The sequence below is a fragment of the Triticum urartu genome, chromosome 6A (genome assembly GCF_056163025.1).
Source record: "Triticum urartu cultivar PI428250 chromosome 6A, HENAU_Tu73, whole genome shotgun sequence".
NCBI lineage: Eukaryota > Viridiplantae > Streptophyta > Magnoliopsida > Poales > Poaceae > Triticum > Triticum urartu.
Genome location: NC_141878.1, coordinates 101,494,121 through 101,564,958, shown reverse-complemented (window position 1 = coordinate 101,564,958; position 70,838 = coordinate 101,494,121). Strand labels below are relative to the sequence as shown.

General features: G+C 48.1%; 2 protein-coding genes and 3 pseudogenes across 5 annotated transcripts; 2 read left to right on the top strand and 3 right to left on the bottom strand.

Annotated features, from left to right (window-relative positions):
• Positions 1–14,155: 14,155 nt before the first annotated feature.
• Positions 14,156–16,019, top strand: LOC147964239 (uncharacterized; annotated as a pseudogene).
• Positions 16,020–28,586: 12,567 nt separating this feature from the next.
• Positions 28,587–34,513, bottom strand: LOC147964238 (uncharacterized). Of its 2 annotated transcripts, XM_087526795.1 has the most exons (6): positions 31,414–34,513; positions 30,963–31,321; positions 30,334–30,879; positions 29,675–29,789; positions 29,306–29,593; positions 28,587–29,227 (listed from the first exon to the last, which is right to left on the bottom strand). In XM_087526795.1, exons 3-6 carry the CDS (start codon positions 30,412–30,414, stop codon positions 28,743–28,745), a joined length of 969 nt encoding a protein of 322 aa, XP_087382921.1. In that variant the 5' UTR covers positions 30,415–30,879; positions 30,963–31,321; positions 31,414–34,513; the 3' UTR covers positions 28,587–28,742. The 2 variants fall into 2 exon arrangements, with proteins under 2 accessions (XP_087382921.1, XP_087382920.1); XM_087526794.1 differs by lacking the exons at positions 28,587–29,227; positions 29,306–29,593; positions 29,675–29,789 and having other exon boundaries at positions 30,424–30,879.
• A 2,269-nt stretch (positions 34,514–36,782) lies between these two features.
• On the bottom strand, positions 36,783–41,791 carry LOC125527919 (brefeldin A-inhibited guanine nucleotide-exchange protein 1-like; annotated as a pseudogene). The gene is made up of 3 exons (XR_015607459.1): positions 41,473–41,791; positions 39,233–41,374; positions 36,783–39,130 (listed from the first exon to the last, which is right to left on the bottom strand). The product of XR_015607459.1 is annotated as a brefeldin A-inhibited guanine nucleotide-exchange protein 1-like (transcript).
• Positions 41,792–43,933: 2,142 nt separating this feature from the next.
• LOC125527921 (putative LRR receptor-like serine/threonine-protein kinase At4g20450) lies at positions 43,934–51,703 on the top strand. Its single transcript, XM_087526797.1, has 14 exons — positions 43,934–44,318; positions 45,121–45,303; positions 45,527–46,082; positions 46,376–46,860; positions 47,089–47,227; positions 47,359–47,430; positions 48,188–48,259; positions 48,360–48,440; positions 49,319–49,482; positions 49,633–49,853; positions 50,065–50,191; positions 50,452–50,514; positions 50,598–50,784; positions 50,974–51,703. Exons 2-14 carry the CDS (start codon positions 45,234–45,236, stop codon positions 51,416–51,418), a joined length of 2,682 nt encoding a protein of 893 aa, XP_087382923.1. The 5' UTR covers positions 43,934–44,318; positions 45,121–45,233; the 3' UTR covers positions 51,419–51,703.
• A 460-nt stretch (positions 51,704–52,163) lies between these two features.
• On the bottom strand, positions 52,164–54,727 carry LOC125527922 (cysteine-rich receptor-like protein kinase 25; annotated as a pseudogene). The gene is made up of 4 exons (XR_015607460.1): positions 53,559–54,727; positions 53,325–53,455; positions 53,018–53,228; positions 52,164–52,925 (listed from the first exon to the last, which is right to left on the bottom strand). The product of XR_015607460.1 is annotated as a cysteine-rich receptor-like protein kinase 25 (transcript).
• Between the last annotated feature and the right edge of the window lie 16,111 nt (positions 54,728–70,838).

Here is a 70,838-nt window from a genome sequence, read left to right as displayed (position 1 = left end):
TAGACGACACTGCGGCAGGCCCTACATCAACCAACGACCCCAACAACGCTGGCGCTCCTTCATCAACTTGATTATCTTCAGGGGCGTTAGTCCTCAGTTTCGATCCTTTTGGTCATTTGATGACAAAGGGGGAGAAATTTGAGTTAGTCTTTAAGCGGGTCTATTTTATCGCCCATATACAACGTTTTTTTTTTGCTAAGTTACAACTCTCGTTCTTCTGAAACTTTATTGGATCGAGTTGTAATCTTAAACCCGATGGTGCTCTGATACTTTTGATGCACTATGCTCTGATAATCTTTTCTACATGCTTATTCCTCGTTAATATTATTGCACGCATGCTGAATTTCATCATGCATTTCAAATTCTTCATATTATATGTTAAATGTGTGTATGAATTACAAGATATAGGGGGAGATCTCCATGATTCAACTCTTCAAGTGTGCATTGCTTCAAAAGCAAATTCCTCACTATGCACATCTTCAGGGGGAGTTCTTCTATATCTTGCAATCAAATTCCTCAATATCAGTATTTACACTTCATATGTTTATCCCCGTTGAAAACTTAACCTATATTGTCATCAATCACCAAAAAGGGGGAGATTGTAAATGCATCTAGTGCCCCTTAGTGATTTTGGTGTATTGAAGACTTATAGGTTAACGGACTAATGCGTGTGTGAGTGTACACAGGTCTATAAGTCTATGAGGAGTTTGATATTTACAGGAAAAATCGACCTCTAAAAATGAATATCTTCGACTGAAGATTTTGGTATTTCTGAAGACTTTCATGAAGACTTTGAAAGTGAAGAAATTGGTGTGCCCGTGAAGACTTGATATTCATGCGAGGAATATGAAGCTTGAAGACTTTCGTTTTCATAGTTTTGTTTTTCTCTTTCTTGAGTCATAGGAAACACCGTACTGTTAAAGGGGGTCGAGGAAATACTAAGGAAAAATTTTCATGTGATGCTCAACTCAAAATCCTAAACCTACCAATCCCTTCGAGTGAAGCCATTGGAAATCTCATACAGTTCAGTCAATTTCTTCAGTGACAGAGACGAAGTTCTTCTGGTCTCTGAGGAATTTGTCCTGACTGAGGAGTTAGGAATTCGTCAGTGCGGATTGCCTACACGGTGAGGAACATGATAGCCCTGAGGATTTTGGTACTCAAAATTCCGACCGTTGTTGTGCTATGCGCTAGCTGTTCCAAAATATCTATCCACCTAACGGTCATATCATTGAAGGGCATTTATGTCTTATCATGCCGGGCTGCTCCCTAGGCTATAAATAGCCGCCCCCTACAACCACTAGCCGGTTGGCTGCTCCGAAAGAAACTGACACTTGTCAATTTAGAGCAACCCATCCTCCGAGGACTTTGAGCGAAAATCATCAAGTGAGGAAAAACCAAAAACCCAAAACCCAAACACCTACAAACCCCAAGTGATTGAGCATCACTGAAGAGATTGATCCTGAGTGGATCCAACGCTTTTTACCTTTGAAGACTGTGCTTCTTCCAGACGGTTAGGCGTCATGGTCTAGAGCATCCAAGAGGAATTGTGGATCGCCAGTGACCAAGTTTGTGAAGGTTTGGAAGTCGCCTAAAGACTTACCACGAGTGATTGAACGAGGTCTGTGTGACCTTAGTTCAAGGAGAATACGGTGATGACTGGGTGTCTTGGACTAAGTGTCCTTGACTGGGTGTCCGGGACTGTGTGTCCTCGAGTTTAAATACTCAGCCGCTCCAACCAGACGTACAACTGAGACAGCAGTTGGAACTGGTCTACCAAATCATTGTCTTCATCGAGCTTACTGGTTCTATTTCCTCAACTCTTTCATTTCCTCATAACTGTGCTGTATGTTTGTTCATATCTGTGTTTGAAGACTTTGACTGAAGACTTTCTCAATTTCCTCAGATTCAATTTCTTCAGTCTGTTTGTCTTCATCCTATGTTATCCTGTGATTACGCTTCCTGTACTCTGTGCCTGTCTTCATTTCATCATGATGACTATGCTTGTATTCTGTTATGTTTACCTTTGAGTACTTATTCCGCTGCTAGTAGTTCTTCGCTAAGGAATTTCCTCACCGGCAAATTCCTCAGTGAAGAATTTCATAAAAATTGCCTATTCACCCCCCCTCTAGTCGATATAACGCACTTTCACATAGATTGCAATCCTCCATGTCCTATTATTCTTGGTAGACTCCTTAGAACGATTGGTGCAATTATTGATATGAAGGAAGGGAATATTAGATTCCAATTTCCATTAAGGAAAGGCATGGAACTTTAAATTACCATATGAATATATTATGAGAGCCACTTATGGATTGCCTACCAAAAATGGCAATACCTAGATCTATCTTCACTTTTATGCCTAGCTAGGGGTGTTAAACGATAGCGCTTGTTGGGAGGCAACCCAATTTTATTTTTATTCCTTGATTTTTTTCTCCTATTTAGTAATAAATAATTTATCTAGCCTCTTTTTTTGTTGTGTTTTTTGTGTTTAATTAGTGTTTGTTCCAAGTAGAACCGTTGGGAAGACTTGGGGAAAGTCTTTTTGATCTTGCTGCAAAAAACAGAAACTTTAGCGCTCACGAGAATTGCTGCCATTTTTATTTGGAAAGTGCTATTTAGTTAATTATTTTTGAAGATGATTAATAGATAAATTCCTCACGTCCAGAAATTTATTTTAGAATTTTTGGGGTTCCAGAAGTTTGCGTTAGCTACATATTACTACAGACTGTTCTGTTTTTGACAGATTCTGTTTTCCGTGTGTTGTTTGCTTATTTTGATGAATCTATGGCTAGTAAAAGAGTTTATAATCCATAGAGAAGTTGGAATACAGTAGGTTTAACACCAATATAAATCAAGAATGAGTTCATTACAGTACCTTGAAGTGGTTTTTTGTTTTCTTTCGCTAACGAAGCTCACGAGATTTTCTATTTGAGTTTTGTGTTGTGAAGTTTTCAAGTTTTGGGTAAAGATTTGATGGATTATGGAACAAGGAGTGGCAAGAGCCTAAGCTTGGGGATGCCCATGGCACCCCAAGTTAAAATTAAAGGACACCAAAAAGCCTAAGCTTGGGGATGCCCCGGAAGGCATCCCCTCTTTCGTCTTCGTCTATCGGTAACTTTACTTGGAGCTATATTTTTATTCACCACATGATATGTGTTTTGCTTGGAGCGTCTTGTATGATTTGAGTCTTTGCTTTTTAGTTTACCACAATTATCCTTTCTGTACACACCTTTTGAGAGAGACTCACATGATTTGAAATTTATTAGAATACTCTATGTGCTTCACTTATATCTTTTGAGCTATATAGTTTTTGCTATAGTTCTTCACTTATATATTTTAGAGCACGGCGGTGATTTTATTTTATATAAATAATTGATCTCTCATGCTTCACTTATATTATTTTGAGAGTCCTTTAGAACAACATGGCAATAATAAAAACTTTCATACAAATGCATTGAATACTATGAGAAGTTTGATACTTGATAATTGTTTTGAGACATGGAGATGGTGATATTAGAGTCATGCTAGTTGAGTAGTTGTGAATTTGAGAAATACTTGTGTTAAAGTTTGTGATTCCCGTAGCATGCACGTATGGTGAACCGTTATGTGATGAAGTCAGAGCATGATTTATTTATTGATTGTCTTCCTTATGAGTGGCGGTCGGGGACGAGAGATGGTCTTTTCCTACCAATCTATACCCCTAGGAACATGCGCATAATACTTTGTTTCGATAACTAATAGATTTTTGCAATAAGTATGTGAGTTCTTTATGACTAATGTTGAGTCCATGGATTGTATGCACTCTCACCCTTCCACCATTGCTAGTCTCTCTAGTATCGCACAAATTTTGTCGGTACCATAAACCCACCATATACCTTCCTCAAAACAGCCACCATACCTACCTATTATGGCATTTCCATAGCCATTCCGAGATATGTTGCCATGCAACTTTCCACCCTTCCGTTATTATGACATGCTTCATCATTGTCATATTGCTTGCATGATCATGTAGTTGACATCGTATTTGTGGCAAAGCCGTCGTTCATAATTCTTCATACATGTCACTCATGCATCATTGCACATGTCGGTACACCGCTGGAGGCATTCACCACTTGGGAAACAGCTAATTTGCCGTCAGTAGGCAGCTTTTCGTCGGGCAAGACGGCAAAGAAAAGGTTTGCCGTCATCAATAGACGGCAAATAAAAACTGACGGTAAAATATACTTTGCCGTCTGTGGAAAAAAACACAGACGGCGAAGAGCTCACTTTGCCGTCTGCAATAAAAACACAGACAGCAAACATCTTTGCCGTCTACATTTTTTTATTACAGACGGCAAAATATACACTTTGGCGTCTGTAATAAAAAATTACACACGGCAAAGATCTTTGCCGTCTGTGTTTTCTATTGCAGACGGCAAAGTATGCTCTTTGCCGTCTGTAATAAAAAATCATAGACGGCAAAGAAGAAGCACATCACGCGGATCAATCCCACGGATCGATGACGTGTCAGCCCATCCAAAACCCACCAGCCCCACCTACCCATCCTAACACACGCACTACCTAGCCAGGCCCACCCACCCACTAACCCACAGCCCACCCCACCCACCCACGCACACTACACACCACACACCCACTAACCCACGCCCCACCCCACCCACACACGCACACTACACACCACACAACACATCTAGCACACATCCATGGCCGGCGCAGGCGAGCAGGGAGGCAGCGGCCCCGCCTCTACTCGCCACCGGCGTGGCCGGCCCCGCCTCCAGTCGCTTTCGGTCAGCCGGCCCCCTCCATCGCCCGTCGGCTCCGCTGTGCCGGCCCGGTGCCCGTCCAGCGCGGTCGGCCCCGCCTCCAGTCGCCTCCGGCGCGCCGGCCTGTCGCCCATCGCCTCCACTGTGCTGGCCGGGTGCCCCGTCGCCCAGGCGCGGTCGCCCGTCTCCCCTTGCCTCCGCCGCGCCGGCCTCCCGTCGCCACCTCCACCAGAAGCGTCCGTCTGCGTCCGCCACCCGTCGACCACGAACTCCCACCGGCCGGCCACCATACACCGCGGCCCGAGCTCTTCTCCCTTTCCTCATTTATTTCCCTCTCACACGAAGTTCTCTCTTCCGCAGGAGCTGGCCATGGAGGTCCTTCACGCTGCCGCCGCCCGAGCTCCTGACGTCGCGCACGACCCTGCAGATCCGGTCGAGGTCGAGCAGCCATCGCCGGATCTGATGCCCATGACCCCGCCGGACCTCCCTGCCTCGCCATGTCAGCACCGCCGCACCCCAGCCACACCGCCGGCCCTGCCTTGCCCAGGAGAAGACGAAGACTCGATTGCTTTTTTACAATTTTTTGTAAGGTTCTTCTTGCAAGAAATAAGGACTCATTTATTGTTTTTCTATGTGGAGATCCTTCATGTAAAGTGTAACCATCGCATATGTATAAGCACTTAAGCAGTTCCTTGTTCGTATGTTTCCTTCACCGCGTACGTTTCTTCAGTCCACATGTGCATTGTGTATGGATATTGTGTACAGATTAGATATTTTTTTATTAAAAAAATCTTTGCTTTGCCGTCTGGGCATACAAGGAAGACAGCAAAGACATAGCGTAACTGACAGCAAAGTACTTGACGCCGTCTATCAACGCGACTGCTCCGTCTGTTGGCATATTTTGCCGTCTAGCTAGTCTGCTGACGGCAAACCATATTGACAGACGGCAAACTCTTTGCCGTCATCCCGACAAACAGTAGACGGCAAAGTATTCTTTGCCGATTTATCTTTGCTGTCTGACTTTGCCGTCTGCTTCCTGACGGCAAAGTCTTTGCCGTCTAGAATTAGGTCTTTGCCGTCTATGATCCACAGACGGCGAATTACCTGTTTCCTGTAGTGCACATAGAGTCATATTTTGTTCTAAGTATCGATTTGTAATTTTTGAGTTGTAAGTAAATAAAGTGTGATGATCATCATTATTAGAGCATTGTCCCAGTGAGGAAAGGACGATGGAGACTATGATTCCCCCACAAGTCGGGATGAGACTCCGGACGAAAAAAGAAAAAAGAAAAAAAGAGGCCCAAAAAAAAGAAGGCCCAAAGAAAAAAAGAAGAAAAAAGAAAATGAGAGAAAAAGAGAGAAGGGACGATACTACTATCCTTTTTCCACACTTGTGCTTCAAAGTAGCACCATGGTCTTCATGATAGAGAGTCTCCTATGATATCACTTTCATATACTAGTGGGAATTTTCCATTATAGAACTTGGCTTGTATATTCCAATGATGGGCTTCCTCAAAATGCCCTAGGTCTTCATGAGCAAGCAAGTTGGATGCACACCCACTTAGTTTCTTTTGTTGAGCTTTCATACACTTATAGCTCTATTGCATCCGTTGAATGCCAATCCCTACTCACTCACATTGATATCTATTAATGGGCATCTCCATAGCCCGTTGATACGCCTAGTTGATGTGAGGCTATCTTCTCCTTTTCTGTCTTCTCCACAAACACCATTCTATTCCACATATAGTGATATATCCATGGCTCACGCTCATGTATTGCGTGAAGATTGAAAAAAATTGAGAACATCAAAAGTATGAAACAATTGCTTGGCTTGTCATCGGGGTTGTGCATGATTTAAATATTTTGTGTGGTGAAGATAGAGCATAGCCAGACTATGATTTTGTAGGGATAACTTTTTTTGGCCATGTTATTTTGAGAAGACATAATTGCTTAGTTAGTATGCTTGAAGTATTATTATTTTTATGTCAATATTAAACTTTTATCTTGAATCTTACGGATCTGAACATTCATGCCACAATAAAGAACAATTACATTAAGAAATATGTTAGAAAGCATTCCACATCAAAAATTCCTTTTTTATCATTTACCTACTTGAGGACGAGCAGGAATTAAGCTTGGGGATGCTTGATACGTCTCCAACGTATCTATAATTTTTGATTGCTCCATGCTATTATATTATCTATTTGTTAATGGGCTTTATTTTACACTTTTATATCATTTTTGGGACTAACCTACTAACCGGAGGCCCAGCCCAAATTGTTGTTTTTTGCCTATTTTAGAGTTTCGCTGAAAAGGAATATCAAACGGAGTCCAAACGGAATGAAACCTTCGGGAACGTGATTTTCTCAACAAACGTGATCCAGGAGACTTGGAGTGTGCGTCAAGAAACAACCGAGGAATCCACGAGGCAGGGGGCGCGCCCTCCACCCTCGTGGGACCCTTGTTGCTCCACCGACGTACTTCTTCCTCCTATATATATCCACGTACCCCCCAGACATCCAGGAGCTCCACAAAAACCTAATTCCACCACCGCAACCTTCTGTACCCGAGAGATCCCATCTTGGGGCCTTTTCCGGAGCTTCGCTGGAGGGGGCATTGATCACGGAGGGCCTCTACATCAACTCCATGGCCTCTCCGGTGATGTGTGAGTAGTTTACTTCAGACCTTCGGGTCCATAGTTATTAGCTAGATGGCTTCTTCTCTCTCTTTGGATCTCAATACAAAGTTCTCCTCGATTCTCTTGGAGATCTATCCGATGTAATCTTCTTTTGTGGTGTGTTTGTCGAGATTCGATGAATTGTGGGTTTATGATCCAGATTATCTATGAACAATATTTGATTCTTCTCTGAATTCTTTTATGTATGATTGGTTTATCTTTGCAAGTCTCTTCGAATTATCAGTTTGGTTTGGCCTACTAGATTGATCTTTCTTGCAATGGGAGAAGTGCTTAGCTTTGGGTTCAATCTTGCGGTGCTCGATCCTAGTGACAGAAAGGGAACTGACACGTATTGTATTGTTGCCATCGAGGATAAAAAGATGGGGTTTATATCATATTGCATGAGTTTATCCTTCTACATCATGTCATCTTACTTAAAGCATTACTCTGTTCTTATGAACTTAATACTCTAGATGCATGCTGGATAGTGGTCGATGTATGGAGCAATAGTAGTAGATGCAGAATCGTTTCGGTCTACTTGTCACAGACGTGATGCCTATATACATGATCATACCTAGATATTCTCATAACTATGCTCAATTCTATCAATTGCTCGATAGTAATTCGTTTACCCACCGTAATACTTATGCTCTTGAGAGAAGCCACTAGTGAAACCTATGGCCCCTGGTTCTATCCTCCATCATATTAATCTTCCAACACTTAGCTATTTCTATTGCCGTTTATTTTACTTTGCATCTTTATTTCTCTTTATCATAAAAATACCAAAAAATTTATCTTATCATATCTATCAGATCTCACTCTCGTAAGTGACTGTGAATGGATTGACAACCCCTTTATCGCGTTGGTTGCGAGGTTCTTATTTGTTTGTGTAGGTGTGTGGGACTCGAGCGTGATCTCCTACTGGATTGATGCCTTGGTTCTCAAAAACTAAGGGAAATACTTACGCTACTTTACTGTATCACCCTTTCCTCTTCAAGGAAAAACCAACGCAGTGCTCAAGAGGTAGCAGGGATCGGCGCATTCGGTACCTTATTCGGAAGAGGTGTGGTGGATATGTTGGATTCTTCGCGAAGTAGTCTTGCATCAACATCTCATTCCCAAGATGGCGATTCTGAGGAATGGAAAGACGTCCGACGGTCGATCCTCGCCGCCTCTTCCGGTTCTCGTCTTCGTGCTCCTTCACGGTAAGTGCCATCACTAATGTTTGTTGCCGAAAGGTCACAAGCATGGTCTCAACATCCGAGTCATCCGAATCGGAGAGCAAGAACTTCTCGTACGGGCTCAATTCCATCTACATGGATAAGAATCGCACGTCGTGTCAATCTACTATGCATACCGCTCACAAATAACACAAAACAAAACACTAATCGGCGGCTCGTGTGGCGGGTGATCCCGGGCGGCGATGAGGGGCGGGCTCGATGGCGGTCGATCCCCGGCGGCGACAGTGACGAGGAGCAGCTCTTCTCGCTGGATCCGGTGGGTCGGTGCAGCGTATTGGCACTGGAGGGTGGGGGTGTTGGGGAACGTAGTAATTTCAAAAAAAATTCCTACACACACACAAGATCATGGTGATGCATAGCAACGAGAGGGAAGAGTATCGTCCATGTACCCTCGTAGACCGTAAGCGGAAGCATTATGACAACGCGGTTGATGTAGTCGTACGTCTTCACGATCGACTGATCCTAGTACCGAACGTATGGCACCTCCGCGATCTGCACACGTTTAGCTCGGTGACGTCCCACGAACTCACGATCCAGTAGAGCTTCGAGGGAGAGTTCCATCAGCTCAACGGCGTGATGACGGTGTTGATGAAGCTACCGACGCAGGGCTTCGCCTAAGCACTGCTACGATATGACCGAGGTGGATTATGGTGGAGGGGTGCACCGCACACGGCTAAAAGATCAACGATCAACTTGTGTGTCCTAGGGTGCCCCCTGCCCCCGTATATAAAGGAGCAAGGGGGAGGCCGGCCGGCCCTTGCAAGGCGCGCCAGGAGGAGGAGTCCTCCTAGTAGGAGTAGGACTCCCCTTTCCTACTCCTACTAGGAGGGGGAAAGGAAGGAGGAGAGGGAGAAGGAAAGGTGGGCGCCCCCCCCCTTCCCTAGTCCAATTCGGACCAGAGGGGGAGGGGGCGTGCGGCCTGCCCTGGCAGGCCCTCTCTCTCCACTAAGTCCCATGTGGCCCATTACTTCTCCCGGGGGGTTTTGGTAACCCTCCAGCACTCCGGTTTTCTCTGAAATCACCTGGAACACTTCCGGTATCCGAATATAGTCGTCCAATATATCAATCTTTATGTCTCGGCCATTTCGAGACTCCTCGTCATGTCCGTGATCACATCCGGGACTCCGAACTACCTTCGGTACATCAAATCACATAAACTCATAATACCGATCGTCACCGAACGTTAAGCGTGCGGACCCTACGGGTCCGAGAACTATGTAGACATGACCGAGACACGTCTCCGGTAAATAACCAATAGCGGAACATGGATGCTCATATTGGCTCCTACATATTCTACGAAGATCTTTATCGGCCAAACTGCATAACAACATACGTTGTTCCTTTTGTCATCAGTATGTTACTTGCCCGAGATTCGATCGTCGGTATCTTAATACCTAGTTCAATCTCGTTACCGGCAAGTCTCTTTACTCGTTCTGTAATGCATCATCCCGCAACTAACTCATTAGTCACAATGGTTGCAAGGCTTATAGTGATGTGCATTACCGAGAGGGCCCAGAGATACCTCTCCGAAACATGGAGTGACAAATCCTAATCTTGATCTATGGCAACTCAACAAACACCATCAAAGACACATGTAGAGCATCTTTATAATCACCCAGTTACGTTGTGACGTTTGATAGCACACAAGGTGTTCCTTCGGTATTCGGGAGTTGCATAATCTCATAGTCTGAGGAACATGTATAAGTCATGAAGAAAGCAGTAGCAATGAAACTGTAACGATCATCGTGCTAAGCTAACAGATGGGTCAAGTCAATCACATCATTCTCTAATGATGTGATCCCACTTATCAAATGATAACTCTTTGTCCATGGCTAGGAAACTTAACCATCTTTGATTAACGAGCTAGTCAAGTAGAGGCATACTAGTGACACTCTGTTTGTCTATGTACTCACACATGTACTAAGTTTCCGGTTAATACAATCCTAGCATGAATAATAAACATTTATCATGATATAAGGAAATATAAATAACAACTTTATTATTGCCTCTAGGGCATATTTCCTTCAGGGGGACGGCCCCGCGGTGTGATACCGCCTACAGATTTGGCCGGAATCACTGGCGGTGGACGGGCAGGCAACAGCGGAAGGAGATGGGGAAAGGCGCGCGAGCTGAAATTTCCCTCCCGCCAACCGCTTCACTGGGATGCGGGGCACTGCAGGGGCGAGGGGGAAACCCGCGTATTCGCGAGTTGGGGCCGAGATTTTACCGCGCCCCTCAAAAAATTTTGCGGGCCGGCCGCGTTTGCGGTGTCTGTTCTGGCGGGATTTTCCGCGCCGACCCGCATTTTGGCGGTTATTTTGTGGGTCGGGGCTTTTTGCGGGGTCTGCTAGAGTTGCTCTAAGTCGTGAAAACAGACGTAACTTCCACCAATTTTATTTTTGAAGTTCAACTTCCACCAGGTTTAATACCTCCTCTTGCTTCCTTCCCTAACCCTAGATGACTAGAGCAAACTCTTTCCTCTAGGTTTCGTCGATGAGCATATGAGTTCACCTCCGTTCTGCCTATCGCTCCGGCGATTGGTGTCGGGAAGGAAAATCCCGATGTCTCCGTTTGATTCATAGCTTAGGTTAGGGTCTTTTTAATCTCGCGGATGTGACACTCCGGTGGATGGCGGTGCTTCTTCTTCGAGTTTGATTTTCGGGCTCCGATCCTCCTCAAGTTCATCCGTATGGACGTAGTTGTCGGAGCTCTAGCATATATTTCTGCCGCCTTCTTGGGGCGGTGAGATTAGAGTTTCTCATCATCTGACGAGATTTGATGCCGGGTACTTTAGATTATGCGAGGGTTCAATGGTGATAATTGCGGCTCCAAAGTACTGGTCTTTAGGGACACGTGCACGAAGGCTTTTCGGCTATCATTGACAAGGTCAAGCCGGCTCCGGTAAGGGAGTGACGACAGCGATGCATTGGCGGCTCGTTCTGCTGGCACGAGTGGTCATTCGATGGTCTCAGAATCTCGATGTAGTTTTTTTACTTTTATTATGTTTAAAATGCTTTATATTTTGATGAACTTTTATAATAGATACGATCATTTTGAAAGGAAAAGGAAAACACGTGGGCGGCTGAGTATATTTGAGAGTTGTGACGGCTGGGGAGTAAACTAACACCAATAGAGGACGTTTCAGAGGAGTAAAAGTTTTTCACGGGATTGATTAGGCTAGTCATATTGGAAATAACATAAGTAGCAACATACATGTCACATAAGCAAAAAAGATGATGTGTCATGTAATTAAAAAGAAGAGAAACAAATAAAGTAACATAATATATTAGCATCACATAGCGTTTTCTAATGCAAAATGAGTCTACAAAGCAATAAATGTAGATATGTATGTTATCTATATCTATATCTATACCTACTATTAAAAGAAATAGGTATTCTTGGTTTGGTTTGGTCCATAGTAATTCTTTCTATATAGCTCAAATTTCCATCCGTCTTTTTATATAGGCTTTTTTGGTATGTCAAAGCATACGGAAGCCGAACTATGTGTGACCACAGCGTGTACGTGGTCTTCAGATTGTAATTTTAGTGGGCTTAGAAGATTCTGCCTGGTTGATGGTTTGGGGAGCCTGCATATCCAAATATGCATGCATCCCTTCAAAAAATGCACATATGCATGCATCAAGTCAGAAAACCATACGTTGCACAACTCAGTCCCAACTACAAGTCCTTATGTACAGCTGGTTTGAGCCGAGCCGCCTACACATGCATATATACATGCATCGATGCCCTTTAACTCAAACAACCCATACATGCATCCAGCCTGAAACCCTAGATTGACGTAAGTCTCGCCACCACCCTACCTTTCGGACACGGCAACGCCGTTCTTGGACGATGAACTCCCTTGCAGCAACCGGTTCATCTCCAATGCGTCCCCGACGCCAACCTCCCCCAGCAGCTCTTCAGCTTGCAGCGTCACAGAAAAAGAGCACAATGCAAAAAAGATAAACGGAGGACAAGACTCAAGGAGTGGTGGTGGCTAGAGATGAAATAGAGCCGTCGGAGCTGCTGCAACCCTAACCAGCTGCTGGGCCGGAGGCCATGCTGTCAGCTCATGCGCGTCCATGTCGATCGGCAAGATCACGCTCAGAAAAAATAAATTGTTTGACGCATCATGATACAACAAAGCTAGCAGTCCGCGCTCAATCATCTAGCATCGACTTTCGCGGCGGCGCGACTGCCACACAACATCCGCCTGCACACTATTGTGTTTAGAACATGCCCTGCACTAAGAAATTTTGGACCAAACACATGAACGGGCATTTTAAATAGGGCACTATAGCGAGAGGGGCGTTTTGGCGGACGAGCTGCATGGAGGCCGTAATCCTCGTCGAGCGTTTTGGCATCAGGATGTGTGTCGTTTGCCTTTTGAGCTATATACGTCGGATATTTGAGATAAATACACCAGTGCCAACTTCTCGTATTCACGATATGTACATGGGCGGTGGGCCTGCGTTTCAGCCGAGGCATGAACATGATGTTCTCCCTGGGCGACTTCGTATTTGGCCCACTTCGCGAGCTGGCGGGGTGGGTGGATCGAGAGTAAATGTATCTTGTAGGCCCGCTCGGTGACCATTATGAGGTTGGGGCGGTATGCAGTGCAGGAGACGCGTGTTTGGCCCGTCGACACCTAGACCAGAGCAGAGCTGCTTTCGCCATAGATGGCATGAAGTTCTTCTTGGTACCTAACCACCAAGGAGGTTCCTCTCTCCCCGCGCCGCGTGCCACTCCGGCCGCGGTGGCCACCCACCAGCCTTCATGGCTAGGACCCGTAGACCAAGCTGTAGTAGGAGCGCTAGCCCGGCCTCCCCCCTGCGTCCGGCTCCTGCATCCCCTCGCCCGGTGGTCCGTTGTGTGCCTCGGACGATTGAGGGCTCTCTCCGGCTGGCCGGCTGCCAGATCCGGGTCGTTCGCCGCGTCTTCTGCTCCGGGGTGAGTCCTCCAACGCCGCCCCTCTCTCCGGACCGGTAGATCTACTGCCTCCGCCCCCCTCCGGGTATCAGCGCCTTAAATCCATCGTCGTTGCGCCATCAAACCTTGTCATTTCCTCCCCTCTGGAGGAGACGGGTGGTTGGGTTCATGTTCGGTCGCGCAAAAACCGGCGACCCAGCAAAAAGCCGGCGGGCAACAGTACGCACTCTGGGGCTCCTCGCTCGGACCGCGGGCGCGCCTCCATGCCTTCGCCTGGCCGCGAGGCCTTCTTAAGGCGCTTCCATGGGAAGTGCTTCCGATGCCTGAGCAAACACCACCGACGCAAAGATTGCCGCGACCCGCTTCGATGCATCTCCTATGAGCGCCAAGGCCACTTCGCAAAAGAGTGCCCCAGCCGCTCCTGCGGCCTAGGAGGGGTCGCCCTGGCCGAACCCAAGCCGGCGCCAGCTCGGGTGCCGGTGCGGGATCGCCTCTGCTTCGACCACCCCCCGTCGCCGTCGGCCCCTCCTCCCCAAGCTCCGTCCATGGCTGGCTTCTCCCACGTCGATCCGGCTTGACGGCCCCGCGAGAGCCACAAGATGGTGGTTGCCACGCCGGCCCTCGAGCACGCGGAGTACATCCTCCAGCAGCACGCGGTCACCCTCACGGCTGCGGACCGTGCCCATGCCACAAGCCCCATGGCGGTGGGGAAGGCCATCAAAGAGCAGCTCCGCACCTCGGCGCATCAGCTCCGCATCACCGCCCACCACCCTGAGGCCTTCCTGGTGCACTTCGACTTGCCGGCGCACCATGACAACGCTGTCTGCCGCGGCATCATCAAGGTGGATGGCTGCAAGTACTTCGTCCGCGCCTAGAGTCCAGACGACCACGCGGCCATCCTGAAGTTGTCCCTCCACGTTCGCATCATCGTCGAGAACCTACATATGCAGTTCTGGAGCTTGTAGGGGGCGGACGACGCGTTCGGCGACTTCGGCCGCATCGACCGGCTCGACAGCCGCATGTATGAGCGTGGTCACACTAAGACGTTCGCGTGCTGGCTGTGGTGCTGGGATGTGGCGCACATCCCGACCAAGCGGGCTCTGTGGGTGCTCAAGCATGGCGCCGGCCGCGTCGATGAGATCATCGGCTTCTCCCCGCCGGATCGCAACGTCCCTCCCTCGTCGGGCGTCCACCGCTACGACCTGCTGATCCATGTGGACCGCGTGGAGGACTGGAACCCTCTCTCGCCCCGCTCCTCGCACTCCGGGCAGAGCGGGCTCCCCTCATCGGAAGACGAAGACACCCGCCCCCTTCCCCGCCCGGAGTCGGGCTCTTGGGCGGCCGGGGTGGAGGACGGGCAGAGCAGGGTCCGTCGCACTGTGCCTCGCGTGTCCTCCTCTGGCTGCAGCAGCTTCCCCTCCCTCGGCGAGCGCCGTGACCACGACGGAGACGACCAAAGCAACCGCGGCCGGTCCTGGAAGGACGCTTTCCTCGGCCGTGGTCGGCAGTACAGCGCCAAGGCCCCGGCTACGAAGGAGCCGCGTCGGAGGAGTAGGACCCCTGCCTCGCATCGCCACCAGGGGTGCCGGGGCCGCTCCATGGAGCGTGCTGCCCTGTCTCCTTCCCCGAAGACGATGCTGCGTGCTACTCCCCCCTGCCGCTGCAGCCACGCCCCCCCCCCCCCCGCCGCCACCGGAGACAGACCCGATCGCCGCCTTCTTCTCCTTCTCCGACTCGGGACGCGCCATCTCCCCACCACCCCGGCCAGACTGCATGCAACTGGAGTTCGAGAATGCAATGCTCGAGGCGCTCGCCACCCCACTCTCCTTCAGCGACAACGAAGAACCGATCGAGCAGAAGTCGAAGGAAGATCACCTGCCGCTTGCCCTGCTGCCTGATGTCCTGCCTTGCATCAATCAGCCCACTCCTGCAGCTGTTTAGTTCCAAGTCGAGGCCGTCACGCAGAAGGTCAGCCACCTGCAGCTCCAGACAAGCCCAGATGCTGATTCAACGCAGCCCCTGCCAGCCTCTGTGGACGACGTGCAGCAACTCTTCAAGACGGTCAAAGCTCCTGTCCTCCCCACCCCGAAGCCTGCCCGCACCTCCGCCCCGCCCAAATCACGAGCTTCTTCTGCTCCTTCAAGGCGTAGCGCTCGGCAGGCTTCAGCTGCCTCCTCCGTGCCGGTCTCGCAGAGGGCGACGTTGAGGCTGGTGAAAGAGCTCGGAAAGATGGGGCCAAAGGATAAGATGACACCAGATGCCACTGCTGCCCTGATCAAGAAGTTCAACGAGCCACTGACCGAGGAAGACATAGCCACCATTGCTCGCCTGACTAGTCTGAATGCTGATGCTCTGAAGATCGTGGCCGGCATGCTCGGCCCTGATGGTGCGGTCAATGCGGCCCAGTAGATCTACATGTGTTATGTAGCTTGTAGGCTTCGTCGACGGCTGGCCCTACGCCAGTTCGAGCTAGGTTTCCCTTTCATGTGTACTTCTAGGGTCATGCTGCGAGTTAGACGACGACGGGGTTTTGGGCCTGTTAGAGGCCGCCGTCGCCCCCCGGGCCGAATGGTGGTGTGTTGTATCCTTTGTTTTAGCAATGTTAGTCGATGGAGCAAATCTTTGTGTCCAAATGAGTAGAAATCATGGCTTCATTATGTCTTGGAACGTTAGAGGTCTAAATGCGCCTGCCAAGCGGGAAGCTATTCATGAAACCACCACTGCTCACAGAACTGCCATCTTGATGCTGCAAGAAACAAAAATTGACGTTTGGTCTTCAGAAATTGCGCGTGAAGTAGGGGGACAGCTCCTGCAGGGCTGTGTGGTTCTTCCGGCCCTGGGGACGAGGGGTGGCGCTGCAATTTTCTGGAACAAAGATGTAGTTAGCATCGAGTCTCACTCCATTGGTAGATTCACCATCACGGCAAAAGTCACTGAACTTAGCAACAATGTTCAGTACTGGCTGACAACGGCATACGGACCAACTGAAGACGCCACGAGGGAGGAGTTTTTCCTGGAGATGGACAGCATTACACCTCCAGCGGGAGAGCCGTGGCTGATCACGGGAGACTTCAACATGATATATGAAGCTAGAGACAAGAGCAATTCAAACCTGAACAGGAGGCTTATGGGAGGGTTTAGAAAAGCCTTAGATTTCGCGGGCTTAAAGGAAATCAAATGCCACAACAGAAGATTCACTTGGAGCAACGAAAGAGAAAACCCAACCTTCTGCAGCATCGATAAATTTTTCTGCAATGTAGATTGGGAGGCTTTGCACATTGGATATATGCTGAATGCAGCATCCACATCCTTCTCAGATCACTGCCCGCTGCTCCTCTCACCGTGTGCCAGCCCACCAAGACCTGAAAGATTCAAGTTTGAAAACCACTGGCCAAAGTTTCCACACTTCCAAGAAATGGTGATGCATGCATGGAATAGACCAGTCTCCCATGGCTGTCCTTACATCAGACTGAAGGTGAAACTGCAGAGAACTGCAAAGGATTTAAGGATCTGGAGTAAATCCCTTTTCAGCAAGGCCAAGATGCAATTTCATATGGCAAATGAAGTCATCCTAAGACTGGACATAGCTCAAGAAAACAGGCAGCTCACACAGGAAGAATTTGCATTAAGGGAAATGCTCAAAACCAGAGTGCTCGAGCTTGCGGCAATTGAGAGGGCTAGAATACGGCAAGCCTCTCGGGTGCTATGGATTAGGGCTGGAGATGCCAGCACAAAGTTCTTCCATGCAAAGTGCAGTAACAGAAGGAGAAAAAACTATATACATTCTCTGCAAACTAAGGGAGGGGAGGTCTTATCCCAGCATCAGGAGAAAGCTCAAGAGATTTTCAGGCACTTTTCAAATCAGTTGGGCACAAGGAAGAATAGGCCCCTCACACTCAACTGGGAACAGCTTCAGTTACCTCAAGTGACAGATGTGGGTTTAGATAACCCGTTCTCAGAGGGAGAGGTGTGGGCGGCTGTTGTGAGCTCTCCGGCAGAAAAAGCCCCAGGCCCTGATGGATTCACTGGCCAGTTCTTTCGTTCGTGTTGGAGCATCATTAAGGACGACATCATGGCTGTTTTCTCCAAGTTCTACAGGGCGATTAACACAAATTTTTCTGATCTGAACAAGGCCTTCATCGCGCTGATTCCTAAAAAAGAAGGTGCACGAGAAGTGAAGCAGTTCAGACCCATCAGTTTGATGGGCTCAGTGGCAAAGCTAGTTGCCAAAGTTCTATCTATGCGACTGTCTGCAGTCATCCCGCAGATCATATCCCCTGCACAATCAGCTTTCCAAAAAGGAAAATGCATTCATGACAGTTATCTCTACGTCCAAGGATGCGTAAAAACTCTCCACAGAAGAAACAAGTCTGCTCTGCTCTTCAAATTAGACATAGAGAAAGCGTTCGACTCCATCTCTTGGGATTATCTTCTTGAGCTGCTGTAGCGTTTAGGCTTCCCTGCAAGATGGAGAGACTGGATCTCCATTCTTCTCTCCACGGTGACATCCTCCTGCCTGTTAAACGGCGATGCAGGGCAGGCCATAGTGCACTTGCAGGGCTTGAGCCAAGGTGATCCACTCTCCCCTCTGCTGTTCATCGTCGCCATCGACCCCCTCTACCGTCTCCTCAACGCTGCTGTAAACCTTGGCATCTTCTCTCCTCTGCCAGGAAGAGGTGCCAGCATGAGGATTAGCCTCTATGCTGATGACGTTGTGATCTTCGCCAACCCAATCAAAGAGGAGGTCGACTCGCTCCTGCATCTACTCGATCTATTCGGGGACGCCTCTGGTCTTCGTTTAAATCAAAGCAAGTCCTCGGTGGCCCTGATTAGATGCAACAATATAGACACCACTGACGTGCTGAATAGTTTCGGTGGCTCTGTAGTAGGATTCCCTATGACTTATCTAGGCCTCCCGATTTCCACTAGTAGAATTCGCTTAGCGCATCTCCAATTTCTCCTTGACCGGATTAGGGCTCGCCTAGCTGGATGGAAGGGCAGGCTTATGAATCTTGCTGGCCGTAAAATTCTCGTCCGTAGCGTACTGTCAGCACTGCCAACTTTTGCGATGACTGTTATGCGGCTCCCAAAAAAGCTTCTGAAGGAGATCGACAAGGCCAGGCGGCGCTTTCTTTGGGCGCATGATGAAGATTTATCAGGCGAAAAGTGCAAAGTTAGTTGGAAAACAGTATGCTCACCCATCCAAAAGGGCGGGCTTGGCATTCAGGATCTACACCTTTTCGGCAGAGCACTTCGACTCCAGTGGCTTTGGTTGGATTGGATGTAGCCGGACAGGCCTTGGAAAGCTTTCCCAATCCCGTGCGACGGCAATGACAGGGCCCTCTTCGCTCGAGCCACGAAAATTGCCATCGGAGACGGCAAGTCAGCAAAATTTTGGACCTGCCACTGGCTGGGAGATGAACCTCTCTGTCAATCCTTTCCACTACTATTCAAGAGATCTAGAAACAAGCTTAAAACTGTGGCTGAGGCTCTGCAAAACGATTGCTGGATCCGCAGCTTCGGCAATGGGCGATATGAAGAAATCGTCCATGATGTGGTCAGGGTGGCCTGCATGATCAAAGAGCATGGAGGGCTGATCAATGAGCAACGGTAAGACGTGATCACTTGGACAGAAAATGGAAAGGGATCCTACTCCACAAGCTCTGCCTACAATGCCCAGTTCAAAAACCTACCAAACAATGGAATGAAATCAGTCATTTGGAAGGTGTGGGCACCGGGCAAGATCAAAATCTTCTCCTGGCTGATCCATCACGATAAGGTTTGGTGTAACGACCGGCTGCAGCGTCGACAATGGCCAAATCCATATTTCTATCAGTTTTGCCTCAAAAACCTTGAGTCCTCCGTGCATCTCTTCTGGGATTGCTCATTCACACAAGCAACATGGGCTAGGGTGGCAGAATGGAATGGATGCTCGTCGCTCGCCCCGCCTCTACATGATCGGCGATGCACACCCTTGGCAGTTACGGCCATTCTAAATGTAACAAGAGCAGAAAACAGGAGGGGCGTGAAGACTCTGATCATGGCTACCACCTGGGCAATTTGGATGGAAAGAAATAATTGCACCTTCGGGTCGAAGATAGCGGTGGTAAAGGACGTCATCGACGCCATTCGACGCATGATGGACCACTGGCGGCTTGCCGGAGCAAAGTCAATCGAGCCCCCCTTTGGGGATCTGGGTGTGAGATAATAGCTTACGGTTTTCTTTACTGGGAGCTGCAGGCCAAAGGCCTGGCCTCTGATTGTATCTCTTTCCTTCTTTTCCCTCTGATCGCTTGATCAAACCTTGTATTCCATATGCTCCCTTCTAAATCAATCAATGCCAGCCAAGCTGGATCTTTAAAAAAAGTTCTTCTTCGAGGAATCTGACGCAGGGTAAAGTTTCCCCTAAGTCTCACCTTTTCCCTGATTACGATCGCGGGGGTGTCCTTAGTTGGGTGGCAGTGGGTTGGATTAGAGTTTTCCCATCTTTGTGCATCCAAAATCAGATCTGGCTGTGTATTGTTTGTGTGGGCAGGTTTGTCCCTCGTTCGGATGATGGGCTTGTCTCGAGAGACGGCCAGTGCGCAGCTGATTGATGATGAGACGAGCGAAACTACTGGTGCCCAAGATTACTTGATTTATTCTGAGCCGGTGCGCTTGGATCTGGGTATGGGTGCTGATGAAGCTATGTACCTAGGGTAGGGTCATGGACCTGTCCTAATTGCCCTACCCAAGGACATCTCTAGAAGAAATCACCTTTCAATCGACTTGGAGGTGTTCCACTCGACAGACTCGAAGACACTCGACCAAGAAGCAACCACTCGACCAAGATCCAACCACTCGACGGCCAGGAGACCTAAAGTCACTCCGCACGCTAACGGTCGGTCATTAAGTAGCTTTTATGGTCATCATAGCACTTTATGACTAGCGTTACCAGTAACGCCCTGCCTTAATGTACATTGAACCCTTTGTAACGTGGGCTGGCCGGGGTCCTGGCGCACTCTATATAAGCCACCCCCTCCTCCGAGACAAGGGTTCGCACCTCTGTAATTCATACTCACATAATCCAGTCGACCGCCTCCGGGCTCCGAGACGTAGGGCTATTACTTCCTCCGAGAAGGGCCTGAACTCGTAAACCTTGCATGCTTACAACTTCTCCATAGCTAAGATCTTGCCTCTCCATACTTACCCCCCTACACTACTGTCAGACTTAGAACCACGACAGTTGGCGCCCACCGTGGGGCCAGTGTTTTAGCGTTTGTTGGAGGAGTTGCGACCTTTTTCGACCCGAATCATCATGGTTTTCGGCGGAGTTTCGATGGAGGGCCGCTAGATCCGTCTCGGCGCGCTCACGTTCATCGTCGACGACTCTGCTTGGCTCCAGGAGGCTCCGCTCGACGTGGACGCACTCCCTGTTCGCGAGGCAACGCACTTTAGCGCGTATGTCCGCGGCGTTCTCCTGCGGCAACCGTCGACCCCCTACCGGTCGGCTCCTGTGTTGTCCTCCCTCCCCGTTTCCCGCCGGCGCAAGCGCTCCGGTCGGTCGAGACTTCAGCGGTGGGTGAGACACGCGGTGGCACATCAGTCGGCCACCCCTCAAGTCGCGGCAATCGAGCCCGACGAATCCCTCTATGGCCTGTTCGACCTGTCAACTGGCTCCGCAGAGACCGCATCCGAATGCGACAGCAGCGATCCGGCGGTGGAGGTTCTGATGGTCGATGGACCGCCCAGTCCTCCCGGTTTTCCCCGCACCGACGGAGGCGCAGGTGGAGGCGACCCGTCGCGTCTCCATGTGGAGTATCTTCCCGAGCCTCTCACGTCGCTGCAGAGAGAAGAACTTCACCGCCGGAACATGGATGCACTGCACACTCCTATCGTTGGAGAAACCCCCGAGGCTCGCGCCTTGGAGGACGCGCGCCTGGCAAACTTGGCCGAGCACACTCGACTGGAGAATCTCCAGCGAGCACTCGACAAGCATGCGCGACAACGGGTTCCCGAATCCAGTCGGCGTCAGCTCTTCCCGCCCCCGCAGGTATATCGAACTCCGATTCAGAATTTAGCAGCTGCGGCCCGTATAGCGGAGTCGATTCAGCCTTCCCAGTCGGAGGCTGGCAGAGGCTTGCTGCAGATCAGAGCGTTACTCTGGGCAGTAGGGGATCAGAATTCCGCTGTTTCTCAGTCGCGGAACATGATTCACAGCAGATCCGTTGCCGCGGACACAGTCCAGTCGACTCACAGCCCGAGATCGCCCCCGAGGCGTGAGGGACGTGGAGACCGGCATGACCAGTATGGGAACCATGAGCAGTATGATCACCGAGTCGATCGTGACGGTCGACGTCGAGTGCCCACGCCTCCCCCGAGGAGCGGGTCGTATGTGCCTCGCCGGCAGGATGACAGGCGCCCTCATAGTGGTGGGCGAAGGATTCCAGTCGACCCCAGAGGGCCAGGCTTTGACGCGAGATCCATTTTCGTCCAAGGTTTGGTCGACAGGAATAGGGCTCACCGAGAAGGTCACGACAGAGATGCACCTACCAGCAGCAGAGTACATGTTTCGGGGCCAGAGTGCTTTAGTAGAGCCATCAGGGCCGCTGTGATTCCTCCCAACTTCAGGTTGGCGACTGGAGCCAGTAAGTTCACTGGCGAGTCCAAGCCCGATACTTGGCTTGAGGACTACCGAGTGGCCGTCCAGATTGGCGGTGGCAATGATGAAGTGGCCATGAAGCACTTGCCTCTCATGTTGGAGGGCTCGGCCAAAGGATGGCTGAACCAGTTAGCACCTAGCAGCATTTACACTTGGGAAGATCTCTCCCGAGTGTTCGTCAACACATTTGAAGGAACATGCAAGCGACCGGTAGGGCTGACGGAACTGCGGTCTTGCGTGCAGAAGCCGAATGAAACTTTGAGGGATTACATCCAGAGGTGGATCACGTTACATCACTCGGTGGAGAATGTGCCTGACCACCAAGCAGTTTGTGCCTTCAAGGAAGGCGTCAAGTACAGAGAACTGAATTTGAAATTCGGTCGAACCGGGGATATGTCCCTGAATCGGATGATGGAGATTGCCACCAAGTACGCTAATGGTGAAGATGAGGATCGACTCAGGAGTGGCAAGCTCAAGTCAGTCGCCCAAGAAACCGGAGGAAATTCCAATCGAAAACAGAAACGGAAAGCCGAGCCAGCGGCTCCCGGGGAAGCCTTGGCTTTAACCCAAGGAAAGTTTAAAGGGAAACCTAAAGGACCTTGGAACCCCAAAAAGGTTAAAGACCAGGACGGAAATGATGTGTTGGACTTACCATGTCTCGTCCACACAAAGAAAGATGAAGAGGGTAATTTCATTTACCCGAAATATACCACTCGACAGTGTCGACTCTTGATCCAGCAGTTCCAGGGCAAGCAGCCCAAAGGTAAGGAAAAGGAGTCGGACAAGGTCGAGGACAAAGAAGACAGTGACGACGGATACCCTCGGGTCAATTCCACTCTGATGATTTTTGCCGATGTTGAAAGCAAAAGTCGACTGAAAGTTATTAACCGAGAGGTGAATATGGTTGCTCCGGTGACACCTAGTTACCTGAAATGGTCTCAGACTACCATAACATTCGACCAGTCCGACCACCCAACGCACATCGCCACCCCAGGGAGGCAAGCTTTGGTGGTCGACCCAGTTGTTGAAGGCACTCGACTGACCAAAGTCCTGATGGATGGTGGCGGTGGTTTGAACATATTGTATGCTGAGACGTTGAAAGGGATGGGCATTCCGATGTCCAAACTCAGTGCCAGCAACATGAGTTTCCATGGGGTCATTCCCGGGAAGAAGGCTGAATCACTCGGCCAGATTGCTCTTGATGTGGTTTTCGGTGATTCCAAGAATTACCGCAAAGAGAAGTTGACATTTGAAGTTGTAGACTTCCAGAGTGCCTACCACGCTATTTTGGGCAGGCCAGCTTATGCACGCTTCATGGCCCGGCCGTGTTATGTGTATCTCAAATTGAAGATGCCTGGCCCCAAAGGTGTGATCACTATTACGGGCAATCGAAAGAAAGCGGAAGAATGTTTTCAGAAAGGTTCGAGGATCGCCGATGCTCAGATGGCAGTGGTGGAGTTGCAGGAATACCAGAAGACTACAGACCCGAGTGATTTGTTGCGAGCCAAGAAGCCCGCTACAGAGTCAGCTTTTCAGTCGACTGGCGATACGAAGACAGCTCACATCCACCCGACCGACCCCGGCGCTGCTCCAACTCATATCTCGACAACACTCGACTCCAAATAAGAAGAAGCGCTCATCCAGTTCCTCCGTGAGAACTGGGACATTTTCGCATGGAAGCCCTCTGACATGCCGGGTGTTCCCAGGGAGCTGGCTGAGCACCGCCTAAGAGTCGACTCAAAAGTAAAACCTGTCAAGGAACATCTCCGACGGTCCGCCGTCCAGAAGAGAAAGGCCATCGGCGAAGAGGTGGCTCGGCTCTTAGCGGCGGAGTTCATCCGAGAAATCTACCACTCCGAGTGGCTCGCCAATGTTGTCATGGTCCCCAAGAAGGACAAGTCACTTCGCATGTGCATTGACTTTAAACATATCAATCGGGCCTGCCCGAAAGATCATTTTCCTCTCCCCCGCATCGACCAGATAGTCGACTCGACTGCGGGATGTGAGCGACTGTCTTTTTTAGACGCCTATTCCGGGTACCATCAGATCCGTCTGTATGGGCCCGACGAAATCAAAACAGCTTTCATCACTCCATTCGGGTGCTTCTGTTATGTTACCATGCCATTCGGCCTCAAGAATGCTGGAGCCACATTCATGAGGATGATTCAGAAGTGTTTGCTCACCCAAATCAGTCGGAATGTGGAGGCGTACATGGATGATATTGTGGTCAAGTCACGGAAGGGTTCCGACCTGCTAACTGACCTTGCTGAAACCTTTGCCAACCTCAGAAGGTTTGATATCAAGCTTAACCCATCAAAATGCGCATTCGGGGTTCCTGGCGAAAAGTTACTCGGTTTTCTCGTTTCCGAACGGGGAATCAACGCCAATCCAGAAAAAGTCGGTACTATACTCCGAATGAAAAGTCCTGTGCGAGTGCACGATGTTCAGAAGCTTACTGGTTGCTTGGCCTCCCTAAGTCGATTCATATCTCGTCTCGGTGAAAAGGCATTGCCTCTTTACCGATTGATGAAGAAGTCTGACAAGTTCGAGTGGACTCCTGAAGCTGACGCAGTGTTTGCAGAGCTCAAAGCTCTGCTCTCCACCCAGCCGGTGCTTGCTGCCCCAATTAGCAAGGAGCCTTTGCTGCTTTACATTGCAGCCACAGGACAAGTCGTCAGTACGGTACTTACGGTCGAACGGGAAGAAGAAGGGAAAACCTTCAAGGTTCAGCGCCCAGTGTATTATATTTCTGAAGTCTTGACCCCATCGAAGCAAAGATATCCTCATTATCAGAAGCTCGTATATGGGATTTATATGACCACAAAGAAAGTTGCCCACTACTTCTCTGATCATTCCATTATAGTCGTCAGCGACGCTCCGTTGTCAGAGATCTTGCATAACAGAGACGCAACTGGTCGAGTGGCAAAATGGGCGATTGAACTCCTTCCTCTAGATATCAAGTTTGAGGCAAAGAAAGCTATCAAGTCCCAGGCAATCGCAGATTTCGTCGCCGAGTGGATTGAACAGCAACTGCCGACTCAGGTTCACTCGGAGCATTGGACCATGTTCTTCGACGGTTCCAAGATGCTAAATGGTTCCGGTGCCGGAGTGGTGTTGGTCTCCCCCAGAGGAGATAAACTCAGATATGTTCTTCAAATCCATTTTGATTCCTCTAACAATGAGGCAAAATACGAAGCACTTTTATATGGGTTGCGCATGGCCATTTCACTCGGCGTCCGTCGCCTCATGGTCTATGGCAACTCAGATTTGGTGGTTAATCAAGTGATGAAGGAATGGGACGTCAGAAGTCCAGCCATGACTGGTTATTGCAATGCAGTGAGAAAGCTGGAGAAGAAATTCGAGGGGTTAGAGCTTCATCACATACCCCGACTAAAAAATCAAGCAGTTGATGATCTGGCAAAAATAGGTTCCAAAAGAGAAGCCATTCCCAGCAATGTGTTTTTGGAACACATCCACACACCGTCGGTCCAGGAGGATCCCTTCACTGAAGAGGCCCCGCAGCCAAAAAGCGCCACGGATCCGACTGAAGTTGAAGTTCCAGCTGTGGTCGACCTGATCATGGAAGTCTTGGTTATCACTCCCGTCTAGACAGAACCGTACATCGCATACATCCTAAGGAAAGAACTCCCAGAAGACGAAGAAGAGGCTCGACAGATCGTCCATCGATCCAAGGCCTTTACAGTCATAAAGGGACAGTTATATAGAGGAAGCGCGACTGGGGTCGGCCAGAAGTGTATTACACCAGAAGAAGGTCAGATGATCCTTAACGATATCCACTCGGGGACCTGTGGTCATCATGCGTCCTCTCGGACCATTGTGGCTAAAGCATACCGAGCGGGGTTCCAGTGGCCAAGAGCCAATGAGATGGCAAAAGAGATAGTCGACAAATGTGAAGGATGTCAGTATTACTCCAATATGCCGCACAAGCCCGCGTCATCCCTGAAAACCATTCCACTCATCTGGCCCTTCGCTTTTTGGGGGCTGGACATGGTTGGACCACTGAGAACAGGCAGGAGCGGCTTCACTCATGTGCTGGTAGCAGTCGACAAGTTCACCAAATGGATTGAAGCCAAGCCTATCAAGAATCTCGATGCTTGCACCACTATCAGTTTCATTAGAGAGTTGGTATTCAGATATGGAGTTCCGCACAGCATCATCACGGACAATGGGTCAAACTTCGATTCCGACGAATTCAGGGCCTTTTGCGCCTCTCAGAGCACTCGGGTCGACTATGCTTCGGTCGCTCACCCCCAGTCGAATGGGCAAGCAGAAAGGGCAAACGGCCTAATTCTCAAAGGACTGAAACCCCGATTGATGCGCGATCTCAAGCACGCAGCAGGTGCATGGGTCGACGAGCTTCCATCAGTCCTTTGGGGATTGAGGACAACCCCGAATCGATCGACCGGAAGAACCCCATTCTTTCTGGTCTACGGAGCCGAGGCAGTCTTACCGAGTGACCTGCTTCACAATGCTCCCCGAGTCGAGCCCTACTCTGAAGATGAAGCAGAACAAGCCCGGCAGGACGCAGTCGACCTCTTAGAAGAAGAAAGAGAAATGGCCTTGATTCGATCGACCATCTATCAGCAAGACTTGTGTCGATTCCATGCCAGAAACGTGAAGAGCCGAGCCTTCCAAGAAGGAGACTTAGTCCTCCGAGTGGATCAGCAGAAACCACACAAGCTCACTCCTACTTGGGAAGGCCCCTTCATAGTCACCAGAGTCCTCCACAATGGAGCATACCACCTCTACAATGTCGATCGCCAGATTGATGAGCCACGAGCCTGGAATGCGGAGCTACTCCGCCCCTTTTATACTTGAATTCTCACTCGAATGAGATGTAATAAGAAAAACTCATGTAGTTTATTTATCAAAGACAAGAGCATTATAATTTTCCCAGTGATTATTATTGTTTTTATTTGCGTAAGAAATCCCCCAGTGGGTGGCTTAGCTGCGAATCCGCTTCGCCTAAGTTTGTAAAAACAGTTTCCTACCGAGTGGCGAGCCAGCCTCCCACTCGGGGGCTTAGCTGCGAATCCGTTTCGCCTAAGTTTGAAAAAATCCTACCAAGCGGAGAGCAATCCTCCCACTCGGGGGCTTAGCTGCAGTCCAGTACTCGCCTAAGTTCTCTCACTTGGAGACTTAGCTGCAGTCCGACACTCGCCTAAGTTTGAAAAAATCCTACCGAGTGGAGAGCAGTCCTCCCACTCGGGGGCTTAGCTGCAGTCCAGTACTCGCCTAAGTTCTCTCACTGGAGACTTAGCTGCAGTCCGGCACTCGCCTAAGTTTGAAAAATCCTACCGAGTGGAGAGCAATCCTCCCACTCAGGGGCTTAGCTGCAGTCCAGTACTCGCCTAAGTTCTCTCACTTGGAGACTTAGCTGCAGTCCGGCACTCGCCTAAGTTTGAAAAAATCCTACCGAGTGGAGAGCAATCCTCCCACTCGGGGGCTTAGCTGCAGTCCAGTACTCGCCTAAGTTCTCTCACTTGAAGACTTAGCTGCAGTCCGGCACTCCCCTAAGTTTGAAAAAATCCTACCCAGTGGAGAGCAATCCTCCCACTCGGGGGCTTAGCTGCAGTCCAGTACTCGCCTAAGTTCTCTCACTTGGAGACTTAGCTGCAGTCCAGCACTCGCCTAAGTTTGAAAAAACCCTACCGAGTGGAGAGCAATCCTCCCACTCGGGGGCTTAGCTGCAGTCCAGTACTCGCCTAAGTTCTCTCACTTGGAGACTTAGCTGTAGTCCGGCACTCGCCTAAGTTTGAAAAAATCCTACCGAGTGGAGAGCAATCCTCCCACTCGGGGGCTTAGCTGCAGTCCAGTACTCGCCTAAGTTCTCCCACTTGGAGACTTAGCTGCAGTCCGGCACTCGCATAAGTTTGAAAAAATCCTACTGAGTGGAGAGCAATCCTCCCACTCGGGGGCTTAGCTGCAGTCCAGAACTCGCCTAAGTACGAAACACATCTCAATCCTCAAGGACGACGAGGGGCAGGTCGACTGCCACCTTCTCCTGAGGAGCTTCGCCACAAATAAATTGCGCGATTCATCCCGCTCTACAGTAACGAAGTGCGAGTCGACTACCACCTTCTCCTGGAGAGCTTCGCCACAAATACAATGTGTGCTCCGTCCCGCTCTGCAGTAACAAGGTGTGGGTCGACCGCCGCCTTCCCCTGGAGAGCTTCGCTACAAATACGATGCGCACTCCGTCGCCGACCCGCAAGGGCGACAAGACATGGGTCGACTGCTTCCCTCTCCTTCGGAGCTGCGCTGCGAATACAAAAGTTGTCTCGAATGAAGAATGGGTTCACTCAGCAGGAGATTCATAAAGATATTCAACGGTAAACCAAGTTCAGATAAATTCTAAAGGTTCCGGATCACAGATCGAAGTACTCGGGCATGCAGCCCGAAAAAGTTTAACGGTTACAAAAACCACTCGGCATTCCGAGGCAAATTTAAGGTGGGACATAAGAGTTTGTTCACTCCGCGGGAGGAGGGCTAGCAGGCTCGACGAACTCATCCAGGTCGACGCCGTCGGCTATCCGAGTGGCTGCAGCGATGAAAGTCTCCATAATGGTTCGAAAGTCATGTTTCTGGGTGTTGGCGACCTTGATTGCTGCCAGTTTGTCTTGTCGCACCTCTTTGCAGTGGACACGAACCAAAGACAGAGCCACGTCAGCGCCACACCGAGCAGCAGACTTCTTCCACTCCTGCACTCGATCTGGGATTTCATTTAGTCGAGTCATTAGGGACTCAAGATCATTTTGGAGCACAGCCTCTGGCCAAAGTGCCGGGTCAATCCGCGACATGGCGACCTTCAGTCGAGCCAAGTAGTCCACGGCACTGTCGATGCGAGATTCCAGACGGAGCAGATTCATGGCGGTTTCATCTTTCACGGGAGAGTTGATTGGATCCAAACCTGGTTCGATCCGCCCAGTCTCCTCTTCAAAGTTCTGGCAAAACTCTGCATTCAGATCCAAGGATAAGTCAATTTTCGTACACTGAGTCGACACAAAAAAATCAGTCGGAATAGAATGTGCACCTTCAAGCTTGATGAACAACTTCTTGGCAAGACTTCTCAGATAGCTCTCCAGATCATCCCTCCTGCGAGCAATGCCTTCCATTTTCTCGCCCTGGACGAGATTCGCCTTCTTCCAGCATGAGCACTCCTTGTTGGAGTCATTCAGAGCGGTCTTCAGCCTGGTATTCTCTTCTTCCAACTGGCCGACCGAAGCCAGCTTTTGTTCGGCCAGAGTGGTCCTGTCGTCAACCTCCTTACGAGCAGCAGCCAAATCCTGATCCTTCTTCGCCAGAGCTTCTCTCAGTTTTTCTGCAAAGAAATGACGATTGATTCAGAAATAGCAGAAGGGTACTCAAGCTTAAAACTGACCAGTCGACAAACTCGTCTTACCAGCGGCGCCGTCTCTGACCTTTTGCAGCTCTGTCCTGGCCAGCTCCAAGTCAAGGTTCAGTTGAATCTGCTGCTTCTCCAAGTCAGCAAAGCGAGCTCCAAGATCACAAGATTTCTGAAATCAAATGGGAGAAGTTATTTTTACAGCAAAAAACAACAAAGGCAATAAATACTAAGACTACGGTCGACTGCCTGCAGTCCACCATAGTCTCGGGGACTACACCCAGTGGGTGCACTTTGCGTGCCCCCACCGGTTCTGATCCCACTCGACCGGCCCGCTGAAGTTGAGTCCAAAAAAAGCAGAAAGAGAGAAAGTAGAACTCGGACTACAGTCGACTGCCAGCAGTCCACCGTAGTCTCGGGGACTACACCCAGTGGGTGCACTTTGTGTGCCCCCACCGGCTCTGATCCCACTCAACCAGACCGAGTGGAAGAGACAAACTACCAGTTTGGTTTATACATTCGGCAAAATACAAAGACTACAGTCGACTGCCAGCAGTCCACCGTAGTCTCGGGGACTACACCCAGTGGGTGCACTCAGCGTGCCCCCAGTAGTCCAAAAATTTAATCGGCGCACCCACTGGGTGTACAGATACAAAGATTTTCGGAAAGAATCTTCAGGTAGCATATCCTAACAGAACAAGCGGCGACCAACTAACCTGAACGTTGCTCTGGAGAGCCGAGCTGGCATCATAGGCGGCTTGGCTGGCGTCCCGCACCGTCTTCATCTTCTCCATCATAATGCCCGCCTGGCGTATGGCTTCCCTGGCAGCATTCACCTCGTCCTCTGGGACATGATGGGTCGCAAAAACTGAAGGCGGGTCGACAGGGGCCCGAGCAGTCGACAGAGAAGGCAAGGCACTCGACAGTGGCTCGGCGAAGGTAACAGAACCCCGATTGACGTCGCCAGTGTCCTGAACGACTGGTCCCGCCCTCGGCGTCGACTGTAGCGCCTCACTTACAGGAGCTCGCCTATTCTTCCTCGTCAAAGGCCTCTTGGGCTCCTCATCATCATCGGGGAGGTCAATAATGTTGGGAGCTGTGCAAAGTTCAATTGCCAAAATCACGTCACCCAATGATGCACATTGCAGTTGAATCGACCGAATAAAGATAGTATGGCAGAAATCATACTCGGATTAGAAGTGACCGCATCCTCCATCACCTCATCATCATCCCTGTAAGCTGAGGTCCCGGAAGTGGCAGCGCTGACAATTCCAAAGTTCGTCCAGTTAAAACAAGAAAAACAAACAACGCGGAGCGTCGAGTGAATACAAAGAGAGACACTCACGCGGAGGCGACGGGGATATCAATCTTGATCTTCGGCAACGCCTTCCGAGTCCTCGGCTCTGCAACTTTGGGGTGCTTTGGCGCCTTCTCAGTCGAGGTTGGTGAAGAGATCCGAGGATGCTTTGAAGACTGACCAGCCTGAGTAGTTGCCTTGTCGCGGGCACTCGGCCGTTCTTGGTCAAGCTTGGATCGCCTCTCCCTACGAGGGGGCGACTCGACTTCTTCTCCATCACTTGAGTCGTCGCTTCCTCCATCCCCTTCACCATCGGAAGTCCACTCGCCACTGTCGCCGCCACTCGCTTTGCCTTCCAGAGCTTGCTCTTGCTCCTCGTTGGGCATTGAATACATTTCAATAATGGCCTGAAAGAAAGCAGGGAGAACAAAGTCAGTCGACGCAATATAGGCAGCTGCGCGAGTGAATTCAGATTACAAGCAAAAACTCAAAATCAGACCTGCTCTGGTGCATGAGACTGGTCGAATGGGGGAACTCTCCTGGCTCCCCTGGGATTGTCCTTGTTCCCGGTAATGCCCGACAGCCACTTCTCCAGTGTGTCGTCGTCGACCTCCTCCGGATGGATCCGAGTGGAGTCTTCAAGACCCGAATACATCCACATCGGATGGTCTCGAGCTTGAAAAGGCTGGATGCGCCGCTGAAGGAAGACCTCCAAGAGATCCATACCAGTGACCCCGTCACGAATAAGCTGGACCACTCGATTGACCAACACCTTCACGTGCGCCTTCTCCTCCGGGAGCACCTTCAAAGGGGAGGGTTTCTCCACTCGGTCCATGGTAAAGGGAGGGAGGCCAGTCGATTGCCCTGGCATCGACTGGTCTTTACAATAAAACCAGGTCGACTGCCATCCGCGAACTGAGTCAGGAAGAATCATGGCCGGAAAGGAGCTTTTCCCTCTCGTCTGGATACCAAGACCCCCACACATCTGGATCACTTGGGTCCTCTCGTCACTCGGATTAGCCTTTTTCACTGTCTGGGAGCGACAAGTGAAAATATGCTTGAAAAGACCCCAGTGAGGCCGACAACCCAGGAAATTCTCACACAAAGAAATGAAAGCGGCGAGATAAGCGATTGAGTTGGGGGTAAAATGGTGGAGTTGTGCCCCAAAGAAGTTCAGAAACCCTCGAAAGAAAGGGTGAGGAGGCAAGGAAAACCCACGGTCGACGTGGGTGGCAAGAAGAACACGCTCACCCTCCCGAGGTTGCGGCTCAGATTCCTTCCCCGGAAGCCGCACCGAGTCATAGGGGATCAGCCCTCCTTCGGCCAGGTCGTTGAGGTCTTCTTGGGTGATCCTCGAGTGGATCCAGTCGCCCTGTGTCGTGGTATTTCTCACGGGGGGCTTGCGAGTCGACAGATGCCACAAGGGCTTAGTGTGAGGGTAAGACTGCTGCTGATAGGCCCGGGAGCGGGTATGCGAGTAGCACGCGGTGGTTTACCCAGCTTCGGAGCTCTCCGGAGAGATAATACTCCTACTGCTGCATGTCTGAGTGTATCTGATATGTCTAGTACAAAGCGCTCCTGGAGCTGTATCTGAGATCAGTACCGTGGGTATCTGACTTGGTGTATGCCTGCATGAGACATGCTCTAGTGGCCAGCTATGCCCATGGCCTATGGCCGAATGGGTGTGTGTGAGCTCATGCGTGAGTCGGTGTGGATGGATGGGTGTGTGCCTTATATAGGCATGGCTAGCTTAGTATGTAAGCTATGTGGTGGCATGGGAGCAAGGGGGTATGGTGGGGTGTCACGCTTGTCCCCTGGGTTACTTCATAAATAGTGCCAGGGGACAAGTGACACTATACATGATGGCATCGAGGTACAGCCGTCTCGTCCGCGGTATGGCCGCCACGTCGGGGTCTTGTCGGTGTCGGGCTGCAGTCGGCAGCCGGCTGGTTGGCGCAGTCGGCGGCCGGCTGGTTGGCGTAGTCGGCAGCCGGCTGGTTGGCGCAGTCGGCAGCCGGCTGGGGAGAGCAGTCAGACGGGGAGCCGGCGAGAGCGGCCGGACAGTCGGACTGAGGGGCTTTGCTAGCCCCGATGTCTTGAAATAATGTCTTCCCGTCTTCGGGGTATCCGTGTCCAATTACTCCGACAGTAGCCCCCAAGCCTCCGGGCAACTTGGCAAAGTTGGGCGGAGGTTTTTTGGCAAATGTTCATGGAAATGATCATAAAAAAGGACAAGGTTAGTCCACACAAATATATCATATGCTTTCTTTTAGTAGTGCAAGTTTTATGCGGAGGGTGCCGACTCGGTTTCGTCCGAGCCCCCTTCAATATTTTTCATGTTCCCTCCACTCTTTGGCTTTTGCTCTTGCTTGCCGGACAGCCGCTCTGCGGTCTGTGGCTAAGAGTGGGCCGCGAAGTGGAGTGTACAGTACTCAGAGTCTAGGAGCAGATTCAACCGAGTAGATACTCATAAAAGAAACGACCGGGTCGCCCGAACCGTTTTTCTTCCCGGACGTTTTTCTCGTGGGTGGCCTCCAGCGTTCACTCTTGCTAGTCGGACAGCCGCTCTGCGGTCTGTGACTAAGAGTGGGCCTTTGGTACCACGCACGGTACTAAGCCGTCTGCGGGAACTAACGTCTCAGGCCAAGCGGCCAGCCCCCGGGCCAACTCTGGCTGGCGCCGGGGCGAACAGTGATGCAACTGTAATAAAAATGCGGAGATAGACCCCGAGCATCGCTCGGGGTTATCCGTGCTTGCGTGGTGCAAAAAATATGCGGGTGAGGAGCTCACATTGACTTTTGTGTAGTCGCGGTCGTCGAAGACAGCCGGCACGGCTCGACGCTCGCGGAGTGCGTCGGCGCACCCGCTGGGTGCAGCCTTCGAGCCTCCGGTTGCTCGAAGGGGAGTCCTGGCCGGTCAGGCTCGACCAGCCAGGCGGCGAGGCGTCTTGCAGCGCCCCTTTTTTTTCTGCCGGCTACTGACAGCCGGACAAAACTCTTCTCTTGTCTGCAATCTTCGCGGGGGCGCGCCAGCGCACCCGCTGGGTGTAGCCCCCGAGATTCGGGCCAACTGCTGAGCAGTCGGGCCGGATCTTCCGGCAACTACCTTGTCTTCTTTCTCGCGGGGGCGCGTCAGTGCACCCGCTGGGTGTAGCCCCCGAGATTCGGGTCGACTGCTGAGCAGTCGGGCCGGATCTTCCGGCAACTACCTTGTCTTCTTTCTCGCGGTGGCGCGTCAGGGCACCCGCTGGGTGTAGCCCCCGAGATTCGGGCCAACTGCTGAGCAGTCGGGCCGGATCTTCCGACAACTACCTTGTCTTCTTCTCGCGGTGGCGCGTCGGCGCACCCGCTGGGTGTAGCCCCCGAGATTCGGGCCGACTGCTGAGCAGTCGGGCCGGATCTTCCGGCAACTACCTTGTCTTCTTCTTTTTCTTCTTCAGAAGGCTGGGCAGGCGGACCCCGACACGGCCGTCGGGCTCTTTGCAGCCGACCAAGTAGCCAACGGTCGGACGGACATCTGGCAGTCGGACACAATTTTTTTTCGTAGCCGGCTTGGCACCTAGCCATTTTTCTCCAGCCGACCCTTGGGCAGGCGGCCCTTTTTTCTTTCTTGCCCCGGCCGTCCCCACTCTCTCTCTCTCTCTCTCTCTCTCTCTCTCTCTCTCTCTTTTCAGCCGGCCATGGGCACCCGGCCTTTTTTCTCCAGCCGGCCCTTGGGCAGGCGGCCCTTTTTTCTTTCCTGGCTCTGGGCAGCCGGATGCACACACACTCTTTTTTTTCCCAGCCGGCTTGACTTTTCTTTCTTCCTCGGCCGACCTCTTTTTTCTTTCAGCCGGCCACTTTCCTTCTCTGTTTCCCTAGCCAGGCTGCTTCGTTCTTCAGTCTGCAGCCGGCAGGGTGGGGTGTAGGCGGGCAGGCAGAGCAGCCGGCGCGGCTAAGCCGGCAGGCCAGGAAGCGGGCGGAAGCCGGCCGCCGGCTGGAGCAGCGACCCGGCTAACGGGCGCGCAGGAGCCGGCCGGCCGAGCGAGGAGGCGGCCAGACGCGGGCGACGTCGGGGCGGGATCCGGCGGGCGGCGCAAGAGCCGGCCGAAGCCGGCGTCGGCCGTGGGCGGAGGGAACCCGGCATGGGATGCCGGTGCGGAAGTTGGCGTCCTGGGAGCACGGGGCGATGCAGCAGCCGGCCCGGGCGAAGCCGGAAGGCGACCGGGACGGGCGGAGCCGGCCCTGCCGGGTGGCAGGGAAGCCGGCAGGCCGGGTTGTGGCGCAGCAGCGGAGACGGCAGCGCAGCGGCCGACTGCACGGGCAGGAGTCGGACAGCGCGGAGGCAAGGCGGCGCGGGCGCGGGACAGGAGGCCGGCTGGACGACGCAGCGCGCCGGACCCGGCGCAAGCACTGCAGGCGGCCAGGGGCGCGGTGGTGCAGATGCAGATGCGCGGCGACGGGGAGTCGGCTGCGGGGCGCAGCGCGATGCGCGCGCGGACGCGCAGGAGGCCCGGGGCAGGGCCGGCGAGCAAGCGGCTTGGGAGGCCCTGCGCGGAGACGGCAAGTCGGCGGGCGCGCTGGGCCCAGGCGGCGCGGGCGCGGGGCAGGCCGGCCAAGGCCAGCGCACGGAGGCGGGATGCAGAGCCGGCCCGGGCGAGGCAGGACTTGGAGGCGGCGATGCGGGGCGGCACCGGCAGGGGTGCGGGCGCACGCCGGCGGAGCGGTGGGACCGGGACAGCGGTTGCACGGAGGAGACGACGGGCGGAGGCACGCAGGCTCGGGAGCGCGGCCGCGCGGTCGAGTGAGCCCACGGGGATGCCGCGGGTGGAGAGCCACGGGAGGCCCCAACACGGGTCAGCATCGGGGGTTGGTGAGGCGCAGCCGAGCCAGCGGCTCCGCGGCTGGGAGGTCTGTGGCGGCGCCATGGACGAGCAGAGGCAGGGCGATGAGGGCGCGGAGCACTGGATGGGGCGGAGGCGGCAGGGGTTCGCTGGTGCGTGCTCGTGCGTGTAGATGGACGCGCAGCGGAGCAGAGCAGCACAGCGGCCAGAGCGGAGCGGCGCTGGTTTGCTAGTGCATAACCATTGTCTGGCTTGAGTACAAGTCGTGTCCGACCCGCATCTGAGAAGTGTATGGGCAATGCATGGCCAGGTTTGACCATTGTTGACTAGCACCTAGCTAGCTTATATGGACGGTAAATGGAGGTGCGAATGCGTGTTTTGGCCGGAGCAAGCCGCAACGTGGAGGGGAGTCGACGCGAGCGGCGCGTGGACGGATGCGGCCGACGAAGCGAGGCCCGCGCGCGGCGTGCGCGCGGACGGACGGCCGGTGTTGCGGTGGTGGTGAAGAAGGCGAGGCCGACGGCGAGGGCGCGCCATCCCGCACGGCCGCTCCGGGGGCGGGTCGAAGTCGAGCCCCCGAGCGCTACCGGAGAGACGGCGTGACGCCGCGGCGGGGAAGACGAAGATGGTCCCGCCCGGACTGCGAAACCAGCAGTAGCGCGGTAGCATAGTACCGCCCCACGGTGGGCGCCAACTGTCGTGGTATTTCTCACGGGGGGCTTGCGAGTCGACAGATGCCACAAGGGCTTAGTGTGAGGGTAAGACTGCTGCTGATAGGCCCGGGAGCGGGTATGCGAGTAGCACGCGGTGGTTTACCCAGCTTCGGAGCTCTCCGGAGAGATAATACTCCTACTGCTGCATGTCTGAGTGTATCTGATATGTCTAGTACAAAGCGCTCCTGGAGCTGTATCTGAGATCAGTACCGTGGGTATCTGACTTGGTGTATGCCTGCATGAGACATGCTCTAGTGGCCAGCTATGCCCATGGCCTATGGCCGAATGGGTGTGTGTGAGCTCATGTGTGAGTCGGTGTGGATGGATGGGTGTGTGCCTTATATAGGCATGGCTAGCTTAGTATGTAAGCTATGTGGTGGCATGGGAGCAAGGGGGTATGGTGGGGTGTCACGCTTGTCCCCTGGGTTACTTCATAAATAGTGCCAGGGGACAAGTGACACTATACATGATGGCATCGAGGTACAGCCGTCTCGTCCGTGGTATGGCCGCCACGTCGGGGTCTTGTCGGTGTCGGGCTGCAGTCGGCAGCCGGCTGGTTGGCGCAGTCGGCGGCCGGCTGGTTGGCGCAGTCGGCAGCCGGTTGGGGAGAGCAGTCGGACGGGGAGCCGGCGAGAGCGGCCGGACAGTCGGACTGAGGGGCTTTGCTAGCCCCGATGTCTTGAAATAATGTCTTCCCGTCTTCGGGGTATCCGTGTCCAATTACTCCGACACCCTGGATCCAGCCCTTCGGCAGGCCGGTCCGCGAGGAAGATCCGCCCCGGCTGGTCGCCTTCCCCTTCGACCTCGTCGTCGCCTTCTTTGCCCGCTCCAGAGCCGCCGTCTTCTCCTTCCCCATTGTCGCCGGCGAGACGCGTACGGAGCGGTGATGCTGGGGCGAGAACGAGCGCAGCGGAGGGGCGTGAGGAGGAGAAGAGGAAATGGGAACGCACTGTTCGGGAGACTCCGGTCCAACGCCTTATATGAGGCCGCTTCCGAGTGGCTGACGGGTAGGCCCAGGTGGCTCTGTCAAATCCCGTAACGATCGCACGCGTGATACGTGGCGAAAAAGGCGGCACGGGGATCGAGGCGGCTCCGCTCTATCCTATCCGATTACTGCGGCCTCCCCGTCCCGCGCGCTTCCCAAAATTCGGATCCCACGAAATCTGCGGGCAGCAAACAACTTGTCAGACCAAAGATCTCCTCCGCACCGTCACTCGGAGCCTTACAAGTACAGAAACTCACTCGACGAAGAATTAAGAATGGATCAAGGCGACTGAAAAAGGAAGTTGCTGTCATCACTCAGGTCCGTTGATCCGAAACAAGATATGCTCACGGCATGAAAACGAGTCGGAGAAGTTCTCAACTCCTTCCCCACTCAAACCTCGATCCATTCGGGGGCTAATGATGAAGCTATGTACCTAGGGTAGGGTCATGGACCTGTCCTAACTGCCCTACCCAAGGACATCTCTAGAAGAAATCACCTTTCAATCGACTTGGAGGTGTTCCACTCGACAGACTCGGAGACACTCGACCAAGAAGCAACCACTCGACCAAGATCCAACCACTCGACGGCCAGGAGACCTAAAGTCACTCCGCACGCTAACGGTCAGTCATTAAGTAGCTTTTATGGTCATCATAGCACTTTATGACTAGCGTTACCAGTAACGCACTGCCTTAATGTACATTGAACCCTTTGTAACATGGGCTGGCCAGGGTCCTGGCGCACTCTATATAAGCCAACCCCCTCCTCCGAGACAAGGGTTCGTACCTCTGTAATTCATACTCACATAATCCAGTCGACCGCCTCCGGGCTCCGAGACGTAGGGCTATTACTTCCTCTGAGAAGGACCTGAACTCGTAAACCTTGCGTGCTTACAACTTCTCCATAGCTAAGATCTTGCCTCTCCATACTTACCCCCCTACACTATTGTCAGACTTAAAACCACGACAGGTGCCCTATGGAGGAGGAAGCAGGTGAGGAGACGGAGGAAACATTTGTAACCGAGAGGAACTGCAGCTCATACAATGGTGGTGGCAAAGAGGTAGGCGATTCGTGCGAACCTGGCGCTAGGAGTATGGCCCGCGACACGGCACCGAGGATGGAGAGTAAGACGGCGTGGTCGTGTCAAGACAAAAGGGTCTTGTTGGACATGGAGGTGATGTTCCCGTTCTTCATATTAAAACCTCATTCCAAGATATTTGTCAGACATAATTTTGCAGCTGTGTTGTGTGAGATTCAGAACAAGACACCTGTACTGTTGGTTAGAATGAATCGGCAGTAGAAGCCGGGGCACGGCACTATCATTGCTTTGCATTGCAAAAAATGGCAGATGAGAGGGAGCACAGTTCTAGCAGAGTGTCTGCCCTTGAGGCTTCGGTTCGTGCCTATGTTGATCAAAACTAGTGGTTGGGGCCCGCCATTGCGGGCCTCCTGAGAAAAAGTTGGGGCGGTGCCAGGTAGGGACGCGCCTCTTCCACTTTCTTGTTTCTACCACGGGATGTTGTTCCATCACACTCAAAGAATGCGCATATTTAGTACTTGTACCTCCAAGTTTGAGCTTTAAGATAGTGTTATGCAAAATCAACATAATCAGGGAATGTATTCTTTAGTGCTTACATAACCGATGATAGTGCTTCAAAAGCAACGGATGAAACATGGCAGCGTCGAAAAGTAGAGGTGCCTTCAAAATGTCAAACCAACAACAAAAATTAGCATATATGTATATATTGAATATAACAAAATCAGGAGAAAATGAGAAGGGAAATTAGCAAGGTTAGCTAACCTGACGACAAACCTTAACAAAGTGCTGATAGATTCCATTCCATATGATGAATGTGGCTTTGGCTGTTGGTTCATTGAATTCACTATGGTCCTCCACGTCGTTGGCTAGCAGGCATGCAACGCGGAGGCCGTCATGGATCGGTGGTTCGAAACCCCCATGAATAAAAAATAATGCTAGGAAAGATGGGCAAATGTCTTTCAAAAGGTCTCCTCCCTCCAGGTATCTGAGTATATCAATATCCTGCTCTATGCTTAAAAATAAGTTGACATGCCAACAAACAATAAAAGGATTTACCTTCAACACCAGAATGCTGGAGGGATAGGTTTGAATCATTTATGGCACTGTCAAGATGCAATCGTTTTCTTATTTCATATATCTATGTGACTATCAATCAACTTACCCTACCATGATGGAGTGACAAAATTGTACAATTGGTAACAATCAATATATGCTATACTGAAATTATAGGGCCTACTGATGTCTGAAAGATATCATGTAGTGCAACTTGAACCTCGCTTGTGCTATGCTCACAGCAGACGAGATTAGCTTATAAGGGGAAAAGGAGGGGCAAATTCCTCCTAAAGCACTCCCTCTCTAGACACCAAGCAACCACAGTACATGAAGGACCAATGGGGTTCTAGCAGACATTTCATTTTTCTTAGTAGCGCATAAAGGCAGCACCCAGTGTACAACTGGATCTTTACAAGAAGCATCCTTATATGGTTCCTGGCCTGCACAGTTCAGATACTTCCGTAGTATTTTACATAAACAAGCATAATTTATGACTCAATGTTCATTTCTCATGACAAAGATGGGTTTTCATGAAGCAAGCTTGCAGAAGTTTGAGCTAGCTCTGGTAAGATTCATTCTCGAAATGGATGGATGCTGGCTCAGATATCTCCATAAGGGAGCATGCTTTGTGGAATTTGATGTGCAAGGCAGATTCAGAACTCACTTCACTTGCATGGGCGTAATGGCCGATAGCATCTCCAAAATTATGCCCATATGCTCAGCACAGAAGGATCTCATTCTCCTGTGTGTCTCATACAACTTAATGATTCGCCGGAGAATGGTGAGTGTGATCTTAATATAATTATTGGCCTGTTGAACACAAATCATGAAGGCAAACATCTTGTTGTATTTTTTTAATTCCTATTTCGTTTGGGTGTGCAAAGCAAGGCAGAGTATTGAACAAAATTTAGAAAGAAAGACATGATATACAAAGCGATCAGCATCAAATTAAACTGGTACAAGGTTTGAAGTACCTAAATAATTGAGAGTTGCAGAGGCACATGGTTCTTCATCTTGACAATAGCATAAGACGATGTTTCCATATTAGCTTCCTGTTCATCCTCATTGTATATGTCAGGATCTGAATATTTCTCTGCCTCAGGGTAAGACTTGTTTCTTTCTGGAATTTTAATATTTTGCATCATCTTTACTATATTGCCGAAAACAACAAATGTACCTGTTACTGATTCAGTGATTCATTAAAGCATAATAAGATCTCTTTCCATTCATCCTTGAAGAGTTTTCTTGCAAGCCCTTCTGTTAAACGATGAAAAACAGACATGCCAGTGCTAGCAGGTTATCTATAAGCGCTTCTGACAAAACTGGTAACAACAGAGGTAACTCTAGTGAGTTTTGGCTGCATCAGATCAAAAAATGTGACATAAAGATCCACTAGACATTTCACAGCCACTATTTTAGTTTCAAAGTTCCACAAATCATCCTCGGTGCTATCACTTTGACCATTGGCTGTACACATTTCAATGTTAAATAGAGTCTAAATAACATATCCAAAGATATCTTCTTGGATTTTCTTCGAACGCCTTGTAGGCATACAGAAACAAAATCTATACAAAGAAGACAAGCTCTAAGAGTATGGCACTGGGAAAAGGGGAGGAGAAGATCAGGAAGAACCGAAGAAGGGAAGAGTGTGTGCATCCTGTCGTCGTGCACCTGCGGTGACGCTAGAGCATGATGGATCCGACTGTGTGTACGGCCCGTGCTGCTCCTGCCGAGGAAGATGGTGATGGTGTTGTGTACCACTGCGGCACCTCGAGCTCCCCCTACCGAATCTAGAGCTCCTCATTGGGTCACCGATGCAAGCGTGGGGATGGAGGCAGAGGGAACACCAGGCTGGGAGGAAAGGGGGGAAGAGAAGGCAGCGTCTGAGTGGAAGGGAGAGATGGGGAGGCTGCAATGGTGAGCAAGAAGAGGCGGTGCGCGCTACTGACCTTTTCCAGTTCATCTTCCCCATGCCATCTCCTTCCTCCTCCTTTGCCACCACCATTACAGCCGGGTCGAGAGGCCCGCCTTGCCATGAAGAGGAGAAAGTTTGGGAGCGGCATGCCTTGCCTTCTCCAGTGGCCGGCGCTGAAGGACCAGGATGGGACGGCCGGGGCACGGCGGCGGCACAGCGACGGGAACCCTAGCTGGGTGGAAATAAAGTGAGAGAGCAAGTTGTGTGGAGGTTTGTGTGTGCGAGAGAGGAAAGAGGAAACGTGACAAAACGAAAGATGTGGTGGCCTGGCTAATCTTTTTGTTTCGTAGCGTTGACCGCGTGGACTCAACGAGAGTTCGCCCATCTCCCGCACCTTAATGTTTTGGATTGGAGATGTTATTAATCCAGCAATTGGAACTAGCGTTGACTCTTTCGAGGAGGGCTATGAGTTTTACAACCTGTACTCTTGGGAAGCTGGTTTTGGTGTCCGATATGCAAAAAGCCGTTTTAATGTACACCAAAAGAAGTTTGTACCGAATGATTCAATCTGTTTTTGTCATATATGTAGTGTGTGTCACATTAGATTGACCATTTTACATCTGCTGCTGGTCTGTGTGTGTGCGTGCGTGTGGTTGACTAGGTGTGGGTGCAATGCCATGATGCGGCTGCTGAGATCGGAGGATTGTGGCTGGCATGTGTGCGAGCACAAGTCAGAGCATAAACATGATCTATCAGTTAACTGTGGAGAGAAATTGGATTGGAAGTCACATCAGCACATAGATAGTTACACAAAGGAAGAACACATGCACAACACGCCAAAAGCTGGCAATCCACAATGAGCATCAGGCGATTATTGACATTGTTCGTTTGTGGTTTGATGTCATTATAGATGGCGTTTTATTTTCATATAAGAACTATGTCACTTTGAGACCTCCATGTGTGTATTCTACTAGACTATATGTTTGCTGAATTTGGGGTAGCCATGGCATTAGCAACGTGTTGCTTTTTCTGGTAGGTCAAGATAGATTGTGCTGTGGTTTAAGAAAAAATGACCTTGTTTTTTTTTCCAATGATATCTCTGTTGATATATGGGCTGTGCCGTCTATCTCTCGACCGAGATGAGAATGACGACGACGCCATATCTATGGTGGTGTTCTTGTTAGCTTTGCTGGATTGCAATGGATAGGGCAGTGTTGTTCTTGGCCGGTATAAATAGATTGTTTCCAAACAGTCTGATCGTGAGCCTAAATGTTCGGGAACAAAACACTTTTGTGCAACGGCCCGTGCTGTAATACTATGGGAACATAAGAGCGTGCGCGTGCACATGTTCATGAACTGCTTGCACATCATGGACTTGATGGGTGAAATGATGGCACCTCTAACAAGCCTAGCAGCACTGCGTCGTCTATACATGGGATGACACGGTATTTAAAAAGGAAATACGGTGTGGTATGAGTACCTGACAAGTGAAATACACATAGTAAATGCAACGCTGCAGCTGATCTGTATAGGGATGGCACCCACAGGGCATGGGTATGGATGGAGCCATCCCATACCCTTACTCGTAAACCCTGAACTTGCCCATCATCCGTACCCATACCCGTCAAGGGTATAATTTTTTCCCATGCCCATCACCCGACAAGGTATATGGGTACTCGTGGGTAAAAAAAACCCGCGTTCACAACACATCGATTGAGTAGAAAATAGTTGTAAAAAGCAACATATAATCATAAATTATTAATAGCAACACATTTTAAACAACAATGTATAACAACATATTGTAACAACAACACATTCTCATAAACAAAAATACTAGCCTATAAAGTGACACATAAAAATGTTAAACAACAACACATAATCACAAATAATAACACATAGGCATACACTATAAGTTCACAAAATCATGATAAATTATAGAGATAATTTGACTACACATAGAGTGTTTACCTAGCACGATTTGGTGGGGAAAATTAATACATTATGATATTAAAGAAAACCCACTTGTCAACATTTTAGATGGGTACATGGGTACGCGGGCATGGGTTATACGATCCCATACCCGTACCCTCTCTACCCAATGGGTATGGTATTTTGCAATTTAAGTACCCATGGGTAAATTCATGTCACATACCCTTACCCTGATAGGGTTTTTACCCGCAGGGTATGCGGGTGATGGGTACCCATTGCCATCCCTAGATCTGTATGATGACTGACGATGGTGATTACAAGCTGCATGCAGCTCGGCCTCCAAACGGCATTTTCGCACTATAGCATGCTATACTATTTAAAAATGGTCCGTCTCTAAAAGACTTAGCGTTCTATTTAAAATTATGAAGGATACCCAGCTACACTAGCCGCTATAGCGGCCACAACAGGAGCTTGGCAATGGCCACATCAATCAGGAGACTCCGTCTGACCGTGCATTGTCATGTGAGGGTTTAATTCTACCGTTGCAACGATACGGATAATTGTGCTAGTTACACTTATAACATTTTCTTTTATCAGTAATATAGACTTGTAACATACGTTAGTGACTAAGCATCGTCGCATTTTGTTTCCTTTTTCATTTCGAACAGGAGCCCTCAACGGGCGACGACTGACGACCCAAGCAATGCTCGGGAGGCGGTGCTCCGGCGCCCGATAGGTGTTCGGCGAAATGCCGATGGCAAAAAAGAGCCCGTCCGAGGAGTTCGTGGCCGCGCCTGGGGCGGCACCAGCCGCCGCACCGGAGCACGCCGTAATAACTTCCACCGCCACCTTCTCCTGCTGCGAGCGCGCGTGCGGGTCTCCTGCTGCGCGCGCCGACGTGCTGCCCACTGAGACCGACCGTGGACAAGGAGGGGGGACGGCAACGGCAAGGTACGTGGTTTCTGCGCCACAGCGGCGATGCGCTTTGCTCTGCCAGTACTGGTAGCGAAAGCCGACAGGCTCCATCTGATCTGAGCACCCAGCGTCGTTTCCTTTCGGCATCCGAGTTGTTCGGCAGAGCACGAGATCTGCCTAGGAAATCAACTGCCAGAGCTCATCCCGGCAGTATAATAACTGCGAAAATTGTTCATGGCACATCAAGTCATCAAATGATGTATTTAATTCTTCTCCGATTACTGTATCCTTGCGTGCCACTTGTAAGATTCGTTAGGTTCATCTTGTTAGTCTAGCGTACCAGGTCAAATTTGCTGAGCAGGCATGCAGCCGGCCGCCGGCACGGTCAAGTGCACTAAATTGGCTCAGTTAGAATGTTATTACTTCCACACCATTTGGGGTGGTTCCAGTCTTGACAGCTACTAGTTTAATACATATTCTGAAATTCTTGAGCTTTCAGATTCAGTCACCTTCCTGACTTGTTGTTCTGCTCTGAGTTATACTAGCAGATAACCACAGCAATGTTAGGTGAACATGTCTGTTCCCTTGTGTTCATGATGATCGTGAGATTCGAAACCCCGTGAACAGATAATCAAGACAGAGTTTTGTAAGGAGTCGTAGTTTTTCTAAGTAAAAACAAAAGATGCATGCTGTCAATCACAAAGGTAGGAAGAATGTTATAGATGTATCCTCTCTATTGGTGGGACATTCTTAATAAGTATTATGAAGATAAGTTTTTGTTAGTTGGACCATATAATAGCTGACCTAGTACATTGACTTTCTTGCCCCATAACTGCAGAATAGCACGGTCATAACATGGATGCATGAGTATATTTGGTCTGTGGATATGCATAGAGTCTCTGCCTCTTATCTCATAGGAGGTAGTTATTCTTACAAGGGTGAGCAGGAAGCATGGATCTATGGGTTGTGATTCTCCTATTCTGCGTCTTCCAGTTTATCCATGGCCAGCCTGATGACCTAGGTGCGTTACATTCAATTCTTGCAGCTTCTTGTGTTCAGACAGTAAACAATGAAAAGCAGTTGCAGTGATCATATCTGTTTACATGATTGTGTAAGAGGCAAAATGATCCACTCCACAGAACCATACTTGAGCATCAATGTGTGTGAGAACTCTTTGAGAAAGCGAACAAGTTATTGCCCATTTGATTCTCCACAGCTATTTTGACTTGTAATTTGTTTTGCAGGTTTCATAAGCATCGATTGTGGCATGCCGATGAACTCCTCCTACCAAGATCCCAGCTCAACATTAATATATGTCTCAGACTATGGATACATCACCTCAGGAGAAAACCGCAACATCTCCTCAGTTTACATCAAGCCTTCACTGGCAAAGCGCAACCTCAACGTCCGGTTCTTTCAGCATGGAGCACGCAATTGCTACGCCCTGAGGTCCTTGCTGGCAGGAAACAAGTACTTCGTCCGTGCGCTTTTTTACTACGGAAACTATGATGGCCTTAACAAACTTCCTGTCTTTGATCTGTACATGGGGGCAAACTACTGGCATGAAGTTAATATCAGTGCTGCAGGAGCAGTCAAATGGATGGACATCATAGTTGTCGCTCCTGCTGACTACCTGCATGTTTGTCTGGTGAACAAAGGGATGGGAACTCCATTTATTTCTGGGCTGGATCTGAGGCCACTGAGGACTGTTATTTACCCAGAGGTAAATGCAAGTCAATCTCTGGTGCTGATTAGCTCCAATCGGTTCAATTTGGGGCCCACGGACAATCGCATAATCAGGTTTGTTTGGTCCTTTAGGTCATTGTTATCTGAAACAAGTTCAACAAACTAAATCAATGATTGTCTGCCATTTAGCCTAGGTGACTGTGTATATTGTAGATTTAATGTCAATAAACATAAAAGTGAAGAAGAAAACCACATTCTCGTGTAAATGAGTGTAGCCGCTAATGTTAGACATTCTTTGCATGGATATGTCTCTGCAAGTTATACTTTCGGACAAAAAGAGGTTTTGACTCCAATTACAGTGAACTACGATACTAGATCATACAAACATATTTCTTTGGTCTGAACAGGTACCCCTTGGATCCCCATGACCGCCTATGGTCGACTTACGACACAATCCCAAACTGGGATGAAATATCTGCAACATCTGTCGTCCAGAATTACGTCACCGATGTGTATGACGTGCCATCAGCTGTTATGCAAAATGCAGCAACTGTCAACGGTTCAAGGATCGATTTCTCATGGGGTCCATCAGATCGATCGGAGAATATCAGCTCCAGTTACTTCTTTGTTTTCTACTTCTCTGAGCTGCAGAATGTACGGAGCAATGCTGTGCGGCAGTTTGACATCATTGTCAATAACAAGACATGGAACGCGCAACCTTACACCCCTCCATTCCTATTCGCCGATTCTTTCTCAGGCATTGTACAAGGGTTGGCAAGTTATAGTGTCTCACTTGTTGCTACAGAAAATGCAACTCTTCCACCTATCCTGAATGCCATGGAGATGTACTTGGTGGAACCGATAACTGAGGTCACTACTGATAGTGGAGATGGTATGAATTTACCGATGCAATATTAGTATAGAGTGTATGTTTCTTACAGTTAATACTTACTTAGACCACTTTTTTTAACAATAGACCACGTTAAGTCTTCATACAATTTGCAATATGAAAAGTATTAGACTGAATGAGTAGCCACTACTTATCGCATTTGACCTGCTTGCCTGCATGTCTGTTCATTTTGTATGGACATGAACATTTGTTGTTGTTTTGGTGAACCAGCTAGAGCCATGATGGCAATCCAAGAAAATTTTGGTGTGGAGAAAAACTGGATGGGCGATCCATGCGCTCCAAAAGCTTTTGCATGGATAGGATTAACCTGCTCCTATCCTCCAGCTTATGCCTCTAGAATAACAGCATTGTAAGTTCCATAATCATGTCTGGATGAAATTTAAAAAATTGTTATAGGCTGAAATACTTTGCATATTTCATAGAAACATCAGGGCATTTCATCTGGAGAAACTAACTATTCTGAATTTATCTTTTTGGCAGAAATGTGTCTTCCTTTGGATTGGCTGGTACCATCTCTACTGATTTTGGAGATCTGAATGCACTTCAGTACCTGTAGGTTCTCAACATCATGTCTCACTGTAGAATTTTAAGGTGCCACAGCTTTTTTCTTTTTATAATACTACCAAAATTAACCATGTTGATGATTATTCCCTCTGCTTCATGTTGTAGTCTTCCTAGGGACTGATTGGCAAAGTTACCTATGAATCTGAATTACTCAACTATATCTGAAACAGTTTACCAAGCAGTACATGACAGATTGTTTTGAACTTCACAGTAGACGGCAGTATATTTCTTTAATTTTTTGTGTCTGCTGTCATATATCCATACAGTCTAAAAGTCTGGATACTTCAAGAGTTTTTTGCTTACTTCTCCCCACAATCCACAAAAAATATAGTCCTAGAAAACTCTTTAAATATATATTGCATCCATTCGTAAATACATGAATTCTGAGAAAGCGCAGTCAAACCTTTTAAACTTTGACTAGTATATATGAAAATATTTAGATTGGTAAGGTAAAATAGTATCACTAGATTTTTCATGAAAATACTTTAGTACTAGCATATACAGACAAAAGGTGACGGTCAAAGATATATGCTGGAGACTGTGTCATTTTCTAAAAACGCCATCCGTTTACTAATGGAGGTATTTTGGAAGAGAAATATAATTCTTTTCATTTATATGCAATGACTACCTGTTTATTTTTTCGTCTTGAATGTAATCAAGAAGTGAAGCAGAAAAATATCAGTTCTGAAACATCATTATGTTCCCCATTCTTACTAGTATTCACAAGAGCTGTTACTTATTTCAGGGATCTGTCAAACAACAACTTGTCTGGCACCATTCCAAATTTTCTTGGGCAGCTTCCGTTTCTAATATTTCTGTAAGTCTTTTTTTTCCTTCTGGTACATTGTTACATATATATGCTCCAGTTCTAGGATCTTGTAAGAACACTTTTTAGTTGCATCATTTTCTTTTCACAGGGATCTGTCCAGCAATGATCTATATGGAGCAATCCCTGACAGTCTTCTTCAAAAATCACAAAATGGGACTCTGTCATTAAGGTAGAGTTCTCCTGAACTACATTCTAAATAAAAATTAGCAAAAGTTTAAAAATTAATATTGTAAAATGTTTGGCATCTTGTTAGTATCATGCTAGCTGTTTTAAACGTATGCTATTATAGCTATGTGCTCTTCAATTTCCTTCTACCTGTCCATTTAATAAGGTATACTACTTTTAGTTAATTAGAATTATCCATCGTCAGGTATTAATTGCAATGACATAAAACTTCAGAAGTAAACACTTTATAGTTTGATTTCTCATCTCCACATTGCTAGAATCCGCCTACTCTCTACCCATGAGCCTTTTGGGTTACCTCCGTTTCCTCGAGAAGTTATATCATAAAATTACCATTAAAATTTGGAGATGCTAATGGGCGAACGTTCGCTCAGAAGGCACTCCCAGCGAACGCCCCCACAGCCATTGGATCCAGATCATGTGGATGGAAAAAAATTCCAAAAATCGCTGGCAATTATTTCCTATACATGGCAATTTCCCCTTCCGTACATGGTGTTTCCTTCAAAAATGCATGTCAATTAGTTATTTCAGCATGACATGTGGGGCGTTCGCTGGTAAATTCGCCCACAGCGAACGTTTGCCAGTTAAACGCATCCTTAAAGTACTCCCTCCGATCCATAATAAGTGTCGTAGTTTTGAACTAAGGTTTAACTTACATTAGTTCAAAACTGCGACACTTATTTTGGATCGAAGGGAGTACCAATATTACTTGCCTAGTTAACAATTAGATCTGATTGATACCTGAATATTCATAGAGATACTGGTTCCTGTGAGCACCATCTCAGTCAAACATATTTCTTTATCTGGAATACCGTGGAAGCACATTACTAACGTGAACAGCTGTATACTCTTTGATATTAGCAGGGTTGGTAATAATGCAAATATATGTGCCAATGGCACTGCCTGTGGATCAAGTCGAAAGAAAATTAATGGGGCACTTCTTGCTGCAATAGTTATTCCGATCGTTGCTGTCATTGCAATATTTGTTGTCTTATTTCTTCTGCTACACCAAAAGCTCAAGGGAAAAGGTAAGGCAGACAGATGGCAATAATGGTTTCTGTGTTGTGCATTGAACACTGTTTTATTTTGAATGGAGCATTGCACACTGTTGTAATATTTATTGCCTTTTTCCAGAAAAATTATTCTCACCTTTAACTACGTTTTGTGTATGTTTTCAGATAAGAGAAAAGCTACTGGTCCTGAAGATGAATCCGCGTTGCTTGAGAACCGAGAATTTTCTTACAGAGAACTGAAGCATATTACGAGCAACTTTAGCCAAGAGATTGGCAAGGGCGGGTTCGGAGCTGTCTTCCTTGGCTACCTGAAGAACGGAAACTCAGTTGCTGTGAAAGTGCGTTCTGATTCATCTTCACAAGGGGGTAAAGAGTTTCTGGCTGAGGTAAAAAGGAAATTCAGTTTGTAGTTTTATGTGTCACAACTCAAATATTTGTGTTTTTTCCTTTCATCCACCTTCCGAATCCTTGTGTGGCCCATCTGTTTCTCTGTCAAGTTTTTTTTATGGTTTTGTAGATGGAACTGCACTTACTTACCATTCTTATTATATGCCTGCTTAAATTATCTGAACATAAGTTCTGCAAGCTATATTGCAGGCTCAGCACTTGACAAGGATTCATCACAAGAACTTGGTTTCCTTGATTGGCTACTGCAAGGACAAAAATCATCTAGCCCTTGTTTACGAGTACATGCCCAAAGGGAACCTGCAGGATCATCTGAGAGGTTGTTCATCTTGGCAAAAAAAAAATTAACACTTCATCTTGGCTATTCAAATATCTTATATCGGTTAATTTCAGTTTTTAGGCGCCCTAGATTAGATCATCAGTGTGCTATATCTTGAAATTCGTATTACAGAAGAATGTTACACTTCTCAAAGGAGAACTGCATAGACCCTAAATCAAGTGTGGGTACTAAACTGAAGCCCGGGAATTTCTCCAAAATCTTCTAACTAATTATGTTTTAACTTGTGTTGACGTGCAAAGGTTCTACTAGTAAACCACTCACTTGGGAGCAGCGTCTTCACATCGCCCTTGATGCTGCACAAGGTTAGGATTTCGCCATCTACTGCTAGTTCCTTAGATTTCTTCTTGCACGTGTTGCAAACACTGGCATTTACTTAAGTTCACAGGTCTGGAGTATCTGCACATTGCGTGTAAGCCAGCATTGATCCACAGAGATGTAAAGAGTAACAACATCCTGCTGACCACAGATCTTGGGGCTAAGATTGCTGATTTTGGCCTGACCAAGGCTTTCGGCGACTCGAAAACACATATAACCACTGAACCAGCTGGTACTATGGGCTACTTAGATCCTGAGTACGTCGTGCACAACATCTCTTCTCCTACATACTTGCTTCATCGACATTGCCTAAATGGCTGTGTGCATCACAATGATGCAAAGATGCAAAGACCGGGGATTATCCTCCTTTTCTAAAAAAATCAACATTGCCTAAAGTGGCTTTACTTTGTCATAACTAAGGATCCCTGTGTCTTCCAATTGTTCAGGTACTTCCGCAGTTATCACATCAGCGAGAAGAGCGACGTGTACAGCTTTGGCGTCGTACTCCTGGAACTCATCACAGGCCGTCCTCCTGTCATCCCGGTCAGCGACAGCGTGAGTGTCCATGTCGGCGAGTGGGTGCAGCAGAGCCTTGACCATGGCACCATGGAGAGCATTGTGGACGCAAGAATGGTAGGGGACCATGACATCAACTCTGTCCGGAAAGCTGCTGACCTGGCACTGCATTGCAAGCGAGAGGTCCCGAGGGAGCGTCCGACGATGGCGGAGGTGGTGGCGCAGCTTAAGGAGTGCTTCGAGCTCGAGAACCGTCTCGACGGGAGGCAAAGAAGCTTAGGTTCGAACTTCCCTATGGAGGGAAGTGCACTTGAGGTAGAAGAAGAACAAGGTGGGGATATACAAGCTGTTGCTGCTGGTCCTTCGATGAGATAGTTTTTTTTTTGACAATCAATACCATGATATATTTATAGTAGTGAATTGTACATGGTAGAGATACATGAGCTGACAACAGGGAATACAAAATAAAGTCTAAAAGGAACGAGCAAATCTTTGAGATTTTCAAACTCTTTCCTCTTCCATGACACAATCTTGTACGCCTCTTCCCTGATATAGTTCTGATCTTATAGTAGTGGTACAGGTTGAGAGCCCTCTTCCCTTTACTTTTTTCTTTTTTGATAAAACCTCCGTCTGCCTCTGTAAATTTCTCAAGTTCTTTTTTTTGTGAATGATTTCTCAAGTTCCTTTTTTTTGCGAATGAAATTTCTCAAGTTCCTTGCAACGTTTAGATGAAAGGGGAAAGTATCTGATGCACCCGGCTTCAGTTCATACTTCAAAATGCTTCAAGTAAATCTGTGAAAAATTTAGCACATTTTATGATGTAACAAAAAATTCAGGACTAAATGTGAAACATAACTCGAAAAACAAAATGGACAAACTTGTCATCAATATCGATAATGGGCCAAATTTAAAGCCCAACTTATCTAGGCACTGTTCTTTTTTGGGGGGAAATCTAGGCACTGTTAGTTGTGATTCTCTCTATTTTTGTTCTCAACCTGTGTTGTGAAATTTTATTTGAAATTTTGTGACATGTTAGATACCAGTATTTTTCATGTTATATTTTAGAATTATCCAAAAAAAATGTCAACCGGGATTGGGTTCATCGGATATTCTCCCCGAGTCTACCTACTCTTGGTAATAAAAGATATTGTGATAAATGGAATCAATCATGAATCTGATGGCTCTGTCTCAAAGCTAACACTTCTCTCTGATATTATTCGTCACCACTTACGTCTACTCATTTGATTGTCGATGATGTAACAGCGACATTTCCGAATCCTGAAAATGCTGATGCAAGCATGTTTTTTTCCCCGAATTAATCGTAGGGGTTTCTTGTGTGTAATTCTCTTCGTTGCAGTACAGAATCAAAATTTGAGTAAACTGTCAAACCATTGAGGTAATAGCACCCCAGGTACCCTAACTTGCACAGAATGTGACGATTTAGTTATAAACTTGCAAAACTTGACTCCACCATACCCCAACTTGCACCTCATGTGATGATTTAGTCCCAGGCCAATGAAAACTCGACAATTGGCAGCCAGGTGGCTGGACCAGTCGGCGCACACACTTTTGCACAAAACCCCCTGCCGTTTCCTTTAATCAACCCGCACTCACCTCCACCTGAATTTGCCGTGGCATTGATCAATCAAAACTGTCTTTGCCGTGGTGGGCGGAGCAAATCATTCTTGCACACATGCCTCGGCATGATCGATCGTGATCGTTGAGTGGGCCACTCCTCAGTCCGAACCCCCTCGAACCTGAACTGAGCTGTGCACGCCCCGGTCCTACCTCGAATCTTCGTGGAGGTAAAGAAGGCCTCGCCTGATCCCTTGGATGATTCTGAACCTGTGCCCCCAGGTAAGCTCTTGCTGCCTCGCAGGATCTGCGCGCACGCACATTGGTAAGGAGTAGTACGTAAACTCTTGAAACTGAATGTCACTTGCAGTATAACAATCTGAAGAACTAGGTACCGACCGAATAGAATCTTGTCGAGGCTTCTATTGAAGAGGAACTCGTAGACGAGGAGCATCTCCTCCTCTTGGATGCAGCAGCCGAGCAAGCGCACCAGATTCTTGTGCTGAAGCTTGGCCACCAGCACAACCTCGTTCCTCATCTCCACGAGCCCTTGCTGGGAGGTCTTCGACAGCCTCTTCACCGCGATCTCCTGCCCATCCCGCAGAATGCCCTGACCGACCAAACCACATCAAGTCGATTGTTCAGTTCAGACATGGAAAATCAATTGGAGAGTGGATGCCCATGTTCCAAGTTCAGTGTACGTTACTTTGTAGACCGGCCCGAACCCGCCTTCCCTGAGCTTATTTTCTTCAGAGAAGTTGTCAGTGGCAGCCCTTAGAGTGCTGAAATCGTACAACAGAGACTCTGAGCTTCCCATGTCTCCTCCATACTCACTGTCTGCTCACAAAAACAAACAGTATATATAGAGGGAGAGAGAACAATTAAGCCTCGGTGTTCTTCCTTTTCGGGGATTTGAAATGATCAATCGAGAAGCACTCACCCGCGCTGGATATCTGCACATGTTCGTGTGGTTTCTGTTCTTCCTCTTGCAGAGATACAAAGCAACCGTCAACAGCACCAATAGCACGACAGCAACAGGAATGGAGACGAACAGAGCTATCTTGGCTGTGGCGTCGTCGTTTGCTGCACCCCCAGGGAAGATTCGTCGTCGCCGCTCTCTGTCAAAAGGAAATTCAGAATAGTTTACCCTATCTTCTAGTGGGCCTGGGCGTTGTAGAAAGGATACAACTCGTACCGGATGGAGCAGCTCCGGGTGGCGACCCGTCCTCCCTCCCTCCCGTCGCAAAATTTTGGGATGTACGAGACGGCTACGGCGAGGCAGCGGTTGCAGTCGTCGCTGGCGAGGTCGCGCGTGCACTGGGACATGTCGTGGATCTTGGTGAAGGGCGTCAAGTCGACCGTGTCGGCCGCGAACAGTCGCGGGGATGACGCCGCCTTGCTGCTGAGGTTGTTCATCAGCGCGCCCAGCTGCGTCTTGAACAGCTCGGGCTGCGTCGCGTTCACCGCGTTGCATAAGCCGGTCAGCCACGACATGTCGGCGACGCCGAAGAAGCTCACGTTCTAGTGGCGCAGGAGGCAGGCGTCGTAGAAGAGCGTGGACTTTTTCTGGCCGGGGCACTTGATGGCTGCGTCCCGCGCCCAGGTGTCGAGGCACGAGCGGCACTCGGATGCATTGACGTCGGCGCGGCAGTGCGCGAGACCGTACGCCTCGTCGGGCGCTGTGCCGGTGGTGTTCTCGGCCAACCCGGACGCGTCCTACGCAGCGGCGGAGAGGAACGAGAGGAGGGCGTCGAGGTTGGCCTGGAAGACGCCGCCGCGGGTGTAGTTTGTGTCGCTCGGGCAGTCGGTGGACCAAGGGTCCGCGGCGGCCATGGTTGCGCCGGTAAGGAGGAGGAGGAAAGAGTACAGGGGGCTCAGGCTACGCATGACCCGGAGCCCACACGCCACCACCGCTGCAATCCCCGCGTCCGCCTTGGTCTCGGCGAGCACGGCCTTCCTTGCGTAGCTCCGCCCGCAGCGCGTCCGCCTCGGCGGTGTAGCGCAGATTAATTAGAGAAGACAGCAAGGTGTTTTGTGCAAAAGTGCAGGCAACGACCAGTCCGGCGACCTGGCTGCCATTTGTCATGCTGTGATAGGCCGAGGACCAAATTGTCACATACAATGCAAGTTGTGGTATGGTGAAGTTGTATTTTGCAAGTTTGAGACTAAATCATCATATTCCCTACAAGTTAGGGTACCTGGAATGCTTTTACCTTCAAACCATTACCTTGCACGTAACTCCAAACGTTTCTCGTATGCAAGATATTCGTCGTTTTCGACGTCGTCGTCGTCGTCGTACTAGTTCTTCGTATACCTGTTGCGCATCTTGAAGCACTACCTTTTTCTACCGACAGTCGGTAGTAAAAGATTACAGCATAAAATAGCTGGACAGTAACGGCATGTGCAAGCAAGGAAGAGATCGGGATATCATCTTCCGTACGTGATGGTGGTTAAAGCTGTGAAGAGATGAGATGCAGCGATTGATTTTTTTTTTAATTATCATAGCAGAAGATGGGTATATTAGTAGTAAAAGCATGGGAAACCAGTATTGGACACATCTGCATGCCTGACACGTGTTTGGGAGACGTCTAGGCCCTGTCGACGCGCGTACGTAGACCATACCATGACATGGACGAGATTTTTGTTCGGATCAGACAGCGCATCCGTTCTGGTGTGTGGACGGGTTAATTTCTGATGGAAACGTGGAATCAGGATGACAGAAGCAGAGCCAGCTTCAGATTTTTTTTGGTAGGCAAAGCGTGAGTCAGCGTGTGTGATCGATCGGCTAATCCGATTTGAAAGGCTTTGCTGTCGTGATCCGGACATCTGTGCTGTGTAGTCGGCAGGCACAGCCGGCCGGTGATGATTGGCGTTGCCGCTGGCGCTGGCGGCGAGACTCCTGACAGCATACGCTAAAGTTGAGCTGAGCTGAGGCGTCTCTAATGGTGTGATGCGATGTCAACCTTCTCTAAGGTTATACTATTACTACAATGATTATCTTTCTGAGGATCTTTTTTCTCATTGAGTTTTAGTAGGTTGCTGCTAAACCACGTGTCCCGTTCCGAGCCGGTGATCATCTTCTGAGTTGGGGGAGAGGAAAGAAGAAACGAAATGTGCATTCTCTTTGGTTTTATGTTGCAATGCAAGAACTACTCTTTCTGTTTCATAATGTAAGAGACATTTTTTTTAAAGTAGTGTAATGAAAAGACGTCTTACATTATGCGACAGAGGGAGTACCTGTGAAAAGAATTGATTCAACTGCAAAAAGGAAATAAGATTCAGATCGGACGGGCAGACCTCTGTATGCATAAAGCCAAACTACAGGGTTGGGGTTGGAGACTTATAAGATTAACTTTTGAGACCAAGACATGTCCCCTAAAATTAGCATGCATTTTTTAGAACAAACAAAACCGAACAAACTGACACAGACTAAATATATTACTATATGAGTTCAACTAATTAGTTTTATATCGCCTGTAAAATGAAGAAACGGGGACAAAAAGAGAACAATGGTGTGTCTATTTCTGTGAAGACAAATGGAGAAATAAAAGCCTCTTTGACTTATATCAAAGCAAATGAATCACAAGTTCAGAGGAATCACAACCACACAAAAGAAAAGGGTAAACTGAAGAAATGGAAGCGGCGCGCTCTTGGCGGCCTTCCCCCTCGTTGACCTTGTGGTGCATGCATGCAACGCGTGCACGGGATGATGTCATGCGATGCACGGGGTCAATAGCCGCCGTGCGTGCGCGTCGCGTGATGACCAAGCAGGATGGCTACCATACATTGACCATTGAACGGGAACCTGTAGTTAAACGTGCAAAATGGTGCTGGTATCGCTCCTCTTCTTAAACAAGGACCACTTCTTCTGTTTCTTTTTACCTTGCATATATGATTTGTTCAAAATCAAACTTTATAGAGTTTGATCAACTTTATAGAAAAAAATTATCAGCATTGACAACATGAAATCAACATTATTACATGCATCATGCAATTAATTTTTATATTGTACTCCTTCCGTCTCAAAATAAATGTCTCAACTTTATACTAACTCTAGTACAAAGTTATACTAAGATTAAGACACTTATTTTGGGACGGAGGGAGTATACTTTTATATTGTAGATGTTGATATTTCTTCGCAGATATTATATGCGAAGTAAAAAAGGAAATGAAGGGAGTATCATCTTCTAGTAGCACCTCGAGGCTTGCAACATTCCGCGACTTCTAAGATCTCTTTGATCTCCTTCTCCAGACCTCCATCTTTTCTCGCCAGCTCTTTCAGCGATGGGAAAGGGGAAACCAGTTTTAATGTTCTACATGTAATTGGGGTTAGGGTTCGGTGTTGTGGTGGCATTGTTTAGATGGCGGCGATGACGACGTTTTGCATCAAATAATGGTGCATCTACTTCAACTACATCTTCACAGGGTGGTCAACAGTGTGGAGAACCACTAGGTCAATGTCTTTTCAAGGCATGTGGTCCAACATTGTGTGGTGTTGGGTTTGGTCGTTGGCCTGTGATCGGTTGCCTCATTTTGTCAGCGGGTTGTTTCCATGAGTGAGCAATCGAGGCCAGTTAGTCAGTTTCCACTGGTGACATGAGCCTAATTGTCAGCGCAGATCTGGGTGCGGGCCTTGCCGAATTGGCTTCTTCCCGCAAATCTTGTTATACACAACGGGTGGCTGATGCGGCTCTGCGGAGACAAAATGAGAAGTTTTCCTCTGCATGCCCTTGTGGATGACACATATATTGCTCTTCTCATCACCGCCTCTCCTTTGGTGATGTGATGACGATCAGGCAAGCAACAAAGGATTCAATACAAATGGATTTTCTTAGGGACTTAGGTGTGGTGTATTTTTTTGGAACTTGGATGTACTTCTGAGGTATTTTGTGACATTCCGGCTTTATAGGAATGATAGAATACTCATATCAACAAGGTGCATCTCCTTTTTCGTGAGGCCATCTAGAAGAAACTTCAAAATAAAGCGTTCTTGGCTAGGAGTAATTTGATTATGGGTGACCAACTGGGAAGTTCATACCGGGTGCGCATGGATGAGGACAAAGTGCGTAGAAAAGAGCAGTGTTGGTCTATGGGTCAGTCTAGATTCCATGCGTAACGGCCAGGAATTGGTGGGTGAACCGGTGGGTTTGGCCGAAGCGTTAAAATTGGTATCAGAACCGACCCTCGCGGTTACACGAGCGTGTGTTGGTCAGTGATGCATACATGGGACACATGTGAATGCTGGCACTGGCGCACACAGATGTGTGCCAAGAGGGAACATTCCTGCTGGATCGATGGGGACATCGGTTCCTTTGGGGGAGGGGGGTGTATGTGACATCCCGGCTTAATAGGAATGATAGACTATTTATGTCAACATGGTGCACCTTTTTTTCCAAGAGCCCAATTAAAAGAAACTTTAAAGTGAAGTGTGCTTGACTTGAAGCAATTTGTGCATGAGTGAGGATACAGTGCGCAGAAAAGACTAGTGTTGATCTGTGAGGCCAGTATAGATCCCAGACGCAACAGTCAGGAACCAGTGGATGAACTGATGGATTTGGCTGGGGCATTACATCTTTTTTGTAAAAGTGGGGATACTTGCATGTGTTTAGATATTTTCTTAATACTTGATTTTCTTAATTAATATAATCCAAAAATCAGTATAAAAATATCTAACTATAAACACAAAAATTCTGAACTGTTTTCGTTAGCACACTTGGGAAAATTATATGTTTTGTGTATAGAGATTAAGTTAATACTATTATCTTTTCATATTTAAAATTAAAGGATATTGTACTAATTTTACACGGCCTAGATAAGGGCATCTCAAACACTCACTCCTAAAACGAACATTGTATCTGTTCGTGGGCTAGTGGGGACCAGTCCGCGGACAGTGGTGCGGTAGCCGGCCGTCCAACCATGTCCCCTAAAACTTGTACCTCTTTCTTTTAAGTCCGTGTGCTCAAAATAAAAGCATAGCAAATCGTAGATGATTGAAAATGTTCAGATGCAATAATAGTTCTAATTCAAATATGAAAGTGTGTTATATCGACTAGAGGAGGGGTGAATAGGCGATTTTTACGAAATTCTTCACTGAGGAATTTGCCGGTGAGGAAATTCCTTAGCGAAGAACTACTAGCAGCGGAATAAGTACTCAAAAGTAAACACAACAGAATACAAGCATAGTCATCATGATGAAATGAAGACAGACACAGAGTACAGGAAGCGTAATCACAGGATAACACGGGATGAAGACAAACAGACTGAAGAAATTGAACTGAGAAAATTGAGAAAGTCTTTAGTCAAAGTCTTCAAACACAGATATGAACAAACATACAACACAGTTATGAGGAAATGAAAGAGTTGAGGAAATAGAACCAGTAAGCTCGGTGAAGACAATGATTTGGTAGACCAGTTCTAACTGCTGTCTCAGTTGTACGTCTGGTTGGAGCGGCTGAGTATTTAAACTCAAGGACACACAGTCCCGGACACCCAGTTAAGGAAACTTAGTCCAAGACACCCAGTCCTCACCATATTCTCCTTGAACAGGTCACACAGACCTCGTCCAATCACTCGTGGTAAGTCTTCAGGCGACTTCCAAACCTTCACAAACTTGGTCACTCGGCGATCCACAATTCCTCTTGGATGCTCTAGACCATGACGCCTAACCGTCTGGAAGAAGCACAGTCTTCAAAGGTAACAAGCGTCGGATCCACTGAGGATCAATCTCTTCAGTGATGCTCAATCACTTGGGGTTTGTAGGTGTTTGGGTTTTGGGTTTTTGGTTTTTCCTCACTTGATGATTTTCGCTCAAAGTCCTCGGAGGATGGGTTGCTCTCAAATGACAAGTGTCAGTTTCTCTCGGAGCAGCCAACCAGCTAGTGGTTGTAGGGGGGGGGCTATTTATAGCCTAGGGAGCAGCCCGACATGATAAGACATAAATGCCCTTCAATGATATGACCGTTAGGTGGATAGATATTTTAGGACAGCTGGCGCATAGTACAACAACGGTCAGAATTTTGAGTAGCAAAATCCTCAGGGCTATCATGTTCCTCACTGTGTAGGCAATCCGCACTGGCGAATCCCTAACTCCTCAGTCAGGACAAATTCCTCAGAGACCAGAAGAACTTCGTCTCTGTCACTGAAGAAATTGATTGAACTGTATGAGATTTCCAATGGCTTCACTCGAAGGGATTGGTAGGTGTAGGATTTTGAGTTGAGCATCACATGGAAATTTTTCCTAAGTATTTCCTCGACCCCCTTTAACAGTACGGTGTTTCCTATGACTCAATAAAGAGAAAAACAAAACTATGAAAACGAAAGTCTTCAAGCTTCATATTCCTGCATGATTATCAAGTCTTCACGGACACACCAATTTTTTCACTTTCAAAGTCTTCATGAAAGTCTTCAGAAATACCAAAATCTTCAGTCGAAGATATTCATTTTTAGGGGTCGACTTTTCCTGTAAATATCAAACTCCTCATAGAATTATAGACCTGTGTACACTCACACACGCATTAGTCCCTTAACCTATAAGTCTTCAATACACCAAAATCACTAAGGGGCACTAGATGCACTTACAATCTCCCCTTTTTGGTGATTGATGACAATATAAGTTAAGTTTTCAACGAGGATAAACATATGAAGTGTAAATACTGATATTGAGGAATTTGATTGCAAGATATAGAAGAACCCCCCCTGAAGATGTGCATAGTGAGGAATTTGCTTTTGAAGCAATGCACACTTGAAGAGTTGAATCATGGATATCTCCCCCTATATCTTGTAATTCATACACGCATTTAACATATAATATGAAGAATTTGAAATGCATGATGAAATATGGTGCCTGATGAAATGCAGCATGCGTGCAATAATATTTAATGAGGAATAAGCATGCAGAATAGTGCAACAAAAGTATCAGAGCACAGTGCATCAAAAGTATCAAAACACCATCGGGTTTAAGATTATAACTCGATCCAATAAAGTTTCAGAAGAACGAGAGTTGTAACTTAGCAGATAAAAAACGCCCATATAGTAGACCCGCTTGAAGACTAACTCATATTTCTCTCCCTTTGTCATCGAATGACCAAAAGGATCGAAAATGAGGACTAACGCCCCTGAAAATAATCATGTTGATGAAGGAGCGCCAGCGTTGTTGGGGTCATTTGTTGATGTAGGGCCTGCCGCAGTGTCGTCCAAATCTTCATGTTCATCAGTGTCGCGCGATGAAGAATATGAGCTGTCCACCAGAGAAGGAACCTTGACCTTCTTGAATTTCTTCGGTGGAGGTGCAGACCAGTCAAAATCTTCATTAAGACCCATATTCTTCAGATCTTCTTCACCATACAGATGTGACAGGATTGCCCAGGTGCGACCGAAGACTTGATGGAGGTAGTAGTGGTTTTTCTTCACTTCATTGTGTGTGGTAGTCATGTTGTGAAGAAGTGAACCAAACTGACGCTTAACCCATTGGTGATTTCGATCCACCTTCTGGTGAAGACTAAGAAGAAGTTCACGGTCAGTCATCACGCGCGGAGAAGTGGCTTGAGGAGTGGACTTAGGTGCATTGACAGTCATGTGTGGCAGAGTCATCATTGGTGGAATAAGATGCAGCTTTGCGAAACTGACCATCCAATAAACGAATGTCTTCATCTGTTACAGCTGGTGCCTTGCCCTTTCCATCAACTGAGGAATATGTCTGCTTGAGGACTTCAATTGAGGGCAAGTAGCTGAGATGATTCTGGAAATCAGCTTTGTAGTTGAGTGAAGACCTTGTCCTGAGGAATCTCATGATCCAAGGTGCATAAGGCTTCAGCTCAAATGAAGACAGTGCAACATTGGCCATAGTCCTCATTAAGAAATCGTGATAATTGACAGGAATGCCATGAACGATGTTGAATACCAGATTCTTCATGATGCCAACAATTTCCTCATCAGATGAGTCATGGCCTTTGATAGGACTGATTGTCCTCGTAAGAATACGATAGATAGTTCTGGGCACGTACAACAATTCCTTCACGAGTAATTTGGTTCTTGGTGCTTGACCTGGCTTCAAAGGTTTCATCAGCACCTGCATGTAATGATGTGTGAGCTCAGGTTCACTGTAGATGCAGTGAGCTTCTTCAAGGGGAGGACTGAGTGGTAGAGTATGAAGCAATTCAGAGGCTGGTGCAGTGTAGTGAGTGTTTTCAGACATTCAGTTCAGCACCCATGAATTCACATCTTCAGCATCTCCGGTGATGTGCAGCGTTGCATAGAATTGAAGAATCAGTTCTTCATTCCAATCGCAGATGTCAGAGCAAAAGTTGAGCAGCTCAGCGTCATAAAGAACACTGAGGACTGGTGCGAAGCACGGCAGAGATTTCATATCCACGTGAGGAATATGCTCATGGTAGAAAACCTTCTCCTTGTTAAACAACACTGAGGAATAGAAATTGGCTTGACTAGCAGTCCAGAAATGCCTCTTCCTAATGCGGGCAGAGTCATATGGGTTGTAATCTTCGAAAAATACGTGCTCGCCGAAGAAATCATCAGCCTTGGACTTTTGTTTGCGTGAGAATGGATCCTTTGGCTTTGGCAGAGGAGTGTCAGTGAGTTGTATCACGATCTCAGGAATCTCAATCGCAGGTTCTTCAAGCTGAAGAATTTCTGGTTCTTCCTCAGTGGCAGTCTGCGTAGTTGGTTGTTCAGCAACAGCAGTTTCTTCAGCGCTAGTGGCTGGAATTTCCTCATGGACAGATGTAGTGGGATGAGTTTCTTCAGAGCCCATGTGAATAGTTTGTGGGGGGGACTGAGGAATTTGCTGTAGAGGGGTGAACATTGGAGAGTTTGGATGCTGACTTTCCCAGAATTCATCACTGATTACGGGTGTGGAGCAGCCAATGTCCACATCATCATCTTCCATTTCTTCAATGCCAGCCTCTTCAGCTGTGAACTGAGGCACAGGCGAGAAGATGATAGGTGTTGAAGGGATCGCATCCACTTCAATTTCTTCATCCAATGGTTCAGATGAAGCAGCAGAATGAGTTTCTTCATCAGATCCGCTGGGGATCATATATTCTTCATCAAAAGGAACAAGGTCCTTTGATGGCCTGGTTGAGATGGGAACAGCATCAATCGGATGTGCAAATGAACTTGTCATAGGCTTCATTTTCTTCGGAGCTGAAGAATCTGAAGCAACTGATGCTTTCCTTTTCTTCACTGTAGCACGCTCTGCAGCCTTGGTCTTCTTCACATCCGATGCAGATTGAAGGATTGGAGTTGAAGTTGGTGCAGGAGCAGCTGAGGAATCTGGTTGATTTTCTTTAGGCACAACTGATGCAGTTGCCCTGAGTTCTTCAGTTTCTTCAGGCACATCACTAGTGGGTGCCCTGGCAATTTCTTCAGCGGTTGGAATGCAGTCATCAGCCCTGGAACTCACATTATCTTCAGCAGCCTGATTGTCATCAGCCGTGCTGGCATTTTCTTCAGTAGGCTGAGCAGATGCTTCAGCCTAAGGAATTTCCTGTTGCGTTGGGGATGCAACATTGGAAGTGAAGTTATCCGCAAGTTTCACAAAACGAATCTTGTCTCCAAGCCAATCAGCGCGATATGCTTCAAAGTCATCACTGAGTTTTTTAATCTCAGTCTGAGTAGTAACAAGTTCTTTAGTTGTCATAGAGACAACGTTTTTCTTCAGATAGCGCTCTTTCTTGTACTGCGCTTTCTTGATCTGCCTGGCCTTCTCAAATTTCCACTTTTCTTCTTGAATGAAGTTGGTTAGCATGTGACTTTGGCCAGGAGTCAGCTTGAAGTCAGGCAAGGGAGTGTTGGGGTCCTTGCATCAATGTAGTCGAGGATCAGTTTGGGATCCAAAAGCAGTGGCACCTCTGATCCTTTGGCTCTAGCGGCCCTGACTTGCCTGTCTCTGATGATTTCTGCAAGTTCATCATCATCAGCTTCGTCTTCATCAGATGGCACTTGAAAAGCGACTTGCTTCTTTTGAGGACTTGGGCGTGGACCTCGTCCAGCAGTGGCCTTTGTCTTGAGCAGTGAGGGGCCAGCTGAGGACCTTGGTGCAGCTGAGGAACTAGCTGAGACACCTGAGGCAATGGAGATGCCGGTGTAAGTGCATCTAGTGTCCCTTAGTGATTTTGGTGTATTGAAGACTTATAGGTTAAGGGACTAATGCGTGTGTGAGTGTACACAGGTCTATAAGTCTATGAAGAGTTTGATATTTACAGGAAAAATCGACCCCTAAAAATGAATATCTTCGACTGAAGAATTTGGTATTTCTGAAGACTCCATGAAGACTTTGAAAGTGAAGAAATTGGTGTGTCTGTGAAGACTTGATAATCATGTGAGGAATATGAAGCTTGAAGACTTTCGTTTTCATAGTTTTGTTTTTCTCTTTCTTGAGTCATAGGAAACACCATACTGTTAAAGGGGGTCGAGGAAATACTTAGGAAAAAATTCCATGTGATGCTCAACTCAAAATCCTACACCTACCAATCCCTTCGAGTGAAGCCATTGAAAATCTCATACAGTTCAGTCAATTTCTTCAGTGATAGAGACGAAGTTCTTCTAATCTTTGAGGAATTTGTCCTGACTGAGGAGTTAGGAATTCGCCAGTGCGGATTGCCTACACAGTGAGGAACATGATAGCCCTGAGGATTTTGCTACTCAAAATTCCGACCATTGTTGTGCTATGCACCAGCTGTCCCAAAATATCTATCCACCTAACGGTCATATCATTGAAGGGCATTTATGTCTTATCATGTCGGGCTGCTCCCTAGGCTATAAATAGCTGCCCCCTACAACCACTAGCTGAGAGAATCTGCTCCGAAAGAAACCGACACTTGTCAATTTAGAGCAACCCATCCTCCGAGGACTTTGAGCGAAAATCATCAAGTGAGGAAAAACCAAAAAACCCAAAACCCAAACACCTACAAACCCCAAGTGATTGAGCATCACTGAAAAGATTGATCCTGAGTGGATCCGATGCTTATTACCTTTGAAGACTGTGCTTCTTCCAGACGGTTAGGCGTCATGGTCTAGAGCATCCAAGAGGAATTGTGGATCGCCGGGTGACCAAGTTTGTGAAGATTTGGAAGTCGCCTGAAGACTTACCACGAGTGATTGGACGAGGTCTGTGTGACCTTAGTTCAAGGAGAATACGGTGAGGACTGGGTGTCTTGGACCAAGTGTCCTTGACTGGGTGTCCGGGACTGTGTGTCCTCGAGTTTAAATACTCAGCCGCTCCAACCAGACGTACAACTGAGACAGCAGTTGGAACTGGTCTATCAAATTATTGTCTTCACCGAGCTTACTGGTTCTATTTTCTCAACTCTTTCATTTCCTCATAACTGTGTTGTATGTTTGTTCATATCTTTGTTTGAAGACTTTGACTGAAGACTTTCTCAATTTCCTCAACTCAATTTCTTTAGTCTGTTTGTCTTCATCCTGTGTTATCCTGTGATTACGCTTCCTGTACTCTGTGCCTGTTTTCATTTCATCATGATGACTATGCTTGTATTCTGTTATGTTTACCTTTGAGTACTTATTCCGCTGCTAGTAGTTCTTCGCTAAGGAATTTCCTCACCGGCAAATTCCTCACTGAAGAATTTCATAAAAATCGCCTATAACGCACTTTTAATTGGTATCAGAGTAAGGTACTCCCTTGTTCTGTGTGATTTTGGTTTAACCGCCTGGAGTTTTAGTTATGTCGACCGCAGGTATGATCAAGGTCTCTGCCGGGTGTCCTACCTTCGATGGGACGGACTACCCCTACTGGAAGAATAAGATGCGAATGCATCTTGAAGCAATTGATAACGATCTCTGGTATGTTGTGGAAAATGGTGTTCCCTCAGTCACACCTTTCCTGAATGCTGCTGATGTGAAGAGATTCAAGCAACTCGACTCTCAAGCGAAGAATATCATATGTGGCCATCTGAGCAAAGGACAGTATGGCAGAGTGAGTGCTTTGGAAAAAGCGAAGCTTATCTGGGATAGGTTGTCCAAAGTGAATGAAGGAGTCTCAACTCAGTGTGACTCTCGAGTTGATGTTCTTCGCAATCTCTTCAACCGCTTCAAAAGACTCGACAATGAAAATGTTCAACAAACTTCAATCGCCTCACTGACATCTCAAATGAGCTTCAAGCACTTGGTGCCACTGACATCACCGACCATGAGGTGGTGAAGAAATTGCTGAGATCGCTTGATTCTTTATTTGACACTCTGGCATTGATGATACAAGAACGTGCTGATTACAAGTCACTTGATCCCGCTGATATTCTTGAGAGGCTAAATACTCATGAGTTCCAACTTGCTGAAAAGAGATATCTCTATGGTTCAAGCTATGGCAGAACACGTGCATTGAAGGCCAAGGCAGTATCTGAGTCCGAAGATGAAGACTCTGGTAGCAGCCTTGGCGATCCTGAAGAACTGAGCCATGATCTGGCTCTACTCGTGAAGAAGTTCCAAAAGTTCTCAAGACGTGGTCACCTTGGAAGATCCTCAAGGAGCAATGATTCCTCATCTAGTGACTACAAGAAAAGGCTCTGTCACAAGTGCAAGAAACCTGAACATTTCATTCAAGATTGTCCTCAGTGGGAAAAGGAATCAAAGAAGAAGAAATATAAGGATTACAATTCTGATGATGCGAAGAAAAAGAAGAAATCCACAAAATCCTCATCATCAAAATCCTCAAAGCCTTCATATCACAAGAAGAGTAGCTCCAAGAAGGCCAGGGCATTCATTGACAAGGAAATAGACTCTGAGGCTGAATCTGAAGAAAATGAGGAAGAGGAGTCATCTGAGGAGTCTGAATCCGGAGTGGCGAGCCTTGCTCTCGCTACTGCATTCGTCAGCAAGTCTATCTTCAACATTGTGGAAAATGACCTCACCAACAAGGCTGATGAAGGGGATGATGACTACGCTCCCACCTATTGCTTCATGGCAAAGGGTGCCAAGATACTCAAATATACCTCCTCTAAATCAAGTGAGAATGAATCTGATGAAAACCTTAAGCCCAACTATTCTAAACTTGCTAAGATTGCTATAAAACAACAAAGGGATTTAGAAAAGGTTCAAAACATGCTAAATAAAAGTGATGATATGTTGGGTGAAGAAATGGATCGCACTGAAACTTTGACTGAAAATCTTCAGAGACTTCAGTCCAAGCTTGGCAAACTTCAAAGTCATCATAATACTCTCTTATCGGATCATGAGAAGCTTTTTTATGAATTTCTTCAAAAAAAAGCAAGACCTTGATAAGTTAAGAGTGAGTTATGAAGATCTTCAGAAGGAGCGCGATTCATTACTTGCTCAACAAATCAGCGCATCCCAGGAAGAATTTGTTCCTCCATGCTTGAAGTGCATTGAACGTGAATCTGCTAATTCTTCACCTGAATATTCAAATGCTGCTAATGTTTCAAATTATTCACATGCCTCTGCTATCAGTAATTCCTCATCTGAGGACATTGCTAGTATCACTGACGATGCAGGGCTGAAGGAATTGTACACGACAGGCATGTACAAAAGCCTCAAAGGGCATCAGGCTCTTTGTGATGTGCTTAAAAAGCAAATCCTCAACAGGAACCCTAGGAAAGAGGGTATCGCCTTTGAGAGGAAACTCAATGCTGATGGTACATATTGGAAGCCTGAGCAGTACCCCAAAACTACATGGGTTGCTGCAAAGGGACCTCCAGTTGATCCATCTAACTTATCTGGATTTTCATGTGAATCTCCTCATTCTGATGATGAGTCAATTGACTCCAACTATAAGCTATTCAAAAATCAGAATGGTGAATTATTTGCTAGATATGTTGGCACTAACTGTAGGAACGGCTCCCCTGTGAAAAAGATCTAAGTTCTCAAAAGATGCCTTGAAAATCTTCAAGTGAATGTCATCATGACGCCACCTGTGAAGAATAGGAACCCCAGATCAAATTCTCCATATGGATCAAAGTCCTCATATGAACATCATCGTGCTAGCCCGTCTATTTCGCAGGCAAGATCTGAGGATTATGGATATGTGCATTATTCTTCAAATCATTATGTCCATAAGTCCTCGAAGAATTTCTCTTCTTACTCTTATGCTTACTCTAACCCCTCTTATGTGAAACGAAATGGACTGGCTTCGATGCCATCCTTCTCGTATGGAGCTCGCAGGATGATGAACTCTTTGCCACCCCTTCAGATGTGGGTGGTGTTGGGTTTCGTAGTAATTTCAAAAAAATTCCTACGCACACGCAAGATCATGGTGATGCATAGCAACGAGAGGGGGAGAGCGTGATCTACGTACCCTTGTAGATCGACAACGGAAGCGTTAACTTGGTTGATGTAGTTGTACGTCTTCACGGCCCGACCGATCAAGCACCGAAACTACGGCACCTCCGAGTTCTAGCACACGTTCAGCTCGATGACGATCCCCGGAGTCCGATCCAGCAAAGTGTCAGGGAAGAGTTCCGTCAGCACGATGGCGTGGTGACGATCTTGATGTACTACCGTTGCAGGGCTTCGCCTAAGCACTGCTACAATATTATCGAGGACTATAGTGGAAGGGGGCACCGCACACGGCTAAGAATATGATCACGTGGATCAACTTGTGTCTCTAGGGGGTGCCCCTGCCTCCATATATAAAGGCTCAAGAGAGGGGTGCCGGCCGTCCAAGAGGAGGCGCGCCAGGAGGAGTCCTACTCCTTCCGGGAGTAGGACTCCCCCCTTTCCTAGTTGGAATAGGATTCGCGGAGGGGGGGAAAGAGGAGAGAGAGGAGGAAGGGGGGCCGGCCCCCTCTCCTTGTCCTATTCGGACCAAGGGGGGAGGGGCGCGCGGCCCATCTCTGGCCACCTCTCCTCTCTTCCACTAAGGCCCATATACCTCCCGGGGGGGTTCCGGTAACCTCCCGGTAATCCCGGTAAAATCCCGATTTCACCCGGAACAGTTCCGATATCCAAACATAGGCTTCCAATATATCAATCTTTATGTCTCGACCATTTCGAGACTCCTCGTCATGTCCGTGATCACATCCGGGACTCCGAACAACCTTCGGTACATCAAAACGCATAAACTCATAATATAACTGTCATCGAAACCTTAAGCGTGCTGACCCTACGGGTTCGAGAACCATGTAGACATGACCGAGACACGTCTCCGGTCAATAACCAATAGCGGAACCTGGATGCTCATATTGGCTCCTACATATTCTACGAAGATCTTTTATCGGTCAGACCGCATAACAACATACGTTGTTCCCTTTGTCATCGGTATGTTACTTGCCCGAGATTCGATCGTCGGTATCCCATACCTAGTTCAATCTCGTTACCGGCAAGTCTCTTTACTCGTTTCGTAATACATCATCCCGCAACTAACTCATTAGTTGCAATGCTTGCAAGGCTTAAGTGATGTGCATTACCGAGAGGGCCCAGAGATACCTCTCCGACAATCAGAGTGATAAATCCTAATCTCGAAATACGCCAACCCAACATGTACCTTTGGAGACACCTGTAGAGCTCCTTTATAATCACCCAGTTACGTTGTGACGTTTGGTAGCACACAAAGTGTTCCTATGGCAAACGGGAGTTGCATAATCTCATAGTCATAGGAACATGTATAAGTCATGAAGAAAGCAATAGCAACATACTAAACGATCGGGTGCTAAGCTAATGGAATGGGTCATGTCAATTAGATCATTCAACTAGTGATGTGATCCCGTTAATCAAATAACAACTATTTGTCCATGGTTAGGAAACATAACCATCTTTGATTAACGAGCTAGTCAAGTAGAGGCATACTAGTGACACTCTGATTGTCTATGTATTCACACATGTATTATGTTTCCGGTTAATACAATTCTAGCATGAATAATAAACTTTTATCATGATATAAGGAAATAAATAATAACTTTATTATTGCCTTTAGGGCATATTTCCTTCAGGTGGTGAAGAAAAAGAACTAATCTCTTCTGCAGGGTCAGGTCTCCAGACGCACGTAATCGTCTGAAGAATTTTCTGGAGACCTGAGCATGCCTGATAGGACGCAGGCTAATCATGATGAAATGAACTTTCATTTCTCACGTCCTCATATTGTTTTATCAGTTCTTTTACTTGATGAAATTGATCTGATGAATTGATGTCATATTCTTCACTTATGAAGTATATGAGTTTGTAAGCTGCACTAATTCATCTGCAGGATGATCAACCCAAAGCCACTGAGTGGGTCCTCGATAGTGGATGTACAAACCACATGACTGGTGACAAGAATCTATTGATGGATGCTCCATTATCACCATCGCATCTGAAGCATATCATCTTTGCTGACAAAGGCAAAAGTCAGGTATTGGGTCTAGGTAAGGTTGCGATTACAAAGGATCGACACATGGACAAAGTCATGCTTGTTGAGTCCTTAGGATACAACCTTATGTCTGTCTCAATGCTTTGTGATCTTGATATGGTTGTTGTCTTCGGCAAGTACCGTTGTATTGTGGTTATGGAAGCTGACAATTCCAAAGTCTTCGAAGGCTTTAGGAGAGGAGACCTGTATATTGTTGATTTCTCTACAGGACCACAACCAGCCGTGTGCTTATTTGCAAAAACTTCAGAAGGCTGGCTCTGGCATCGACGACTTGGTCATGCAGGCATGAGGAATTTGCACACGCTTGCGAAGAAGAAGCATGTCATTGGCATCGAGAATGTCAAATTCCTCAAGGATCACCTATGCGGAGCCTGTGAAGCTGGGAAGATGATCAAGGCCAAGCATCCAGCGAAGACTATCATGACCACCACTCAGCCATTTGAATTGCTTCACATGGATCTCTTTGGTCCTAATCATTATTCTGCTATCTCAAATGAAGCATCTCAATATGGCTTTGTTATTGTTGATGATTATTCTCGTTACACATGGGTACACCTTGTTACTTACAAACATGAAGTGCAGGAAGTCTTCAAACGTTTTTCCCCGAGGGCTTCAACCAACTTTGGTGTGAAGATCAAGCACATCAGAAGTGACAATGGCACTGAGTTCAATAATTCTGGTCTCGATGACTATCTTGATGAACTTGGTATTACTCATGAGTTATCTGCTCCTTACACTCCTCAGCAGAACGGCGTCGTGGAGCGCAAGAATAGGACTCTTGCTGAGATGGCTTGCACTATGCTTGATGAATACAAAACGCCTCGTCGTTTCTGGACTGAGGCAATTGATACTGCGTGCCACATCATCAATAGAGTATATCTTCACAAATTC

Bases quoted from the DNA above. Each gene is read 5' to 3' on its own strand.
- LOC147964238 (XM_087526794.1), bottom strand. From the start codon at position 31,899: ATGTGTGGGGGTCTTGGTATCCAGACGAGAGGGAAAAGCTCCTTTCCG. The intron at 31,322-31,413 runs GTCTGATTTTGA...GCTTTCTTTCAG, and splicing joins AGTCTCATGCACCAGAGCAG to GCCATTATTGAAATGTATTC. The intron at 30,880-30,962 runs GTGAGTGTCTCT...TGGAATTGTCAG, and splicing joins GATATCCCCGTCGCCTCCGC to CGCTGCCACTTCCGGGACCT.
- LOC125527921 (XM_087526797.1), top strand. From the start codon at position 45,234: ATGGATCTATGGGTTGTGATTCTCCTATTCTGCGTCTTCCAGTTTATC. The intron at 47,228-47,358 runs GTAAGTTCCATA...TCTTTTTGGCAG, and splicing joins GCCTCTAGAATAACAGCATT to AAATGTGTCTTCCTTTGGAT. The intron at 49,483-49,632 runs GTAAGGCAGACA...GTATGTTTTCAG, and splicing joins CCAAAAGCTCAAGGGAAAAG to ATAAGAGAAAAGCTACTGGT.